General features: G+C 34.7%; 6 protein-coding genes and 1 non-coding gene across 7 annotated transcripts in view; 3 read left to right on the top strand and 4 right to left on the bottom strand.

Annotated features, from left to right (window-relative positions):
* LOC6642790 (tenascin) overlaps window positions 1-634 on the top strand; it is a 2,407-nt gene extending 1,773 nt beyond the window's left edge. The window contains exon 4 of the mRNA XM_002064732.2: window positions 1-634. This exon is cut by the window's left edge and continues 1,291 nt beyond it. Coding sequence (XP_002064768.1) covers window positions 1-606 — 606 coding nt within the window. The 3' untranslated portion in view covers window positions 607-634.
* Window positions 635-1,101: 467 nt separating this feature from the next.
* Window positions 1,102-13,726, bottom strand: LOC6642789 (leucine-rich repeat-containing G-protein coupled receptor 5). Its single transcript, XM_002064731.4, has 14 exons — window positions 12,965-13,726; window positions 10,729-10,800; window positions 9,406-9,549; window positions 9,008-9,151; window positions 8,055-8,126; window positions 7,873-7,944; window positions 5,961-6,029; window positions 4,379-4,516; window positions 4,161-4,301; window positions 4,036-4,101; window positions 3,828-3,971; window positions 3,402-3,769; window positions 1,561-3,339; window positions 1,102-1,507 (listed from the first exon to the last, which is right to left on the bottom strand). Exons 1-14 carry the CDS (start codon window positions 13,633-13,635, stop codon window positions 1,215-1,217), a joined length of 4,173 nt encoding a protein of 1,390 aa, XP_002064767.2. The 5' UTR covers window positions 13,636-13,726; the 3' UTR covers window positions 1,102-1,214.
* Window positions 13,727-42,796: 29,070 nt separating this feature from the next.
* On the bottom strand, window positions 42,797-42,868 carry Trnaq-cug. Its single transcript has one exon. It is a non-coding gene; the product is annotated as a tRNA-Gln (tRNA).
* Window positions 42,869-47,691: 4,823 nt separating this feature from the next.
* Window positions 47,692-53,696, top strand: LOC6642787 (very long-chain-fatty-acid--CoA ligase bubblegum). Its single transcript, XM_002064730.4, has 6 exons — window positions 47,692-47,842; window positions 50,401-50,648; window positions 50,806-51,151; window positions 51,238-51,737; window positions 52,641-53,232; window positions 53,296-53,696. The coding sequence occupies exons 2-6, from the start codon at window positions 50,410-50,412 to the stop codon at window positions 53,617-53,619; spliced, it is 2,001 nt and encodes a 666-aa protein (XP_002064766.1). The 5' UTR covers window positions 47,692-47,842; window positions 50,401-50,409; the 3' UTR covers window positions 53,620-53,696.
* A 326-nt stretch (window positions 53,697-54,022) lies between these two features.
* Window positions 54,023-54,886, bottom strand: LOC6642786. The gene has a single exon (XM_002064729.3). It carries the CDS (start codon window positions 54,794-54,796, stop codon window positions 54,092-54,094), a length of 705 nt encoding a protein of 234 aa, XP_002064765.1. The 5' UTR covers window positions 54,797-54,886; the 3' UTR covers window positions 54,023-54,091.
* Window positions 54,887-66,153: 11,267 nt separating this feature from the next.
* LOC6642290 (long-chain-fatty-acid--CoA ligase heimdall) lies at window positions 66,154-68,298 on the top strand. Its single transcript, XM_002064728.3, has 2 exons — window positions 66,154-67,253; window positions 67,314-68,298. The coding sequence occupies exons 1-2, from the start codon at window positions 66,154-66,156 to the stop codon at window positions 68,287-68,289; spliced, it is 2,076 nt and encodes a 691-aa protein (XP_002064764.1). The 3' UTR covers window positions 68,290-68,298.
* Window positions 68,299-68,354: 56 nt separating this feature from the next.
* LOC6642289 (insulin-like growth factor-binding protein complex acid labile subunit) lies at window positions 68,355-70,269 on the bottom strand. The gene is made up of 3 exons (XM_002064727.3): window positions 69,412-70,269; window positions 68,743-69,336; window positions 68,355-68,686 (listed from the first exon to the last, which is right to left on the bottom strand). The coding sequence occupies exons 1-3, from the start codon at window positions 70,267-70,269 to the stop codon at window positions 68,480-68,482; spliced, it is 1,659 nt and encodes a 552-aa protein (XP_002064763.1). The 3' UTR covers window positions 68,355-68,479.
* Window positions 70,270-72,089: the final 1,820 nt, after the last annotated feature.

Genomic DNA, 72,089 nt, shown 5'->3' with positions numbered 1-72,089 from the left:
TGCGTGGAGCCGAATCAATGCGCCTGCTCTCATGGCTTTGAGGATACCAAACAACATAATATCTGTGTGCCCAGTTGTCGTCCACGCTGTGTGAATGGACGCTGTTCAGCGCCGGGGCAATGTGACTGCAATTCCGGTTATCTAATAGCCAATGCCAGTCAGCCCCATCAATGTGAGCCTCAGTGTGAGAAGCAGTGCATCAATGCTGAATGTCTCCGTCCCGAGGAGTGCGTTTGTCTCGATGGCTATCGAATGCTACCCTCAAGTACTACGGAGTGTGAACCCATCTGCTCACCACCATGTGATTCAAATGAACTCTGCATAGCTCCCGATTTGTGTGAGTTGAGTGGTCGTCGTTTTCTTTTCAAGGCTAATCCATCTTCCAATGTGCATCACGGCTTCACACGTTGGTCTACACTCATGTTGGCTGTTTTCCTCTGCCTGATTCTGGTAATGTTTCCCCTACTCCTGATGAGAGAAGTGCAACGTCGGCGAAGTCAGAAGGACAAACAACAAGTCCATTTAATCGAGAATCCCACTTACGGTGTAATATTGCCCGGCAGTGAAGAACCGCTCAGTGAACAGGAAATTGGTTTGGGCGATTAGATGATCGTTTTTATGCATATGTGTTAAAAAGTAGGTTATGAAAATTTTCTACATAAAATAAAAGAATTCCAAAGTTTAGTGTATATATTTGAAATATTATTTTTTTGATGGCTTCGGTTTTTCGTTCAACTCTAATGATAAATGCTTGGCATTATCGAACATTATACACAATAAATACGCACATATATAAATATATATATATATATTAGAGTATATCTATATTCTTGTTCTATAGGCTAAACTATGTCTAGGTACAGTTTATGGCAGTTAACTAATTGAATAAATTATATAATATATATAATACTCTTGTCGCAAAGCATTTAACCTAAAATTTTTGCTTTAATTTTTTATTATTTTTTTTGTGTTGGGGGATATCTGTAAAAAATTGACTACTTATGACTATTAATCGAATATATTTAAATACTAAAATTGGTTTTATTGAATACATTTTTCCAGACGGCCCCCGCACTGACCCCCAGTACCCGCCCCCTCCAACATACAATCTATGAACACAGTGAGCTTTCTGATCCCTTTTCCATCTTTTTGGCTGCCTACAAGAAGGTTTCTTGTTGAAATCTATTACGCCACGTTAATGACCACCAACATCATCATGGTGGAGCATCACTGGGATCAGGTGGAGATTTGGCTGGCTGCTGCTGTGTGGTCGTTGCCAGAAAACCACTGGAAGCTCCCGGCTGGGGCATGCCAAGAAATGCGCCACCAGCATTTGCATTGCTTGAATCGCCATCTTCCATTATGACAGAGCTATCAGCTGCCGATGGAATGGTGGGCAGAAAACGTACACCTAATCGAGGCGGTGAGGAGTCCTCTTCCTCTTGGACGGCCTCTTGACGGACCAGACGTGGCTTGCTAGCATCCAATTGTGTCTTGCCATTATGTGCTACAAAGACAACCATTGAAAAGGGAATTGAGGTGACTTTGCCCAAAGCTTACCTATAATCGGGGGTAAAGGTGTACTACTTCCAGCACTTGATCTTGATAGACGAAATGTGGAAGTACTGGCCGTGGTTGCCGATGCCGATGAATCATTTCTCGAACTGGACAAATTGGAATCCTGTGAGGTTTTGCGTGTAATCAGCCAAGCCGAGTGCCGCCGCCGGCCATGAGTATGCAAATGACCATGGGGTTCCATTAGCTTCAGAGGCATGCTGCAATTACCCTGCTGGGCGGGGGTCGAGGAGTTGGGCGCATGACGCCAACTCGAGGAACGAGAGCTACAGAAATTCTCACTGGAAATTGAACTGGCACGATTCTGACGCTGTTGTCGCAGTTCAGCGAACTGATACTGATACGGATTGGCCGCAGCAGCCGTATAGGCTCGGGGTCGTCTTTGTTGGGCCTGTCGCCGGGGCTTACGTTTACGTCGCGCATCGCCACAGCAGAAGGTGCGCAATCGTTGCCAGATACTTGGCGTTTGTTCCATCTTATGCCAATTGGGCATTTCGCTGGGCAACATGCGCAGGCAACGACATCCAGGCGGATGGGTCACTGCAGCTGGCAGCAAAGGTGGTGGTAATTCTCCCCTCTTGGTGCGTCCGCCGCCAGCTCTACCCGCCGCCGTGTTGCCACCAACAACACGCGATTCTTCGAAATGTTTACACAGTGTGACACAGTCTTTCTTGAACTGTTTCGTCATGATGGCATAGAGAAACGGATTGCAACAACTGTTCAAGGGTAAAACAAACACCGTGAAAATCTTGGCCTGCTCCAGTGATATCAATTGCAGGCCAAAGATGGCGGTTATGGAAAAGAAAGCTATGGGCGACCAGCAAAGAAAGTCTGTAAAAACCAAAAGGGCCATTCGTTTGGCTATACGTGAATCATTCGTATTCCATGCCTGACTTCCCCTAATGGCCCAATACATTTTCAGATAACAGCCCATAAGAGTGAGAAAGGCGCAGCCATTGATGATCATTAGAGATATGACATAGGTTAGACTAGCCACTCCCGTCGTGGTCTCGAAGGGTAGGCATACGGCAAATTTGCGATAGTCCGATACACCCAACAGAGGTAACAGGGCCATTATCAGGGCGAATATCCAACCCACGCTCATTATATAACCCGCCTGACGCAGCGACAAACGCTTATTGAGATGTATGGCATGAGTGATGGCATAATTGCGCTCCAAAGTGATCACAGCCAATGTATAGACAGACAGTTCCGAACTGAGTACTGCTAAGAATCCAGCAAATTGACATAAGAGCGACATCTGCCAGGGTATGGCAAACATGCGAAACTCTCCCAAAGTAGCTGCATCCACAATTGCCAAAATTCCCAGATAGATGCCCATAAAGAAATCAGCAGCGGCCAGATTGCAGACCAAAAAACGTGGCACATCCATTTTGGAACGCGAACATATAAGCACAAAAACCACCGTGCCATTGCCAAGTAGAGCAAGTAGAAAAACGACCCAGACGCCACAGCGCAAGGTCCACCAATCGAAAAGATCGGCACAGGGCAGAAAAGGTCCTGGCATTGGCAGGCACTGAACCGAACCCGGCTGCAAATCATCAGCTGAGATGCCACTAAATAGCCCAGTACCGAACCCATAACCATTTGCGGGTCCACTGACATCATGCTCATCGAAATATTCCTCCATAAAGCTGCTAGGCAATTGACCATTCGTTGAAGATAGCTGCTGATCCTCATTGAAATTGTTGCCACTCTCCCATAGATCATTCATGGCAGCACCAAGCTGCTTGCTGAGATTATCTAAATGTAAAGAAAATTTGTAAGAAGATGAAGAGAATTCTGGCTACATCTCTCACACTTACGCATTTGTGGCCAAATGTTCATCATGCTGTTGTTCCACAAGGTCATATCGAACTCCGCATCTGAGGGAAAAAGAACCGCCTCTTGCACCTGAGAGGTTTTTCTCTGCGAGGACATGGCCACCAGGGGCAGAAATGCACAACAATGATAGGCATAGGATAGAATCAATGTTTGTATGCGTGGAAATGTGTCTGGTGGTGGAAACTCTCTCAGCTTGGGATTATTAAATGTCTTCAAATGCAGCAATGCCCTAAGTCCGGCCTCTGGCAATTCCGGAAAGATATTATTACCCAAATTAAGATCCTCCAAAGCCGTAAAACTGGCAAAGGCTTCTTTGTGAATGAAAGCGATTTCATTGCCCTCCAGATCCCTATTTAAAAGCAACAATAGATCACTCAAGATAATAAAAAAAAATGTTCATTACTTACAGCAACTGCAATTTGGGTATGCCCTGAAAGGCATCTTGAGGAATAGCCTTGATGCGATTATAGGAGAGCAACAGATCGTGCAGTTGCTTTAGCCCATGAAAGGGTTTGCCTTGCAGGGCATCAATTTGATTGCTCGATAGATCTCTTTCAGGAAAAAATAGTTTTAAACTTTCAAATGATAAATCTATTGGAATGTAATAACACTTACAACAGCCTTAAGTCTCTGCAACTACTTAAATTTGGGATGCGTTTTAGGGAATTGGTTTTAAGTTCTCTAAAATGATGAGAATAATTTGAGTAATTTATATAAAGTTCTTATTATCTTTTACTAACAAACTCTTCAGTCTTGGCGTTTGACGACACAAATTTGAGGGCACTTCCTGTATGCCAGCACGATCTAGTTTGAGTATTTCCAAAGCATGACATGCCTCCAATTCCGGAAAAGATCGCAAAGATCGAACATCCGATAAAGTACTGTACTCAACCAACAAAAAATTATCAAAGTTAGCCTTTCTTCTTTTTTTGTTTTCACAAAAAATTTCAAGTCTTACAGCTTTCTTAGTTTTGTCATGCCCCGGAAGGCCCCCAATGTTATGGTCGATAAGGGGTTAGCTCTCATATCCAACATGTGCAGACTTCTTGGTAACTCCGTATCATTTATCCAGCGTAAACGATTGCTTGTCATAGAGCTGCATGGAGTGCAGTGCAGTAATATAAAAAGGTAAAGAAAATTTAATCAAAAAAATGTGTATTCTGCCAAGAAAAGTAACTGCGTTTGTTGGCAAGTACCACTCCAGCTGCAGCTGCATTTAAAAGTCAAGATTTGCCAAGAGAAAAAGAAAAAACATCAAGGAGGAAAAAAAAAAACGAAACAAGAACAAGTGTCACAACTGCACAGTGGTCAAAAAACAACCAAGACGGCACTAACTAGTGACTAAAGAAAGTCTCTTTATCTTAGCAGTGAGACCAGAAGTCATTACAATTATAATTGTTGTTTGCTAACAAAATTTAAGACAAAACAAATGTACAATAATCGCAGAACGATTTAAGTTAGTATACCGACTATTTCCTTTAAAATTCTGTTTGATTTAGTTTGTATTTTATTTAAAATGTTCTGTACTTTTGATAGGCCATAAATAATTAATATTAGTAATATTAATAGTCTATAAAACTAAAGTAAATATTGCACAGAAAAAATTTAAATTGTTCCCATAGTCCATAGTGAACTGTGGAGCATAAAACGTTGCATACTTTTTGGAGCACATATTGTAATGGTTTTTATGATGTTTATCTTGGACTAGTAAGTGAAAATCAAAGCAGCCGTTAAGTATCTCAAAGTTATTTTCTAAGAAAAAAATTCTTGAAAATGGCACAACACACAAAAAAAACGAAAAATACCCTTTGATACCTTGTTTTTTGCCATCAATTGAGAACACGAAACGCACTTGTTATTTAGCTAAGATAGAAATGAACTTTCATTTGTTCTTGTGGCAAGTTTTTGCGACTTTTATCTGACTTAATTTGTCGTATTGTCATTTGACTTCTTTGTCGTCCATAGAGTCAACAAAATGCAGACTTCTACTTGAGGTTGCTTTTAATCCTTTTAAATTTGTTTTCGTGGCATTTCTTTTTCTTTTCTTTCTCTCTCTCATCCACAAATTTATTTTCCAGTTTAATTCCCCAATCATGGCTGTGGATGCAGCACAGCGTGGCTTTTATCGCAACATTTAACATGGTCATAATTATCCTGTTTACCAGAAATTGAATTTCTTTTCATCTTCCCCATCGCCCAAGGAGCCAAATGTCGAAGAAGAACAGCGAAAAGAGAATCGTTGCAACGATGTCAACATGCAATGACAGCTGAGATGGTGCAGTGGCAGGAATAGAAACCGAGTGCAACTACTGGCAGGATATGGCAACCCACTTGCTTAGAATGTGGTATCGTAAATTCACCAAGTAATGATGCGTTATGATTTTTGGTTTCCGCTTGTTTGCCGCCTGACAAAGTTGGCAATGTTGTGGCAAGTAAACAACTAAGCTCCCCCTTAACTTTATACCATTCTCTTCTCTTGGCTAATCTCGGAGGCGGCACCTGCTAGCCATATATAAGTACATAGATATAGAAATACTTACAGCTCCTGCAGCTGTGACAATTTGTTCAGACCCTCGGGTAAGCTGCTTATTAAATTATCATCCAGCTCTCTGAAAATAAGAAAAAGAAAATATATAGATTTCAATTTTGTGAGCAAGAGAAAAAAATGAGTTTTGCATATTTGCATACGTGACCACAACTTTCCGCTCCAGGCAGGAAGGCATGACATGGCAATGCAAATTTATGCATGAAAACAATGCTCGTCGTGCAATGATTTCAAATATATTAAACTTTGATTACTCGCAAAGTGAGAATTGAAAACTATTTTATGATGTCCAAAAAATATGATGAAAAGAAATAAATATCATGACCATAGTTTCATGTTATTGCAAAATCTGGAAAAATTCTTTTATGTGCCATAAAAATAACAATAACTAGCAAATGTAGTTCCATTTGTTGGCGCCCAACGTGGGGCCGCCAAGCAGCTGTTATTGACACTCTCTTGTCACCCCAGTAGACCAAAAAGAAACTCCCTTTGCTGCAAATAACAGCACCAGCTGCTGTCGCCTTCCCTTTTGAATTGCACAGCATTTTCATTCCCCTATCACGAGTAGCTGCTTCCACGATTACTTCCAGTTTAGAGTGGCTGCAGCTCCTTGGCCATAAATCTCCAATGCAATGCGAATGCACACGGAACATTTTCTTCATACTTTTCACGTTAGATTTACGCATTGCATGGTGAAAGTTTTTCACTTTCACTTGATGCATTCGCCATGTCAAACCCCCCAACATAAATTTGCATATTTGTCTACAGAAAAGACTGGGTTGCTGGTTGGTTAAAGAGCAGACGTTGGGCGGAGATGGTGAACAAGAAGATGAGCAGGAGAAAAGAAAGAGAAACGACAGCAAAAAAGCCAAAAATTTGCGGTAAACAGCAAACAGCGATGACGACCACGACGAAGGCGACGACGACGACGACAAGAAGGACAATTTAAGCTGTCGTCCGGAGTAGAAACCATTCACCGAGCAAAAAAGGGAACAAGACTAGAGAAAGTTTTCACCGAAAACTCTCTTGCAAAGTAAAATTGAAATTTATTCGAGCCATGACCAAAAAACGGATAAACACCATTTCCACTTGCCACTTGTACTAGCATGACGGGAAAGTCATGTTATACTAACCTATAACTTGGGTATATTACATTTTGTGACAATTGTTGTTTAGTTTACATTTATTATAATTAAGAACTTGGTTTTATACTCATAAGAAAGATTTAAAAATTAGCTGTGAGATACTATTCCTACATGTACATATATGTTCACTTCTCGAGAAAAAATTAATTGATCGGTTAAACATAGAAAAAATTGAGGTGAAATTCCTCCGAAATATTCAAAAATATGAAAGTTTTGGATAAGTCAAAATTGTGCAAGTTTCGGTTTGAAAGTGCAACAAAGATTTAGAAAATGTTGCATCTTTAATATCATAAAATAAATTTAAAGGACGATTCTATAGTTTTAACTTTAGCCAAGTATAAAGAAGTTCCAGGATATATAGACTTCCATCCTTAAAGTTCTACCATATAAATATATAAAATTCTGGATAAGCCTGTCTTTGTACTCATATTTTATACTCTAAACAAATAAATAATTCATCAGATTCTTAAACAAAACAGCAGAAACCAAATTGATACATTCAAGGACAAATAAAAACATAAATCGTAAGCAGATTCAAAATATCTAATTCCAAAGCCTGTTCAAAAGCCTTTTCAAGAAGGGTATACAACCGTCATAACATATTTAGATATATAAATTTCTCTTTACCCATTTGATATCAATTGCATTTTTCTAGGTCGACATTTGGGTGGTCGGATTTTGTCTGTCTGTCTGTTTGTCTGTGGGTTATCTTGTCATGCAAGTGCTTAAAGTATTTTGTATTTTCTTTTTTTGCATACTTACAAAACTTTTAAAGCCGTTAAATTTCTCAGAGCTCCTGCAGAGATTTTCATAATTTGGTTTCGCTTGAGTAAACTGCAAAACAATTGTACGAATTGCAAAAAAAAAAAAAAACAAACACATAAAATTAATATTAATATATGTATATAGATATATTTATGTCTGTCTATAAGTAAAATACTTACAGCACGATCAAGTTTGGCATTCGTGGAAAATCCTCGTCATTTATTATTGTCAACAAATTGCTGCCCAAATTGCTGTTGATATATTTTGTTAGTGGTTGGCAATGGAGAACATGGAGAAAATTATGAGTAATCACAATTTTTATGATATTTCAGTTTCATTACGAATTCATTTAGTTGGTTGAATAAGAAAAAGTATATTTTAAAAAATTTATTCGAAAACATGCGCATAAAATTACAGTTAGTTTATTTGTTGATTAAGTATCGAGTAGTTAGCAATAAGTTAAGAAGAAATTATCAAAATCTTATACATAGGAGTCAATACTTATTGTAAGTTACGCATAAACCACAATTAAATGAAATTAACAAAGATTTTGTAATGATTTTGAATAGAGTATTTAAAAATGTGTTGAATACTGACACCTATGAGAGGAAAAGATGAATTCGTGCAGTCTAAAAGTGTGGTTGAGATAAGAACGTAATACTCCCCTAGGACCAGATACCCCACAACAGAAAATCATGTATTAAAAGCAGAGTTAAAATCGTATTATTATCATTTTTAATATAGTTACATGAAGTAATGCTTAAAAAGTATATGATAATTATCCGGTTTCAATTGAAATAATGATTTTGCTTTTTGGTTTTTGTATATTCTGTAAAAATCTGTTTATCTTGGCTAAAGTTTTTAAACAAGCATTTAAAACAAACTCCATAAAATAGAAATGAAAATATATGTAATTTATTTTGACACTGCAAAAACCGCATCAATTTAACTAATTAAACAAATGCATGCTAAAAATATTCAAATGCCAATAAATATTCATAAGCAGAGATAATCGAAGGTCATGCAAAAATACAAATAATAATAAACAAATAAATGGATGAGTAATTAAATAAATAAATAAATTGTTAATAGTAGAGAGGCAAAATGATAAGAACAGAAGAAAACATCTCACAGTGCTTCAAGGGTTTTGAGTCCGGCCAAAGCGTTGGTGGGTATGCGATAGAAGAGATTGCCCTCAAGACGTAAAGTGCGAAGTTTCTGCAAATGGGCCAAACAGTCACCGTCCAGGCTGACCAAGGCGTTGCCATTCAATTGACTTGAAAAGCAAAGAAAATAACATAAAGAAAATGTGTACATAGTGTTCAAACAACAAAAAGTAAAACTTTCCAACTAAAAGTGTTGTAGATATACATAGTAGGTACAGGAAAAGCAACAGTAAATGAATAATTGCCGACTGTGTGTAGGTGTGTGTGATGAGGGAGTGTGTGTTTTGCCTCTGTATATGCTAATTGACCCTTTAGTTTCTGTAATGCTTCCTCCAGGCATCACAATAGACGATTGCATACTTACAGGCTGGTCAACTGGCCGAGTCCTTGAAACGATTGTGGGGCCAACGTCTTGAGGCCGCAATTTTGCAAACTTAAACGTTTCAATTTACTCAAACCATAAAATGCATAGGGATCCATATTAATGATGCTATTGTCCGACAAAGTTCTGCAAATAGAATGAACAAAAACAAAAATTATATTGTATTCCCTTTTGGTCAACAGAAAAGCGAAAGTGCAGGAAATTGCAAGGATAAGCCAAGCGCACAAGAAGTAATTAATCGTGTTCAACTTGCTAAAATCAAGTAATTTATATTGCCGAGGGATTGGGGTTGAATCCGGGCGAGAGGTCAAGTTTTGACCGCTGTGATTCTCTTTTTTTTTCGTTGCTTTTTCCCCAGTTTTGTTTGCTGTGAAATTGAATAATGAGTTGTCTACGCCCAACTCAACCAACCAACAACTCCAGTTCTAATAAAGGAGTTGAAATGACGAAAGTTTTCATATTTGCCGCTCATGTTTTCTAGGGGGTTTGGACAGATTAAAACAATATACTCTTAATAAAGAGGGGTTGTTCCTTGTAACAAGAAGCTTGTTATTATATGCTTGTCTGTTTATTTGGCTTATCTTATACTTTAGCTAATCATTCAATAAGACTTGTGTAATCACCGATTTCGCAAAAATATGGTAAATTTAGAGGAAATAGTTAAATAGCAGAGTCTGTTTTTAAGAATCTGATTTTATAGATTTTTTATTAACTAAAAAAATATCTAGTATATTTATTTATTCATTCTAAAATTTTAATCTTAACTGCTGCATTGAATGTTCATATTTATAAAGAAAAAGTAATTTGGTATTTGCTTTGATTTTTTTTTAAGATTTCATTTTATTTTGAAAAATAGTGTTTTCTCTTTCACAGATACAAGAACTCAATCGACATTCAATTACTAACTCAACAAGAAAGTTGTTTATGTAACTCATGATTAATATTGTTTATCAGTTTCAAGTTTGTATTTACATATTAAATTCCAAAAATGTGTGAATTAAGTCGCATCTGTTTTATAGATTGAATTAAACAGAATATATTTAATAGTTTCTCTAAATTAAGACTAATATTTTAGGGTATAGAAATGCTATTGTAGTTAAACTCGAGTTTTTTTGTTGGTTAGTTTTATGTGGTTTGAAAAACAACCCCCCGGGGTATTAATGGTTTGTGGTTGGGGTTTTTATGCTACTTTAATCCTTTACGGGGTAAGGTTTGCCACAAATTTCAAAATTTATCACACTTTAAAAATTATTTTTACTTCTATTAGAGTTCACATTGTTTAAATTGTTTGTTTTCAATACTTACAATTCCTCTAGATTAGGTGCCATGAAAAATGAGTTGGCCTCCAATTTGGTTAAATTATTGTTGCCCAAATCTCTGTGGAAATGAACAAAATAAACAAATTAATAACTCTGGAGAATCAATTATAGAAATTGATATCTATATATAAATATAGATATAGTATATACCACATTCTATCTATCAATATCAATAAGCCACTTTGCCTTGCCATGAATAGAAAACGAGGCTTAGAAGTTCGAATGGAAATGGGGGAAAAAATGTATGCCAAATGAAGGGAAAAAACTTTTCCCTTTTTTTTGTGTTTTGTGTAGCATCATCAATCAAAATGGTAAAACGAATTGAAGACATATTGCACTAACCTGGGCCAAGAGCCTGAGCCTGTCTATCTCAGAAAATTGCATAACAATGAAGATGAACTGTTGCAAACTTTTGAATCCTAACCTGATGGTCCATTGAGCATTCTAATTAAAGTTCCAAAGTGATTTTAATGGCTTATGACTTCACCGTTAATTAATAAATTATTTATTTATGGCCAGTTTGAGTTGGCCATTAATCAGAGGCCAGTTATTTTTTTGGTCTAGCCAGAAGCAAACTCCTTTGAGAGATCTTATGTGACGGCGGCAAGAAAACGTGACTCTCATACGTGAGACAAAACTATTGCGAAATACCGCACAACGTGGCGTATGTGTAATTAGATTAAACCGCATGCCAAAATAGACGGAGAGGCAGACAGACCAACAGGCAGACACCATGCCAAAACCAAAACCAAACCATTTCAAACCGAAACGAATCGTATTGAATTGAATTCGAATCGCAGACTACGAAATTGACTTGTAATTAGACGACGATGAAATGAGGAATGCTTGCGGCAAAACGCTTCGACATTATCTTTAACGAGCCAACCACTGCCAATAATCGCTTAATAACGTGAAAATGCTCTTAAAGATGTTAAATCCATCAATGAATGTGTGTAAGTATGTCGATTACTCACATCCGAGATTATCTGTGAGATGACAAAAGTTTAGGGATTTGCTTGAAAGGCGAACAACCGAATGATTGTCAAAGATGAACCAAAGTAAATTTCATTTGTCATAAATCAAGATTATCCGTCTAATAATGAGCATGGAGAACCAGGTAAGTTAACACGACTTGAACAAGAAATGTAAAAACTCTTATCAAATTATTATACCCTTATTTTTAAATATTTTTATTTAAGAATATAAAGTTTTTTAAACAGAAACTTTAAGTTTTCTTGGAACGGAAAATGAAATGACCATTTCTTTAATGCCCTTTTAAAATATGCCAAATTGCAATTTAATTGAGATTAGAAATTAGTCTGGAGACAAACGGAGATTAACCAAAAATTCTTGTTTAAAAGTTCAAAATTTAGAATATTATCTTTAGGAATCGTTTTTCAACGATTTTCATGTTCTAACATTCAAGGAGGAAAGTGTTTTTGTTATTTGCATTGACGATGAAAGTTTTTTAATTTGATTTTTTATTTAGTTCTCGGACTGTTGCTAACTAAATTGTTCAAAGATATTAATTTTACACAAATAGTAATGGAATTTTATCTCTGGGACAAAATATTGGAGAATTCTATGGAATTATTATTAGTCAAAGAAAAACTTGCTCCAAATGAAACACTTTGTGAAAATTGCTTAAAGATATGTTGTATTTATTATCTGCCCTTACACAAATCCAAACAAACAATAATTCACAGTGGGCTGAACACTACTTATGAAACAAAACAAAACCTCAGCAGATTTCTCATGGGTCGAAAATTGAAATATAATATAATATAAACGACTTAATAAAATTACTGCCTTTTCTTATAAATTTTCTACTATTGGCTCTAAGATTTATCTTCAATGAGCGTTTTTGAAGAATGACCTAGATATCTTTCTATTTAAATTATGATAAACCAAGTCCTTAAATTGATTGAGTACATAATATTCGTTGCGTCTCGTTGAAACTTAAAACTCGAAACTTATATTTGGTTTGTGGTGATTTTTACGGCCTCGATTGAGTTGTCAATTTGAAAATATGTGAATATTTTTAAATGTGTCATAAAATTAAGTCAAGGAAAATGTTTATTTTTCGTTTGACATAGAAAATAAGATGAATTTAAAGAAGAATGATTACATTGACAAAGTTTCAGAACTAAGTTTGTTATTATTTTAGCTTTGATCTGAACTTTGTGTTTTCATACTAAATATTTTTGTTCTCATATACTCACAAGGCAATCACTTCGCCGGGCAAATTTACTGGGACCGCCAGGATGCCAATGCTGCGACAACTCAACTTTAAGTTCTGCAAACTGCCAGTGCAATGGCAATGCTTTTGCTGCCATCTCTCGCACACCGAGTGCAACGTGCGTTGATGTTGCTGATGGTGCTGGTTGTTGCTGTTATCCTTGTCATCCTTGTCACTGTCAGAATCTGTGGCAGTTGCGGTAGATGCTGCCACTGCCCCATGATATTCCATCAAACTTTTCTCATAGAGAATTTGGGCCTCACGTTCTGGATCGGCTGAAGGTAACATGACATTCTCTCTTATGCCAAGGGGTGTTGTGCGTGTGGGCGTGGCAGTAGTAGTTGTCGTCGTTAGAATTCTACTTACAGTAATTTGACTAAATTGCTCACCAAGTTGATGTTGCTTATGTTGGTGTTGCTGCTGCTGCTTTTGTTGTTGCTGGTCTAAGAAAGTACGATTCGGTTTGTCTTTGGTTTCATCAGTTGAAACATCATTTACCCTAAGGGTAGCCGATGTCGTTGCTGTGACGGCTTGGATTAGCAGAGAGGTGGAACAGCAGCAGCAGCATAAAAGTAGGATTAATAGGTAGAGACCGATGCCTCTGCCATCGTTTTGCCGTTCACTATGTTGACGACGGCAATGTGTTGTTGCCATCGTTCCAGTTGTTGTTGTGGTTGCTTTTGTTGGTGTTGATGTTGTCGCTGTTGCCAGAGTTGCTAATGTTGCTACTGCTGTTGCTGCCGCTGTTGTTGCTGTTGTTGTTGTTGCTGCTGTGTTTGATTGATGCTGTCAAGCATTTGTCATTTGATGACAGTTTTGTGTGCAATTCGTTTCTCGCTCATGATTTTCTACTTTTGCTGTTGCCGTTGCCGTTGCTGTTGCCGTTGCCTTTGCTGCTGTTGTCTGCTCGTCCGTTTCAACACTCACTTTTCTTATTTGGTTTTCGATTTGATTTCAGTTTATTTTGTATCTATTATTTACTTTAGCATTCACTTTCTGCTTCAGATGCATTTCATTGTTTGCTTTTCAGCTTTTCTCAAAGATGCCGGCAAATCAAATCAAATTTGACTTTGACACGTTTTGGTCGGTGTGGTTAAGAAGCGATTCTCATTACATTTGATGGTGATTGGATTGCTGATCTAGAGAATTAATTTTTTCTTTATACTGAGTTAACCATTTGAATATTTAAAGAGCAAAGTTTTCAAAAAGAATTTACAAATGCCATCAAATCAATGTCATTATCGATTTTTCATCACTTTCAGTTTACATCCTGCTTAAAAGGTGCTTAAAACGTTTTGTTTATGGTTTAGTTTCTTTTGATATTGAAGATTTATTTATTTGTTTAACTAAAATAAGTATCATTTTGTTTTGACTTGAAATTTTTATGTATATTTGGATAGTTTAGATTGATGGAGGTTCTGACACACTGCCGAAAACTTTTGTTTTTGATTTTACTCAGCTATATGGGATAGCAATTAAGAAACCATTCCAAATTTCGACTTTTAAACAAATAAATACCATTCAAAAAAGTCGAAATAAAAAATTATTCAAACAGTCAAATAAAAAACTTAACAAAACGAATATCTATCTTTATCTAAGGTAAATTAAATTGTACTATAAACTCATATTATTTCTTGAATTTCATTGTAAAATACCCCTCATCTGAATCTGCATGATTTTTGTAATTTAATGACATTTTTATATTTTTGGATTAACTATTCAACTATTTTTCCAAAAGATTATATGAAATTTGTGCTATATAAATTTTGATTAATGGTCTTTTAAACATGATAAGGAAATTCTCTTATACATAGTATATTTTTTTTCTCTAAGCCTATTAAACCGTTATTACTACTAAAGAAAATTGTTTTTTCTATCTTTTGTATTCAGGAAATTGCAAATCGTTTAGTACGACAGTTTACACTTCATATACTACATAGTTTGCTTTGTCTTGCTTCTTGTCTACGAACTAAAAAAAAAACACCATTCACCAGAACTTGTTAGCTGTCAACAACAAAAGGGACAGCTAAAGACAATGCCCCGAGCTGATGAATGACAAATTTGAGAGGTCGACTGCTTCTTGGTCCATTTTTCAGTACTATCCTTGCATTCGCCATCATAATTAATGAGCCTGTTGACAGTTTTTACATTTGCAATAGACTTGAAATTCTCGCTTTTTGTGTTTTTTTGCCCATGTAATAACTAAAAATAAGCTTAAAATGTCGAGCTAAAAATATGTCTAGAAATAAAAGACATTTCCCATCATATTAGCCATAGCACGAGCCTTCTTTTACCTCACTCATAGACCCAGCAAACACACACACGCACACACATACAGTCACAAATCGCACAAATGATTTATGGCATGTTTATGTTCCACTGACCTCGCCAATATCAGCCAACAACAAGACGGGGAAAAAAACAAAAGAAAGAAAGCAGCAAAAAAAAAACTAATGTTAGCACTGACTTGGACATACCCTGCAATGTTTTGATATATTACATCGAAAAATATCACATTTATAAAGTCTATTTTCATCCTTAATTCTTCTTAATAACATAAATTATTTATTCAAACGTTTTATTGAATCACAATTACATTTTTTGGCTAGCTAATACACTCTTTCTACTTTTCATGTTATAGGGTATAATAAAACGATGACGACGATGATTCCCAATTGCCTCTAATCGAATCTGTGAGGCATTTTATGGCTTTGCCCATTTTCATTCATATATAATAATCTAGCAAAGTTTTCTCTAATTGTAAACAAAAGCAAAATCAAATTTGAATATATTTTGTGTTTATTTCCTGGAGATATCGATTATAAACAATTAAATATTTAGTCTTTTTTTAAAAGAGTTTAAACAGCTTAATGATAGGGTGTTGAAAATTGCAAATAGAAATGGGCAATACAATTTCAAAACATACATAGCAAAAATTTTAAAAACTGTGCGAACAAAAACCTTTATTTACAGAATGCTTAAAATTTTAAGCCACTTTAATAAAATATTTAAAAAATATCCAAATTTGTACGTTGTGTACAATTAAAAGCAAAAAATAATGTAATATTAAAAAAAAGATTACTTTTAAATGATTTAGTACGAAAACAGATTGAAATACTGAAAATAAATGGTATTTAGTTTTCAGTTATAACATATTTAACATTATTTATGAATATAAAGTGTGAGTTTTGAGCAATCAATATTTACTTTTAAAATGTAAAAACTTCAACCGATTTTTGTACATTCAAAAAATAATTAAAAACAATTATAATTGTTGTAGGTTAATAAAACATAGAAAGGGGTTGTTTTCGAATCGCAATATAAAAGGAAAATATGTTTTGTTCCCTTGGCGAAATGTGATTTAATCTAGTATAACAAAAGTATACTACATAACAATCAAAAATTAATTGAATATACTGATAAGAAAACTTTTGAAATTAATTATCAAACTTGAAGTTTAATTATGTAAATTTTCCCAATAACTTATAAAATTATAAATTTAGACCAAACATTTGCCTAGCAACGGTTAACTTTAAGATAAACGAACATTTTCTGCACCCCCTCGAAAAACCAACTGTAAGCAAAGAACAAATATTTGCGTATGGATTTTCTTTCACATTGTTTAGCTGGCTGGAGAGAAAAGCAAAGAATAGAAAGGTAAACTAAAAGTAAAAAAGAAATTCAAAAACCAAATGGCATACTACACACACACACACGCACACGTGCTGCGATTGGAGCTGATTGCAAAGTGTTTCGCCGTATTGTATCTACTCTGGTGCCAATACATAGCAAAATAGGATTTTGTTTGCCAATGATTTAAAATGCATAAATATAGAGACTGATAAGAGAGAACACATGAGATGGGTCTAAAATAGGATAAAATATGTTTATTTTTTTGGGAAAGCATCAAACTTAAACAATGGTTTATACATTTCATTAGATACTCTTTCCTTGCCAAAGGCATTAAAAGGCATTAATGACTTTAAAGAGTGGTTTAAGTAAAAAATATTGTAAATTTTGAAATCTGCTCTATTGGACTAGTTTAATTTATTGTTGTTATCATTCAATAGAGAAAGAATATGACATTAATAGATGTCTGATAAATCTATTTCACGAATATTATGTTTGCATACTTTTATGTATTTAAAAATGTATTAAAAAAAAAAGTGGTTTAGTTGTAACGTGTTTGACTGAAATCTCTATTAACCCGAACTATTGACATAGAAAACTACTTTCTGGGTCGCTCTGCATAGCATATTGAATGAAAGAAGTCTAATAGTAAGACCAAAGGCAGCTTTTGCGAATTTCAACAAAACAACTTTGAAAACAAAACAGAAATTGCATTAGTTCGTAGAAAAACAATGCATTGTCTTCTTTTTACTATGTTTCAACACGCAAATGTGTTTTATTTTATGTCAGAGTCCCACGCATATACATAGTACTCCTTATCAACTAAATATTAAGCATAATTTTAAGTGCTTTTTAATGAAACTTTTCTTCAACTATTTCCTTTCCTTAAATCTTATTCCATTTACCTGATTCCCGAACATCATGTACAATTAAAATCTCTAGAAAAAGTCAATCGTATCCTGAGTCCTTAAGAATAATCCCATAAATATTAAATATAATGTATTGTCCTTGTTTTGAAACAGCGCAAATCAAGCAATACCGCTGCAAAACTTTATGCAAATTATTAATATTTTTCATAATTTTTAATAATTTAGTTAAATAAAAGGATCAAAACATATTTTTCTCAAACCTGAATATTATGTTGTGTAATGTATCTAAAGTTTTCTTTATTAAAAATAGAATATAAAACTGAATCTGAAGTTGTTACTGTTGCTTATTCAGACCGAGCTAAAGTTTTGTTTTTCTCTTTTATTAATTAAACTTTTTGTTTTGAAATCATTTCTCTTGATTAGCCTAATTGCTTAGTTGACATTGACTCGTTTATTGTGACAGATCAATTTCAAGCGTTTATCACATAATTGCCTAAGCTCTTTATCTAAAGCCTTTCCATGCAAATTTTCACAGTTGAACGATTGCCAATTTGAATGTAAAATTGTCACACGATTTGTTATGACGGTGACTTTAATTGATATATGTGTAGAGTCACCTTTTTGGCTAGTATAGATACATTGGTGTGTGTGTGTATCTATGAGCTTGGACACACGTGTTTCATTTTTTAGTTTCGCCACGCACTTCTCTCAATGCCAACCCACATAACTCAAAGAGAACGCTTCAAAATTTCTTGAAAATCTCATAAATTTTTGCATTCATGGCGATTAATTACGCACACACGCACATCTACTCATACATACACACACACACACGCACACACACGCATAGACACGCCCCAAAAAATATGTGTATATGTAGCAAGACTGATCAAATAACTCTTGAATTGTGTGGAAAATATGAAAAACATGAAAATTGATTTTGACATAAAGTGAATTTATTTTATTTGGGAGTCTTAAAAGTAAAAAGAAATCACAGCAAATTACTTCGATGTGTAAGATTTTTGCCTTTTAAACTACGCCTATATTAAACGAGGTCTGACTGAAATGTTTTGAGCTTATTTCGTAACAAACTTCCTCAACTAATTTAAATTATTTCAAAATAGAATATAAGCCAAATCTGAAACTGTTGATTTTTTAGACAAAGTTGGAGTTTTTTCCTTCTTTTACTGGTTTTAAACGAAGTGAATTCTAAGCTCTTCGTTCTAATTTAACAAACTGAAATGTTTTGTATATTTTTTAAAACTAAAAATCAACAGAATCAAATTAAATAAATTCTTAAAGACCGTGAAAAAAAATGTTTCCCAATTTTTTGTTCTTAGTTGAATATATTCAGGTTTCCGAAGATTAAACAAATATTTCTGATAGTACAAGAAATTTATCCACTGAAAATTTTAATGTTTTTAAAAAATTTTTTTTAATTTTGTCGATTGCAATAGTTTCTTTTCCAGAATTCATTAAGGTGGGACTTTAATTTGCCAAGAAGTTTTATAAAACTAAATTCTGATTGAAGTAATAAATTGTAAGAGTTTTTCATGAGGTAGAAATCTTTATACTTTAGTTATCGTCGCTTTTAATATGAAGAATCGTTAATGCATTATTGATAAGAAATTTTGTATGCACAGTCTGTCATCTAGTATTGCTACTTCAATTTTAATACTTTGATAAGCAAACAATTTATAAATTTAATTTGTACATAAATACTCAAGAAGCTTAAAATATTTGTAGATAATTTTTAGTAGGTAGAAACAAACAATATTTTAAAGATGACATCTAAGTAGCCACTTCAATCTATTTGACATCTTTTAGATACTATTGATATTGCCCTCTTATAAATAAATTTTCGTATTTAAGTTGCAGTTCACCAAATACAAACAAAAAACTGGATTTTCAACGCAAAATGCAACTTAATTTTTTTTTTTTTTGTAGTTGATGCATTTATGCTGCTGCGTTTTTTTTTTGTCTCTCTCTGTATGCTGACCTTCATTCATTGTGGGATTTTTCACCGATATTGCTGGTGTTGGTGTTGTTTTTGTTGTTGTGGCATTTTTGCACTGGACTTTATTAATGACAGTTGTTGCATAATTTATATAAAAAAAAAACAAAACTCGATGTCTCTTGGAGAGCATAAATAAATTAAATGGGGAATATAACAAACAAAACACAACAAAGAAGTAATTGTGTGTGTGTGTGTGTTTGTGGCTTATTTTGCTTTATTTATTCAATTCAATTCAAGCCAATAGCCAGGGCAATATGCCACATCAAAGTTCACACCTTACTACCACCTATTATATATATTTATATAGGTATATATGTGAATACAGCGGATGAGCTGACTTTTAATCGCTTTGATCTCTTGTTCGATTTTCGTGTTCGCATGGCGTATGGCCCGAGGGCCACATCACATCTCATCTCATCTCATTATTGGCGATTATTCAACTGTTTATTTTATGGCTTTCTCATTTGCCTGCCTGTTCTGGCCCTCCTCTTAAATTGGCAACGTCATCATCATCATCTACATTCACATTCACAAAGTTCCATCATCTCGATAGCTTGCCATCGCCCATCATAATCGGGCTATTAGCACAGAACAGAACAGAGAATAGCGGAGAAATGAAATGAAGGCTTCCTTTTCTTACACTCCATGTATTTACATTTCATGCTACTCAATTTTATTGGCAGTTTGGGTCAATTGTCTGATGACTGAAATGTTTCTGATCTGGTCGTTTCATTCTTTGTTTCTTTAATGAAAACCAAAATATTGTATCAGTCTGTTAAGACAATGCATGACTACAAAGATACCCTGCTTTAAGTTGATAAAAGAATTTGAGGACTAATTAATATTTAGAAATGCAACTAAGTATTTTTAGTAATTACTTTTAGACTACTTTTTGACCTATGTTGACCTTAAAAAAAACTTTTTTACACACTTACATAACTCGTTTTAAAAATAAATGAAATTAATACATGAAAAACGTAAAACTCTTTGCATTGCACTCATAAATTTCTGCATCGAAATGGAAATGAAACTATGTTTATTTGTATTCAGTATTCTTCTTTTTTCTTTTTTTTTTTTGGCAATCAATAGAACCTAGAGAGCTGCCAACTGGCAAGTGACCTGAAAATGTTTCCAGAAAAAAACAGACAAAAAAAAACTCGATTAAGTAAATTGTAACAAAACAGAAAAAAAAAACAGACAACGAAACGTTTTCAGTGCGAATGAAGCCAAAACTAATGGCCAATAAGTGTGGGAGAAGGACAACTTGGGTTATCTGAAGAACGTGTCACAGCTGCAGCAATTGATTACGCATACGAACCGTTGAACTTGCTTGCTTAACTTTGACCATTGTTGCACTCTGGACAACAAGACAGTGAAACCTCAAAGTGAACAGAGGCAATAGAAGTCGCTGCAATCTAGAGCTGCGGCAAGTTATTGTATATAGTCTTTATTCCCACTTGGAATTTCACCAAATAGATAGAGTATACATAGATACTATATATACATAGATAGACAGAAAATTGTATAACATTTTGTTATTTATTTATAAAGAGTTTTAACTTTAAGACATTGTCAAAATGTTATAATATAAAAAAATTATCACTCTTTTGGCACAAAGTTGCATAGACAAATTCTTCGATATCATTCAGACACTTTGTTGTTATAGACACTTAAAGGCCACAATAGACATTATATTCGGCTTTATTCATCATTTTATACATTTTTTTCTAGCTAATATTTTTGTTTTGAATGAAATTTTAAGAAGGCAAGAAGAATAAGAAGCTGTGACTGCGCAAATTAAGTCTTAATTCTCAACTCATCATTATTAAAATTAAATTAAAAACAATTAATTGTTGTTAATTAATATTTTACATAACAATGATCTTTCTCTTGTTTAAGATTGACCACTTTAGCGAAGCTGTCGGGCTCACTGTACCATTCAGAGTTTAGTTTTGTTAACTTTTTTTCTAAGCAAAAAGCTAAACCACCAAAAAAGTGTTTTTGTTGCAGACATTTTTATGAGTCCGCAATTGGTGGTGGTTAACTGAGGATGTGAGGGAAGGGAGTGAGTAACGATGAGAGAGAAGATGTCACTAGCAGGCCACTAGTATAAGTATTTGCTATTTTATTAAAGTGCTTGCCTCCGAGAAGAGTTCTGCTTTGGGAGGGTAATTGCCGGCTGCGTATTGTGTTGACTGACTTTTGTGGTCTGTCCATGACCGTTTTGGGTGGTGTATGAACAAATCCCTACACCATTGTTTGACACTGACATTTATTGTATGGTAAAATTGTTCAAAATGAATATCGAAAAGAATCACTAGAAAAAGGGAAGAGTGCTTCTGATAGGGTTAGGATATTTAACCCTTTTAAACCCTCAAAGGACTTGGGATTAATTAATCAATTTCTTGAACATTTTCCAAATCATTTTCATTTTCATTCAAAGTCAATGGAAAGTACATTTACTTGCTCACACCTTCGATTGTGTGGCAACAAGTTTGGTGTTGCTGCTGCCAAGCAGAAAATTTTCCATTTGTGGCAAAAGCGCAAATTGCATTAAGGGAAAAGTTTTACTTTCAACTTGAACGATTTTGTCACCAGCATACTTCCTCGTGCTCTTCTGTCCCATTTGCCTAATTACACCAAAGTGGCAACATCATTAAAAAACTTGCACATTGCTTTTGATTAAAGCCGAGGCAACTGAAGCGACATATTTATATATATAAATATATGTCTATAATACGTATATATAGTCCCATTATGCAGCATATATATAATATTGTTTATATTATATCTCTGTGTTTTTGCGAAATCATGTCAATTGCGTTCAAGAATTTCCGTAGAACACTCAGTCAGCTTCAGCCACATAACGCCTACGCCTCCTCCCAGATATCATATCATACAAAATATCGTATCAAAAAAGATGTCGCCATTCAATAAATATAAAATTTTAATGAAAATGTTTATTTTTACGCTACCAAATTCGCACAAATGAACAAAGTCGCAAGACTTGTTTGTGCTATTTGAAATACACTTGCCACAAGTCGAGACTATGGCCAAATTGAAGTGGAATAGCAATAGCTAAATAACAAAATTTCATCTCTTTATTGTCAAGAATCTTTTCCAATCTTGATGTGCCATAAACAATAAACTGTCTCCATACATAATCTTAGTTAATACGAGAGAATTTCGGGTCACAAGCATAAAAAATGTATTCAGATTTTGTTTGATGATTACAAAGTTTTAAAACTATGTTCCAAATATGTGCCCCAGAAGTAAGCATCTTTAATTTGTCTAGACAATATTTCTATTTGACAGTTGTTTAATGATCGCTTTCATGTTTACTTATGTATGTACTTACTAGGTACATATATATAGAATACCAAATGAAAGGGAGCAAAGTACTGTATTAGTAAGTTAAATTTCAAAAATTGTTAGAATACTTAAGCCTCATTTTTGCAAAATGTATAAGAATGATCTCGGAATTTGAAGATATATTAGAAACGGGGGAAAAAACTTCTTTAATAACATCTAACAGTCAAATAAAATGCTGATGAAAATGCTGAATTTTAAATTATTTGCTTTAAATAGTTTTGAAAGTTACAGCTTATGAAAAACTTATGAAACTTATGAAAAACTTAGCAGCTTTATACTCTAATAAACTTAGCAATTTGATATCCATGAGAGAACAATTTAAACGACATACTTTAATTAAACTATACAAGCATGTCAATCTGCTACTCAAAAGGCCTAGTAAAACAAAAAATAATTTTATCTACATAGTTCAATTCAAATTACGTATAACCAAATTGTATCTACAAAGTTCATTCATTAATCTGTTTCTCTATAATGATAACAAAAATGCTGACAACGCCTTTTAGAGGCTATTATTCTGGATTGATTGAGTACTAAAATAAATCAAAGAACTAATTCTGCATTTATTGATACAATATCAATTTAATAAAACGTTACAAAATTATCTTTATAACTTTATATGGCTGATTGTGATTTAATTGTTATTTAGACATTAGCAATAATATAAGATGAATGGTCTGAGACAAATGGTAAGCACTTTAATCTACATATTTATATAATTTAAGATTTTGTTTTTTGGGATAGAGTATCACTTGGCCGACTTGCCGGCTTTTACATATTGAATTTTTAATAATGAAAATTAGTTTGTTCATGCGTAATATTTATAAACTGTCGTCATCAAAAGACGCTCCTCCGCCTTTAATCCTACCCCCCCTTTTAGCATCTGGTCTTCCCCAACTAAGCAACAACTCGTTAACAATTCACAAAATGAGACCCGGTCTGTCTGTCGGTTTGTCTGTCTGTCGGTCTGGTAGCTTGCCTTGGAAATGCACTTAGGCTTCAATTTAAGATTTTCAATTAGTTGCAATTTTTGTTTTGTTTTTCGCTTTTGGCTTGCGCATGTTTGCCGAAAATTGATGACTCTCTAAGAGAAAAGAGAGAAACGAAAACTTTTCTTTTCTGCTACCAAAACTTGAAGGTCGTAAATTAAAACCCAAAACTGTAAAAAAAAGGTTTCAACCCTCTGACTGCTGATGGATTACAAATTAAGTTGAAATTGATGCAGTCAAAGAGTTCAAGTCCGAATCTTTGATTCAATATGCAAGGCAAGTTGGAAACGGAATTGTGGGGAATTGTTTTTTGGTTTTGGTTTTGATTTTTTTCTTTTTGCTTTATAAGTATTTTGTGTCTCTGGGGTTTCGAGCCTAAATGGAAATCCAAACACGCACCATTTAGTTAACACTTTTGTGGTCTGGTCAGTGGGTGGCTGTGGTTTGGCCTGCTCCTTAATGAAATGCATGAGATTTCTGTTAGTCTCTGTCTCTGTCTTGTGTCTGTCTACGTCTGTGTCCGGGTCTGTATCTGTATCTCACTCACTCTCTCTCTATCTCTTTCTTCTGTGGTATCTGAAGTGTTATGAACATTTCCAGCTACCAGATTGGCATACATAATTACCAAAAATTGCACTCTGGGTGTACGCTCTTAAGGTCCGCTGGTGTGCTGATGAGTGCATTGACTTGGTTTCTTTTTCATTTTTCTCTTTTTGTTTTTAGCCAAAACGATGTCTGACTACAGATAAAAAGTAATGAAATAAGTGGCCACCTACCTATCTTTTATACATTATGCTTGCCATGGGAAATATTTGGTATTTTTTTCTCTTTCTTTTTATGTAGACTTGTTTTATTGATTGGCATAAAAAAATAAACTCTTGTGAGTTCAATGAAAATTGAATAATTTGAAGAACTTTGTCCTAAACGAACGTACATAGATTCAATTCAGGGGTAAATAAATAAAAATTCTCAGACTTATTAATAATAAGTTTTGTTTGCTAATATTAATTTTGTTAATTAAAGTTAAAAGAAAAAATTTCATAAAATTGTTAAAAAAAAAACTTTTTTTTTTATGGAAAAACAAAACAGATTTGTTAAAACTATTCAATATATATTGTATCATAATTATAAGTCACATAATTATAATTCTTTATGCTCCTGAATAAGCAAACTAAAGATACTAAGTCATTAATCCAAGTTCTTAAATCTGATAACATCAAAAAGAAAATTTTTGTGCGAAATATTTGAGTTTACAAATTTCTACTGAATTTTGAAGGATTTTTAAAAACAAGTTATAAGTAATTATTGTTTTTTAACCACTTTTAGAAAGTTCTAAAGTTCTGAATTTAATCTATGTCAATATTATTTACTTATGGTATCACAATATCAATGTAAGTAACTCAAATGATTTAAAATCAAATAAAACTGTTTGTTTTTGTTTGGTTAATATTACTTTTCAAATTTTTCATCATCCTGAAAGGTTTGTTTATTGGTTCGTTTCTCACATTTGCTTAATATTTTGAATATATGTAACGAAGACCTAATTTAGAATGTTGAACAATTGAAGTAGAACTTTTGCAGCTTTAAACAAAGCAAAAACATGATAAAAATAAAATTACAAAAAGATATTAAAAAGTTTAAAGTTTTATAACTTTCTTAAAAAATCATAAATGTTTTTTTTGTAACATTCCATTCATCATTAAATAATCAAAAACCACACCGAAGTCCGAAATATATGGCTCAAAGCCTTGAGTACAATTAAGCCCATAAGTGGGAGTAATTATTAGTTACACATTCTAAAGTATTAAATACAAATACATAAAAATTAACACAAATTTCATTATTTTCCATATTTAATATAAGAATATTTTATATATTTTTCTTGAACTTTATTAATGTGATTATTGCGTTTGTTTATTGTAGTCACTTTTAGACATTTCTAGATTACTTTGACACTTTTACATCAGGGAATCACTAGTATTTATATATATTTTTGCACTTTAATTGAAAAGGAATTGATTTATTATTCACTAGATATGTAGAGCCACAGCACAATTCATATTTAATTACATTTCCAAATATATATTTCGGGTAATCACTTTTCTGAAATCATTATCAGTTCGTTAGTTGCGTTTCCCATAAATTACATATCGAACACACTCTCACAGCTCACAATTGCCGCTCGACAAATTCAAGCCATATACGATTTGCAAAAATATATACTATATAGACACATATCGCATTAGTTTTTTGTTTGGATTTTTGCTTTTTGCTCTACGTTATCACGATCACGAATTCTAGGCATAAAAATCGTCACGAGAGGCATAAAAACAAATCGACGTCATCGATCAGTGTGTGACTTTATTTATTTATTTGCTTTTTTATTTATTTTTTTTTTTATTGAAAATTGAAAGTGTGTTATAAACACACACACACACGAGCATAAGCACAAACACACACTCACACACTTGGGAGATGAAAATGAAAACAACAACAAAAGTTGTTGGATGCCGCCAAAAAGTAAACGACCTTTAACGCCAATGAAACAACAAATAAAAAACCAGAGGAAAGCTGCAACAATATTGGCGACTCCTTGCAACAATTTTAACGCTGTTTCGTTTGTGGTTACTACTGCGATGTTGTTCTTGTTTATGGAATCGTTCAAAACGCGGTCAACTCACTGAAATGTAATTTATGCGTAACGAGTTCACGCGCCTACAAAACCTGCGACTTGTGCTAGGTACCCAGAGACACACACACACATGTGTACGGTGTGTGCGTGTATGGCATATATTGTGGACCACAGGCACCTATAAAGACTTCCAAGCCACAACAACTGATTCCAATTATCCGTTTTAGCTAAACCAAACAAAAAAAATTATGTACAAACTATTTAGCTGCTTTCTTGGCTCCGAAATTAACCGTCAAAACGAACCGCACGCGTCGAACGCACAAAGCGTACTGAACCGAAAACTTTGTTTTGAGGAGCCTCCAGCGGCAGCGACAGCGACAACATGCACAGAGCGTACACCGAAGGTGGCAGCAACTGTGTGTGGGGCACTGGCAACATTTCGCTGTGTGTTGCCAGCAACATACTAAATGTTGCCAACTATTGGTCCCGCTTTAAGGCAGTCTCCTTTGCTTTATTTTGCCAGAACAATTTATGTTAATCTATTTTATTCAGATCTAATTCTAAGAATCTATTATTAAGTTTGTTATTTGATATATTTTCTGGCTTTTAGTGGCTTAAAAAAAAATAAAATGTAGTCTGAACTTATGAATTCGTTTTTAATGAAAAGAGACTTTACTAAGTTTTCAGTCTGTTAAAAGTGTATTTGAGTTCGGAAGAACTTTCGAAAACTTAAATTTTCTAAATTTATGAAAATAACTAAAACTCGATTACATCCTTTTTAAGAATTTTATAGACTGGAAACTTGTTTTACACTTTTATAATATAATTACAATACATTTTTAACAAAATTTTGATGTAGTTTTTAAGAACTCCTTATGAATTCCAAGTCAAAACTAGTTATAAAAAAAATGTACTTAACTAAACTAAATATATGTTTGATTTAAAATAGCATGACAAAATTTAAACAAATTATATACAATTTAAGCATTTAATTTATTCAATCATTTAGTGAGTTTTACTTTATATAAGCATTTTCTACTTTTGCAGATAGGATATATAGAATGGAAACTAGTTGAATATGGCAATTTCAAGATAATAGCATGGTTTGAATATGGGAGAAAACGTTAGAAAAGGACAAATGAACTTTACTTTTGATTATTTTATCTCTAATTCAAAACATATCATAAAACAAAACTCTAAATTAGATTTAATGAAAAATTTGTACGTAAATACGTGCTATGAAATTCATAGTCTCTGAAGAAACATTTATTGGTCTTGTTACCAAAAATATGCGTCAGGTTTAACCTTTTTTTTCTAACACCAACTACAGCTTCAGGTATTGCACTTCCTTTAGCCACATGTTGCTGAGTCTGCGCCTTGAATTCCCATTAAAGTTGCCTGTTTAAAACTTCTTTTGTCTCACAAGTAGCTCCCGTTTTGGCTAGTTGGGTGGGCCTTGTGCTTAATGCAAGATTTACGCCGGCATTCCATTGAGTGGCCATAAGCACCTGTTGCTTTCCTACTAAAGGTCCCCTGCTCTGTGACCCAAATTTTAAGCAACAAAGAAAAGTTTTTCATGGGCCTAAAATAAAAATAACAAACTTTGTTGTTGTTCCATTACTTAAAAGCGGCTTATGCGAAATCAAATATAAAATTGTACGTATTATTTTTGAACAAAATAAATTTGTGGTTTTTTATTCTATTTTTTTAAGCTGCTGGGAAATTTTGTTTGGAGGCATTGTCATGGTTTTTTTTCTATTTTATTAGTTTTAACGAGATCAAAAAAAAAACGCGACCTTCCCCTTAGCCACATGAGGAAAATGTCGAAGCAAAATATGTGACAGCTGATAATTGAAAAGCATTCATTGGAAATGCGGAAAATTATGTTGTTTATTCGTATACACTTTTCGTAGAGTACACACATATTTAAATGAATGTTAGCAAGGTAAGTTAAAATTTTTTGGCTTAACAAACTTCTAATCGTAATGAACGACAGAAAGTTTTGAGATTTAAACTTCTCATGGAAACTATTGAGATTGAAAAATTACACTCACGGCCAGCTGAATAGGATTGTGCCTGAGAATTTGAATAATGGCAACGATCAGAAAACTGATTCTCAAAGATCTTTGGGACTATCATAAAGTAAAACAAGTAGCTCTCAGGAATAAAAGGACCTATAAAAAAATGTCGACTCTTATTAGTCCATATTTTATAGAGCATAGAACTATCGGCTAGGTTTTCTTACTTATTTTACTCCAAGTATCTACTATGCATTATACGTATTTTGTGGTTGCCATGTGCCATTATAAGTTTGCTAAGCTAATGGTAATTATCTAAAATGTTAATACATTAGTTTCAATTAGTTTTGTGAGGTCATTCGATAATTTAAATAATTAAACAGGTCAAAATTATTGCTGACATAAATCTTTTGATTCTATTTAATGGGTGGCTGGAAGAGAGGGGGAGGGAAAACTATTTTAAATTAGATGAGAGAAATTTCACTTAATTCCTTTGTACAACATTTTTCGTTCTTTTTTTTTCCTGTACGAGTTTTGGGCGATGCGGGCAGAGCAACCATTATGCATAAATTTTCGTTAATTAAAAGCCTCACAAAGTGCAAAACTAGAAAGAGGAGATAGATAAAAGGCAAGAAGGGGGCAGAGAGAACGAGAGGGAGCTAGAGAGAGTAGAGAAATGGAGCAGCTTTTATGCAGGCCCCAATATAAAATATGCGTGTCGGTAATTTGAGGAATGCAACAAAGGACACCCAAGCAAAGGACTCGTAAATTTTCAAGTGCATGTTACGAGGCTAGAAAATCTAACCCTCCATACGAATCCGAACCCCAGACCCCCTCTCTCTCTCTCTCTCTCTCTCTCTCTGTCTCACTCTTTCATGCGGAAGCGGAAGTTGCAGCCAATGGCGTATGTGGAATGGGTGAAATGTTCTTCAGTGGACAAATGTCCTCGTAACAAGAGTCCTGACCATGCAGACCAGTCGGGATTACAACAACAACAACAACGCCACTAAGAACCCTTCGTTTTGCTTTCGACTACAAAATATTTACACATACTAAATCCGTTGGAAGTGCTCTGTGTGTGTGTGTGTGTATAGATTATGACCATGTCCGGCTGACCATGTCCCTTGTGCACTTTTCCCAAGTCTCAAGTACACTTATTTAACTTGTCCTGCTCCTCTCAATTATGCAATTAGTTGAATACATAAGTATCTCTATGTGTTGAAAGTGAACTTCTAAACTGCAAAACTTGACAGGCAAAACAATTGTAAATGATTTGCTGTGAAAAATGAGAAAATGATTTATATCTAATGACAATTTCTGCTGACTTAACTACAAAAATTCTATCGGGCTTAGCTTAGAATTAAGTTCTTTCGTTGCTTAATTGATGTCGACTAAGATAAAGTTCATGTACGTACTTAAGCATAACTCTTTTATTTGAGATATTAAAATGGAATGCATTTTACCTTATTTTCTTGGGTACATAAAAATATAAGCTGAATATATAAGCTGAAATATTTCAAGTGACCTTCTCATGATTAAAATAATAAGGAATGATATAAAGAATCAGCTAATGCAAGATGAAATTTTTTGGGATCATACAAAAAGTTGGTTAACAACGGAAAAAACCCATACAGTTTGAGATCAATCAAAATATATTTAAAGATATAAAATTGAAAATCATTTCTGTTGAATTCCTTTCGCTTAAAAATTTGATAATTGCTCAGAATTATAGTTTTCTTTCATTAAAAGACAAAAGATTTCAATACACTTACTCATTGTATATTAAAAACTAGCTAAATCAATTTTAAATTCCATAAAAAACTGTTCTTATTAATTAAATATTGAGATTATCTTTCATACATTCAATGCAGATTACTCAAAGACCATGAAGGAAAATCCTTATTTGCAGCAATATGAAAAAAATACCTGTGACTATTAACCTCCCATGGCTTGATAAATAGCCAGAACTGCATTTTTTTTACTTTATAGTTTTTTTTTTTATTCAAGACCATTCATAAACTATAATAAACTATTCATTAGCCATGAATATGCTGTCAAATGCAGAGACGCATATTTTACGCATAATTTATCAAAGTTTCATTGGGCATATTGAATGATTAATTTGATGTCTGCTTTGGATATTCTCATAAATTTGTGCAAAGTCTTTATGAGGCAAAAAAAGGTGACGAAATAACTGAAGCATAAATTGCATAACAAAAATGTTTGTTAGAAGAGACTAAGTAATTGATACAAAAGTTTGATAAATTTTCAGGCAATCAATAGCAGTGAAACGACTCCAGAGAAACTTGTAAAGAAGTTTGTGCAAACAGGAAGTAAAAGACTTAGTAGAGATTGTCTGAAATGGAGCCATGTAACAATTGCCAAGACTTAAAGTTTAATTCTTAAAGTAAATAAAGTATGCAATGTCTTCCATTGTCAGCATACATTTACCTCATTGTCAGTCAAAAGAAAACTCCGGGAATATGGACATTAATGTCTAAACAATAAACATGCAAGAAAGACAACATTTTCCTCCTTAGTCCCTTTCCCATTTTCGCTCCTCATTGTGTGTGGTTTTCCTTTTTTTTTTCCTTTGGCCGACCTACTTTTGGCATATTGATGTCTAGAAAGAATATATTCGTATCCAAGGGGAAACATAGAGAACAAACAGCAGCATTTAGCTCTCATTCGTTATGGGTATGTGACAGCCCAACTGGACGTTTGAGGGCGGTGGAGGTGGCAGTCAACGGAAACGGAAACGGGAACTGTAACCAAAGACGTCTACCACGCACACACATAAACAGACACACAAAATTGCATGTCGAGGGCTGCATAAAACTCGAATTACAGCAAATTTGTGGATATCGTTCACAAGCGACCTCTTGTTAGTCGAGTGCAATGGCGTGACGCGTTTGGTTTTGGGGGTTTGGGCCGGGGTTGAGTTTTTAAGCCAAGTGCATTTCGTTTATGTTTGTCAAATACATACTTTCCAATTCTGACTAGAACAACAAAAAATTCGGCAAAATTAAACAATTGAAAGACACAAAATCGATGCAAATGGTTCAAGAAAAAAGTGCTAAAAATATTTTGTGATTTTATTGAAACTTAATATTGTAGTAGGATGACTAGTTTAAACTGTTACGACTAATTTTCTACACTGTTGAAGCATAGCATTGGCTAACACTGAAACCAGGAGAAGAGAGACAGATGGATGAACTGAGCTGAAGAGTCATTCCAAAAGCGACCGATTAAAATGAGATTTTATATATAAAAAGTCCTTAGCTTCATGATACAAGATCATTATAATTTTTGAATGTTTCTTAATATTAATTTGGTTCTTTACAAATTTTTTAAGGAATTTTTCTTAGGGATTCTTATTATCCCTACTCCAGAGATAAAAATTTGAAAAAAAAAAACTAAAACGGAAAACTATTAATACATACTTGCGATTCGTTTGCTCGGCTAAAGAGCTTTCTTTGAAAGTAAAGTATTCTTGAATTCCTAAAGGACTAAACCAAGACTCTGAAAATATTAGCATTTGCATAAAAGAAGCTCCAAACTTTTTAGCGAGAATTTAACCTGGATGACTGGGCTCGAAAGAGATCTAAGAAAGTATAAAAGCTCAATTTTCGAATCTAAAATATATAATGGAAAAAAACTAATTGTTTTAAGAATGCAAAGACATGTTTTAATGAGATTTTTGTTTGATTAATTTTCTTCTCATTGTTAGTTAGATTTAAATTACTTTATTGTAGGTCACCATACAAATTAAAGAAATTATGCTTACTTGACCTCTGATTCATATTTTTAATATTCACACCATTAGTCTTTCCCGTAGGAGTTTGGAAAATGGCAAACACTACTCACCGCTAAATAATATAATTTGAAAATAATAAGCACATATTCTAGTAACTAATTATGGAATAACAAAGATCCCTCATAAACCAGAAAATCACAAAACACATTCTATATTCTTCACAATGTTAAAAACAAACACTATATATCTTAGGGCACATTAAAATGTCATTTATTTCATTTAAGGATCATAAACAAATTATTTTATGTGTCTGCGATGTTAGACTAGGTAAAGAAAGATTTGTTCTCATTTTTTTTAATAAAAGTAAAAAAGAAATTTATAGTTGCAAGATGAATTATAGCTAGAAACATATTTCCTGTATATCTTAATAAAAAATCTGAATATGTCAAGAGGAAAATGTTTAATCATAGAAAAATATAAAATAAACAACTTTACCTCACCACACCCAATAAGATATATTTTTACAATTTGTGCCACTGCAAGCAATTTATATGTTAAACTTAGATTTTTCCTTTCGCAAACATTTTCCCCATGTTGCCATTTTCATTTTGAATTATGTGACTCCATCCCGAAAAAAAAAACAAATCTAAATTAAAAAAGGAAACAGAAACCAAATAAAATAAATAAACCACAAAACAGAACAAAACAAAAACTGATAGAGATGGAAAGATATTCATTCATATAAAGGGGCAGGGCCCCAAAAACTTGACATGAATGTGTGTGAGTATGTGTGTGTGTGGGTCCGATAAAAATTTCTGGGTCTACATACATATGTGTGTGTGTGTGGTGTGTTTTGCCTAGTTTTTTGGATACGCCAAACAAAAAAAAAACTCACAAAAAAGGGTAAGTCAAAAAGTTTTGCGGTCATTGACCTTAAGAGAGAACATACCCTTTAATGAGCTTGTGCTGGTGATTTATGTTCCTTGACAATCTTCACTGCAAATCAATTCATTCAATTCAATTTGTTGAAATCTTTCTTTGCTCGTTATATGCAATTCAGTAGGGCGTTGTTAACTAAACTAACCTTGACTAAATTGTGACTAAACTTGTGCACTTTATTTGCATATTTATCTAATCCCGTTAACTGGTAGCAACAACTGATGACAACATTTAAAGTCTTCTCAGCCCTTGTCGGATTTACTTACTAAGGGCCCCAAAGTAATGGCAGTTTGATAAGTTTACAGGGCGTGGCTGGCTACAGAGTAATAAGGGATGGACGAAACGAGGGGAAAATGGGTGGAGGGCAGAGGGTCAAAAGGTGCAATGCCAGTGTGAAAATACTCGGAGGATTATGTCGAGCCAGTTTCAATGCAGTTGTCAGCATTAAGCAAAAGCATTTAACTTGATACACAGAGCAAAATAGTCACAAGTGTTGAATATATAATAAGAAAATTTTAATATAAAGAACACTTTGAGGTATTATTAATTTTTAATAAATAGATGTTAAATAAAACAGGATAAACATCTTAAAAATTAAATTTTCACGTAACTTTTAAAACATTTTATATCAAGTTGATCCAATTTCAACAAAAATGGACGATCATAATCAACAATTTTCTATAGAAATTTGACTAAAAGATTATAAGATTAAACGAAAACACAAGTAAAAAATATTTTCAAAATTATTCAAACATGGATCATAACCTATGTGACTTTTCAGGATATATCAAGCAAAGAAAAACAGTGTAGACGAAATTTTGCTAAAATCCCTCAGTTTCCTTCTTGAAGTAAAACACGTGTTTTTTTTTAGAGATCCATGTGAATATGATATAGTATGATTATTGCAGATCCAATTTTAGACTATAACCTATTCCCAATCAACATAATATACTTTAGAATCCTTTAAAAGTTAGATTACGCATGACATTTTGTCCATAGGCTTGTCTGCAATTGATAACGTATACGCAGGGTGCAACAACTAGAACAGAAATATTGCAGAGAAGTAAAGTGGCAAGAAGAAAAAAAAAATGATGGTTATAGTCATGGAAGTTGAAATCGGCTAACAGAATTGAACTGAATAAAAATTGTATATATTTTCCATTACCAAAGGCGACCTGAAAATATAAATTCAACATATATTGCATATATTAATTTAGGAAACTCTAAACAATGTACCTTCTTCTTAAGTTATAAATTAGTTTGCTGCGATTTCCAATTTCCAAATAGAATATACTTAAGAGTAATGTGTTTATAGTTAAGTCTGCAGATTCTATTGAGTCATAAACTTATAATAAATTTGTCAAAAATAAAACATTTTCCTAACAGTGTAACAACGGTTAAGTAATCTGGGATAAAAGAAAACAAAAATTCAAATCAAATATTTGTGGAACGGCTCTAAAGGGCTGCGCTCTTGGGCCACTGATGGGGATTGCCCAGGCGACAATATCCTTAGATTGGTTTGTGCTGCATCGCGACCAGAACATTGCTCGTTGGCGCTAAAGAAATTGGCACAAAACCGACATGACAAGCAGTCAACTAACCCGCACGGCATGCACTGGCATCGGCAAACAGGATCAACAGGAATTTGCATTTTATGGCGTCTGCAAATGCAGTTCAACCCAACAACGAAACATACTTTGCACTCCTTGCTTACCTACATACCGACATGCATACATACACACACATACATGACCGTCCCGTAATTGTTTAAATTAAGTTTGGACAGAATGAAATAAAATAAAAAAACAAACATCCATACACACTGATACCCTACACTAAATGCAATTAAAGTCAAGCGGCAGACCGCAAATTATGTGGACAGTGTCATTTGATGCCCGACCAGAATGAAGAGTGTCCTTCTGCATCCTTTGTACTCGAGCAACTCGTGAAACTTTCTGTTGGGCAATTAAAATGTCAAAAAATTTGTCCTCTGACACGGGTGATTCGGGTATCGTTTTACACTTTTTAATTGTCTCTGACAATGCAGTCAAATTGTTTATTTTATACTTTAACTAACTTGATGCTGATGCAAAAACTAATGACCCGAGTTGTTTAGATAAGATAAAGCGAAATGAAAGGGCAATTTGGCCATTCTTGTGGGTGACTTAATGCTCTTCTCTATAACTAAGCATGGAATATAGTAAAAGTGTCCACGGTTTTATAGGAGTATCTGGTATTAGCCTTCAGCCCGATTAGGTCTCTTTTAAAATTAGCCTCCACAATGAAGCCTCTGTTTTAGCTGCTTCTTTGGATTTTCACATGACCTTTTAGTACTCCATATTAATAATCTAGATAATTGTAAACGATAAAGGTGAATCGTAGCACTTTGGGGGCACAAATTTTTTATTTTGTGGCATCACTTTTAACCCTTAATAACTAATGAGTTACTATTTTTAGTCATCCTCCACGGAGTTGTCTTTTGTCTATCTTTGAGAGCCTATTACTATTCTGTGTAGGCCGAACTTAAAGCCATTTTAAGTAAACACTAAGTACTCGATATATTTTTGTTTCCCAAAAATATTTTGTCAACATTTAGACACTTCATTTCCTACCGATTTTACATTTTTTTTTATATTGACTATTAAAGTTCTTATAAATGAGAAAAAACTTCACACCTATAAATATTTGCCATGTTGTAAAATTTTTTTTGTAGCCTCAGAAAATTCTTAGAGCTATTTTTAATGTTCAATAAATTATAGTATTTGCTTTCTCATCTCGCATTGCGAAGAGAAAGAAAAACTTCTTATCTGCTTCAAAAACTATTCCCATCACCATCAAACTCAATCGTTTTCCAACGTTTAATGCCCTTCGACCTGGCACATACGTGCCTTTGTCCTTGACCAGAAACTTAAAGGCAACCAAGCAAACAAACACGGACAGCACGAAGGGAAAAGAAAAAAATCTGCCAAATCATAGGCCATTTCAATTTAAATGTCCCCAAATGTCCCCTAACGAAAGTCACACTCCCGCCCGCTCCACTCCTTCCGTTTACTGGCCACACTTTGCTCCTGCTCCCACTTCTGCTCCTGTTCTCTCCCCATTGGGGAATCTAATGCTTAATGTGTTTCCTGTTGACGAAGCCGTTTCATGGTCTTTGGTTTGTCCAGGCGGCTTTGGCTTCAAATGACATGACAAACACGCAAGCTATCCTTCTTATTCCTTTTCCTTTCTCTCAATATATATATAATTCCTCAGCACTGAAACAAATATTGATTATTATTGGGCTCTGGTTCTGCTTGCTGTGTTGTTGTTTGGTCAGAGCTTTCCGCGGATTTGGTTGGACAGCTTATGGGGTCCATTGACCTCTGCAACGATTATGAAACACTTGTCCTCAAAATGATGTTAAGTACATGGATTCACTTGAAGCCAAGGTGAATAGACAACAAAAACATTGAATGTATACACAGAGTTATCTATTTGCTATGCTTTTTGTCTTCGTCTTAAATTTGTCAAACTGATAATCTAAGTGAGTTAATTAATTTTATGCCGGACTTGATGATAAGCGACTAAGTGGCGTCGTTTTGTGGCACAAATTTAGGCTGTCATGTCTAGTACTTGATTCAAAGATGAGGAAAAAAAAAGCAACCCAACAATCTAAAAAAAGATGAAGCAGAAAATTTTAACATTCTCAAAAGCAACAAAAAATCATTGTAGATGACTGGCCAAAGGCTCTAAGTTTAATTGTTGAAGTTTCAATTTCAGGAAATGATTAAGCCATATTTCATGGAACACTAAATCTTACGCAAGCAATTACGTTCTTCTTTTCTCCAACAAAAAATTTACCCAATACCTAGCCAAATAAAGTCATCCTCTTATTTTTTAGGGCTCTGTAATTTACTGAAATTCCTCAAGTTCATTTTCTTTGAACTTACAGGATTTTCCCTAAAATATATATCGAACAGTACATAATTATTTCTAGATTTAACGTTCTAAAATTTGTACTCCTCTGAAACCCAAGTGATATATAATTGTTTACCCTTCTTATGTCTCGTGTTTTAATGATAAGCTTTGCGAAACTCCCAAAACAACCAAGAAATTAAATATTCTAATAAACTGCTCAATAATTTGTAAGCCTAACACGGGTCAAAAATTGAAATCCTCCTAAAGTTAAACTCATTATTTAACATTCATTAACGTCATAATCAAAGGACAGCTTTTCTATATTCTATTTGCTTCCACAGACTATAAGACCCTCGACAAAAAAGTTATAAAATTAATCTAATTACTCCAAAGACAATAAAACTATTCGTTTTAACTCACAAAGACCTTTTATTTCCCTATAGGTAATTCCAGCTTAATGTTGATTCATTTCATAAAGTTAATCGCTTATGTCACCTTCCGATTGTCTGTCAGAAGCAAACTGTAAGGCTGCTGAGTTAAGAGATCGTATTGGTGACGGCACCACAGCAGATTGGATACCCATCATATTACGTTGTAGTCCAATAATGGGAGCATAACGTCTTTTGCGCCAAGTATTCACATAGACAGCAGCATAGGTTAACCCATCAACCACCTCACAGGTGGCTTCATCTAAGGAGGGGCCTATGAAAAGACCCAGAATACCGAAATGAGGAAGCACACGCTTGCATGCTCTTGGTAGATTTACCCAAAAAAACTTCTTAATTAATCGGCAGCCAAAGAAGAAGACATCAGTTAAATGATCCAAGCAAGTGCCTCTTAGAATCCAACCGAAAAAACGTTTAATCCAAATGGTTTTGCTTATTTCTCTATCCAAATCCTCTGGCTGGACTAGAGGCGGCAATTCGGGATGCAGCATTTCTTGTTTTCTTGATTGAAGTTCCTGGAGTGGAAAATTTTTCTGATCGTCGATCGAAATGCTACTGCTCGACAATAAAGGACGCAGCATTTCTTTTCTCTTTGGCTTAAGTCCCTGGGGTGGAATATTTTCCTTGTCGTCGTCCGAAAATTGAAGTCCTTGGGGTGGAATATTTTCCTTGTTCTCATCGGAAATGCTGCTATTCGATACTTTGCGGCGCTTCATCGCTGTCTTCTTTGATTGAAGTACATTGGTTGGAATGCTGCTACTCGAGAATTTGCGGCTCATAATCACTTTCTTTTTTAGTTGAAGTCCATTGGGTGGAATATTTTCCTTATTTTCGTCCGACGAACTGCTTAATTCTGAGATAAATTCAGAAGACACTTCGGTGTGGAGTACAGTTGACATTTCGCTAGTTCTTAAACAGTTGGATATTCAGAAAATGTTTTTTTTATAGATAAAACCACTGTTTAAAAACCGATTTTCACAGGAAACGACTATTTGAAATTTTGCGTAGGGAAAGTAAAAAGTACCAAAAATAAACAGATATACAATAAATTATATATCAAAAATTTTTGTTTTTTTTTTGTCCTGTTCGTTGCAAGATTCTGTGAAAACTGAACGAAACTAGTTCTACACTTGTTATTTATCTTTCACAGTCGAAGAATTTAAGTTCAAGGCCTTCTTGATTTCTCTGAAAATCTTGACATAAGGAATGACAGTAAAAATAAATTAAATTAAGTAAGTTTTTAACCCCAACACATAACTCAACCTGAAAATATTTTCTATAGACATAATGTGATCTAGAACATACTTTAAATTGATTTTAAACAAAAACCTGATGAATTTTCTACTACCCTTTGGGAGTGTATAAAAAAAAAAAGAAAACATAAAATGATTTCAGATAAAACTTTGACCAAAATAATTTGGCATTGTTCTCTGATGGGAGGCACAAACTTTGCATAAAGAAAACATTTAACTGCAGCCAATTGTCCGAGGAATCTCTTTTTGCTGTCAACAATTCAGGGAAAATCTTTTTTCTCTCTCTTTTCAATTTTTTTCGTCACTTTTATTGCTTTCTTTTTTGTTTTTGTTGCGAATTGATAAATCGTAGCGATTTTCTTTATGAAGCGTAGCCAAACAAACATGCAAAATTGGCGAGAGAAAAAAGTTTCAACAGAAAAAAAAAACACAAAAAACTTCCATATTACTGCAATAAAAAATGAATGCCAGTGAGTGCATGTGAGTGAATGCATATGAATAAATATTTGTGGCAATTTTTTATGGATATTCTCTTTTTGATTGCCGCAAAAATCGCAAAGAGGAAAAAACTCCAAGAAGAAACTCAGCGAAGAATTATCAACTTACAAGTCATGAGTTTCATGTCACAAAATTTCATCGAGAATTTCATCTATGAAATATACTGAAACACTTTATCGAAAAATTTCATAATATATACCTTAGCCAGCTGTAGAGCAGTTAAATTTAATAATCCATCCGATGTTTGACCTATTCCCAGCTTTAACGCTAACCGCAATTGTTTATGGCATAATACGCATAAAAAGTTCAGGCAGAAGCAAATAGCTGACATTAAGGAAAACAAATTACAAACTAAGCAAAGTCGAAAGTTTAATACTCTACATTTGAGAGTTGTTAAAACAAATAAGTGGGCATTTCACATTAAAATTTGGTATTGAATAAAAAGATCTTTTCGTTTTTGAAACTTAAAATTTTTTTGAATAAAAGGTTCCAATTAATCAAACTAAGTATAGGACAAGTATAGAACCATAGCAACTCACTTTGATATTAGACGAAAGTAATTGAAAATCTGTCAATTAATTAAGTAATAAGCTAAGAGAGTAAGACCAAAGTTTTTGAAAACTTCCTGACATTATTTACTGGTATTAATCGTATTTTGTTTCAACCAATTGATCCAATCAATCGTTTATGTATGTCAAATTTTTACACATACTTTTTCCAGGTATTTAATAAACTCTTCTTTCTAGAGTATTCAAAGATAAATCCAACCAAGCGCATTAAATAGACGCCACGAGACGAATCCCGTTTAATTTAACGTTTACCATTTTTGCCACCCAAAAATCTCCACCTACAACCCCCATAATAAACATAGCCACCCAAAACTCACCCACTTTGCCACCTAGAGAAACAACCCTGACCCATGAGTTGCCTCTTTGTCTGTCTGGCTTATCTGTTGACAGCTTTTTGTCTGGCAAATTATCGACATTCGAGTGAAGTGTCCAGTATACAAGTAGCTACTCAAGTTGAACTAAATGCAATTAATTAGCTCTTCTATTGACAAAAACTGAAGGCATGAAATTAAAGCCAAAATGTCATTTTCTAATTGTTACTTCATTTGTCTCTTCTTTTATTTTGCTACTCTCGTAATTTATTATTGATTATTGATTATGATGGGTTGTTCCCCCCTAAGTTCAACCTACATTAAGTATTCGGTATTGGGACAAATTGCGTCGCATGTGTTTCTATTATTAACTTGGGTTAGTGGGCGTAATGTAATGTGATGCTTTTGATACCTTGTAGGGGTTCTGTTTTTATTCAACATCATTCTCTCTTGGGGTCAAAGGTCCTTTGAGGGGGCAAAAGTGTATGAAATATGTGAGAAAGATAGAGGTAAGTAGAAATTGAATTGAGTGTTTAGACACTTTGTTTTGGCTATGGCTATAAAATTGAACTTTGCTCGATTGTGAAGCATTTTGCTATTTATTAGCAGGTAGAACTAAAAATAACTTTGACCACAATGAATGCCAGGTTAAAATTAATAAATAGTAAAATGATAAATGTATCTATATTTCTGAAGTAGCAATAGATCAACATAAATCATTTAAGCTTTAGATAAATGATTAGGGGAGCCTCTACAGAAGTCATACGATTGTTCATAGATTGCTTTTGTGTTACAAATTTGATTTGTATATTATAAACAGCTAGAATAAAAATTTATTTCATATTTTAAAATTCAATTTGTCACAAAAATGATAAACAAAAATATTGTAAAAATCACAAACTTATAAACCACACGATTTGAATCATAAAATACAGTTCGATTTAAGAAAATTAAGTTAGTCAGTAATATTAATTGATCTACGACTTAAACTGAAACTCAAAACAATTGTAGTTGATATGTAATTTAATTAACTAATCTTTTGAATATAATAATTGTTAACATTTGAGTTAGTCACATAATATCTGTAGCTTAAGTCAAGTGATAGCCATAAACCAGTCAGCTTAATGTCAGATACACTTATTTATATGTCTTCCATTCAATGCATTATCTTAAGATCTCCTTGTCTGACTCTTTCTCTGTCTATTTCTGGCACTCGCAAGAAGCCAAAACTGACAAATTAATTAATCAAAACAATGTTGTGGCAAATGCCATTTAAAGTGGCTAATGAAACAGCTTCACAACAGACGGCCAAAATTTCAACATGAAATGAGTTGCCACTTTTTATGGCCAATGCAATTTTATTAGAGCCACGAAAACTATTTGCTGCAGTTAAAGTTAAGGGAAAATAAAGGCAAAAACTAAAACTGAAACTGAAGCTGAACACAGATGCTTACCCATACATATGCAAATGCAATAGTTGTATCCTTGTGTCTATGTGTGTGTGTGTGCTCGAGTGTTTCATGTTGTAAAATACAAAATAGAAAATTCAACGACCCAAAACACAATAGTAATAGCAACAAACTAGAGCAAAAGGATTTTACTGATTGCAAGAATCACAAACATATACACACACAAAATAGATACTAGCATTCTGATTAAACAACTTCAAATTTATCAGTAAAAATCAAACCATTTGCCAGAGAAAACCATTATCTAAAAAGTTTAGAATTTATGTTATAATTCAAAATTATTTAAAATTGTTTTATATTCGTTATGACATAGGGCAAAAAATTCCAAAAAGAATATAAGTGTAACTTCAAGAAATGACCATAAAAATTTCTATTAAAATGTTACTTTTTGAGAGAATTAAAAGCTTTTAATTGGCAACTGACTGGAATGAAAGCTAGGATATAAGTTTCTGATTCAAATCAATTTACATTTTGTGGGATCAGTTTATTATAACGTAAAGCTGACAAAAAAAAAACAACTATGGAAAAGCCACTTTACTTTAGAGAAATATCTTACAATTACTGAGAAAATTTGCAGAATATAGAAGTATTTTATCAAATAAAAAAATAAGAAAATTTGTTGAAGAAATTAACTTTTTGAAAATGTCAAATGGGTATATGATATACTTCGACGCAGCCAAAGTAAGCTTCCTCTGGTTTATGATACAGTTATATAGATATAGAATAAAGAATATATTGTATATAGAATAGTTAATATCTGTAACTTAATTTGTCTTTGCTTTTATACTTAATTTTCCATATACATAGGATTCTAGGTTAAAAGAAAAAATGCAAAACTCATTATATGTACGTGTAAAATTCTATTGGGAAGACCTAAAATCAAGAATATAAATAAAATATATTTCAAAAAATTTTTACATTTGGGAATTAATTTCGATTTCAGTTGATAATTTATTCTTACTTCAATTGAAAGTCTAAAAAAAATTATAACAAATTTAATAACATAAAAATTTTTTTCTGTTTTTCTACGCCCATCAATATTTATATTTAAGCAAGACAAATTACTTTCACTAAGCCAATAAAAAAGTGTTAAACAATTAATAAGATATGTTTATTGTTAAGAGTGAAGCAAAAAAATTCCACCTTAGGTTCTACCGAGATTTGAACTCGGATCGCTGGATTCAGAGTCCAAAGTGCTAACCATTACACCATAGAACCAGTTGTCAGCACGGCGAACGAATAACATTCTGGAAATTAAGGCCCAAAGAGAAGACACCACAAATAAGAGAAAGTTAAATATAACTTAAGAGAAAATATAATTGGCAAGAAGAAAGAAAAATTATAATGAAATAAAAATAGATGCAAAAATAATATAGCAGAGTTTTCTTTATTCTCTACTAATTATACATCATCTGAAAAAGTGAAAAAATGTTATATTATTTTAAATGATTTGAAAGTTTTCCTCAATTTTCCTTATTTAAATATAAAAGAAAGTGAAATTTCTATGCTTTTAAATTCCTGTGTAGCATATCCTTTAACAGCCATAAATTTTCCATATTTTTCCTAACCAATTATAAACACAAGAACGTGCTTTTATTGCCCACTCTCTCTCTTTACTTTAGTTCATTTTACAGTCACTTCTTTTTCTTTGTTTTAACTATTATGTGTATAAATATATTTCTGTGGGGGCGTGACATGTCAATTATATGCAGTTCACTTTCATTGTGTTTGACTTTGTCTTTCAACTGTAGTCACTAATTAGCCAAACACTTGTTATTCCAACCATCGTAACCCGGCCATCGATGTGCCAGAGTGCCATGAACTTGTTGAAATGCCAGGACACGTTTACGTTTACATTTAGCTTATCCACCTGTATTTAAACTGTGTGGAAGGGCGAAGGGCGCGGTTGGGGGGAGGATTTTAGCGCATTTATTTTTATCTCCAACCCCGCTCCATAGACGCCATTATTATCACATCATTTGCATGCGTTTAGAATAAGGACAACAGCTCGGTGCAGTGAATGTAATTTGATGCCAACTTTGACGACAATCTCATTAACATGACATCAAAATCGGAGACCCCACTCAGTGTGTTGTTATGTCGTCATATAAGGAAGGTTTCTTCACCTTTAATTGGAGTAACGACCATGAGGATACCCTAAATTAAGGGGAGAAGGAGAAGGAAAATTGCAAAATTGCAATTTTTTTTAAATGGATGTGAAACTTATGGACTTAGGAAAGACTTTAAATTCTGGTAAAAATTTTCAAATTTCCTAAAGGCAACTCTTGAAGTCTTGTTATTGGCTCACTGATCCATGTCCCATTTGGTTGATATACATCAGGAAATCGATTATGGAATAAAAATCTTCGATGTCAATAAGAATATTGCCTTCTTTTATCTAATGAGTCGACAAACCCAATATACCCTTCTTTCCTACACTTATTGGGTATGAAAAAGAATTGCAATGACTGGGCGATGAAATAGAATGACTGAAACGTTAAATGATAGATGTTCTTCGATATGCGTAATCAATGCAATTGTTGTCTGCTGTCTGATAATAAAATTCCGACAACAAAATTGCATTTATCACATTTGTTAATAAAATGGATATTGTCGATATGCTGGCTGTGGGAGTGTGAGTGGGCGGGTATTTGAAATTCACATCTTAAGAAGTTAAAGAAAACTTCTTTCTTTGATTTAATATCTTTAATTTTCTAGAGCCAGACACAAGCTGATTGCTTTGAAAGCTTTAACAGGTTGAAAACTTGACTTTGTGGGAAAAGCTAACAAAAAGCTTTACAGTCCATTGGAAAAATCAGTGCACCAAAATCTGTAAGTGGATAACAAACTATTTTAATGAGTTTTAATACCATAAAGATATTTATTATTAAACATTTATTTAAAAAGATTAAACTTTTAATTCCTAGGCAAACATTACACAAGCACATAAATATATTCTGTAAAGCATCGAAGAATTTTAAGGTGGTACTCATACACGTTTCTTTAGGCTTAGTATTAATGATTCGTCTAAGGTTGTAAACAAATATTTATAGATGGATCGTCCACACATTTAAAGTCTTTATAAGTTTGATAATATTAGTAGGTAATTATATTCGATTGATATGCTCAAAAAAGATTTTACGCAAATTATTAAATGACAAGATAAATTTGGTCTATAAAAATATACGGTTTTTTTTATAAATTAACATAAAATACGAATTTAAGAAACAATCTTTTAGTAAACTTACCTTACTGATATACTTTCCAAAAGATTTCTACTTCCAAAAATAATTGTACATATTCGAATTTTTTCTACGGCAAATTATATATCGAAGAAAAACACTCGGTTTTTTCTTTGTTTTCAAGTTTTACAAAACAAAATTCAAATAGAATATAATAGAATTATATATTATGTAGCAGGATCATAGAGCACCCATTGAAACGATGTTAAGTTAAGTGTTCAAAATATTATAAGAATAATCTAAATCATAACAGAAAAGAGTTAATCTTGTTTACTGAGAACTAAGAGTTCTAAACATAAGGTCATAACTTGAAAAATAAAGTGAAATCCACCAAAGGGAATCCCGTTTCTGAGTTTCTTTCTAATAATAATCATGACTAGTACTTTAACAGTTTTTAAAATATTTAATTTAAACAGTAATCAATAATCGCAAATTTGATTTAGGAATTGGAATACCTTTTAGTTTTTGAGATAGAAAGCCTATTCTAATCTGTTTATTCTGAAAATCCAAAAATACAAAACAAAACGATCGACACGCTGCACCGATAAGACTCGCGGGAATCGCGCTGTGAAATGAATCAATTTTTTTTTTTTACTTTCTGCCGAAAAAAAATAAAAAACATTATCGCAAACAAATTATGGCACATTATGTCAGGGCAATGCGAGATAATATTGCACCCAACAACACAAAAAAAATTATTTTTTTGTTATTTTTGTGCACGCGTTAATCTATAATCTATGGATTTTTATATATACATTTCGGTACTTTGATGAAAAGTTGATATGAATTTAAAATTTTGCTCTTTATTCATAGGTTTTACATATGGATTTTTCATAATAAAAATTCATTCAATGTCCATGGCTTATCAGTTAGTTGAATTTATTAGTTCTGTAGATAATTTTATCAAAATTAATTGGCTGTGTAGTATAACTACCCATAAGAGTTATCAGTTAACGACAGTTAGCACATGATATACAAGGGTATAGAAAGTCGAGGTTAGTCTCTGATAATTCCTTTGATTACCATGCATGAAAGTGATTTGTAGGAAGATAATCGTATAAGCTTTAGCCATAAAGATCTCAGGAAATTGATTTTGATTTATACGAAAAACGCGTTGAGTATCTAATCTTTTCTATTGCCCAATAGCTATAGCCTATGTCAAATGTCGATGACGCGGGTAAATTTTGTTTTATTTTTGAATTTTTACCTTTTGGAACGGAACAATGACCATTGATTCTGGCATATAATAAATATTGAAAAGGAATTGCCGACTATACATACATACATGCATAGGTTTGTAAACCCATGGATAGGTTAAAATTTCTGGCTTATCATATCATAAAAACAAAATGTTTCGCATTGTAAATTTCAATTGATAAGAAAGGAAGAAAAAACAATTGGCAACAAAGTGAATCGGTCAATTGCTTATATGCCGCCATATAAGCCGGACAACCAACAAGTTAACCAATTTAGATAAACTGTTCGATATGTTGAAGAAATTTTGATGATTCATTAAATGTCGTCAACATTGTATCTATTTTTATGAATTTTATCTTAATTTAATTAATTTCATTTATTTTTAAATCCATTTATCCGTGCATTCTTATCAATCTCGCTCTTGGTTACCATAAAAAGGTTTCCTTTTTCAATTCAGAACTCCATTTGTTGGACGGATATTTCAAGAGTCGGTACTTATTTAATATTTAGTGTTAAATAGGTGCTATTGTTTTGTTTCCGATTTAAATGGTAAGAAAATTTTCCCAACATGCGTGAGCTGATAAAAAAAAACACACACAAAAAACAAAAATGATAAAAATCGTCTGGACTCGAGTCAAGTTCAGGCCTTGTCTCAAGGTCTATGTTAACATTCGACTAATTCACTATTGTACGCCTCATAGAAATCTCTTTTCAGAGAGAGAGAGAGAGAGAGACAGCGATTAGTTTTTAACTGATTACAGTTAGAGCATTTTGGAAATTTAAATAAAATAAATGTGTCAAAGAAAATGTATAGAGAAATCTATAAGCAAATTGTAATCATGGGAAGATAGTGCAGTTATAATCCATAGAAGATTTAATGCTCCTTGCCAAATTGGAGAAATAATCCTAAACATTTATGTCACTTGTTTGTAGTTTTTATTTTTAAATGGTGTAAAAACCATTGACAATCGCGACGAAAAAATATGAAAGAAATCAGCCTTATGTTTTTGTAGTGCAAGACTAATATAAAATTTAATAGATATTATACTTATATTTTAGATAACAGACCTTCATCCATGACAACGCAATTTAAGTGGTTACCATGTCGATATGGCCTTAAATATCGTCAATATTTTTGAGCTAAGAAACTGAGCAAAATTGTGTGGGCTGTTGAGAGAAGTCTGTCGGTCTCCATAGGGGCAAAGTGTTTAGAAGAGGACTCTGAGATATCTCGTTGAGTGCATGCTGAATGTTCTTATCCGGGACAAAAGTCTTAACAAAATCCGAGTATACCCCACTAAAACATAGTTGTTTCTTTCACTGATAAGATTCTCAACAGTGTGTTTCAGTGTCAAAGCAAAGATGTTGTTTAGAATGTGTGCGTAAAACACATCATTTAATTTTCTAATCCCAAAGTCACCAAAGTGCGAGTGAGAAGGCCATATATATCCCCCCAATTGTTGATAAGAAATACATAACACAGCGGCATTTGCTGTTGGCAGCAGGTATCGACGACGACGACGACGAAAACGACGTCGACGTCTACGTCGATCGACACCAGCAACGTTTTCTATAGCATCCGATCCTGAAGAGCGCGTTCAGTTCACGCTTTGCCCTCGCTGCTTGCGGTCGTTTGTGTGTCGTCGTGTCTCAAGAACAGGAATAGACCCCTCTAAGAACAACAACAAATAATTAAAAACCGTCATATTTTTACGGAATATCTAACAATTTTTTAAGTCAACACGTAAATTATGTAAGTTGGCCAAAAGAAAAAAAAAACAAAAACATATTAACGTTATGACAAATATGAAAACAAGTGCGTGACTTCCCTCGAACACGTGCAAAAAAAAAAAAAGAAATAATAGAAAGAATCAAATTTTGTTCTCTATGGCCATCCAAAAAAAAACAAATTTTGTTTTATTTTTGCTCTTCTTTAGACTTTCGTCTTTCGTTTTTAGTGGGTCAGTGCACTTCGTTTCGGGTTCATTGTCATGCTTACCGCTATATTTTGCCATCTTCGTTTCGTTTGATCGAGCGAGCCTCTTTTACATGGAGTGGACATCTCACCTCACCCACTCTCGCTCTCTTTCTTGCCCTATCATTCGTTCCATCTATTCCCCAATTCCGAAGAGAATAAATTTAAACAAAAAATGCTTCATTTTAGGTGACATGGCCCACATCCCCCCCTTTCCGTCTTTTGTGTTGTCATTTGTCGTCGTCGTCGTCGACGTCTGCGTTGGCGAGAATCTCGCAGTCTTTTGGGCAAATATTTTTAGATGTCGCTTGGCCTATTATCAGTTTTGTTTTCACACGCTTGTTCTGCCTCTCTTTTTCAAATTTTGTTGTATAGATAATTTTTTCATACCAAAAACTATTGTATATAACTTTTCCATAGTTTGCTGCAATGAGTCTTAGGATCAGGCGAGTTTGAACGGAAAATGTCTCGACAGCGGCTTATCAAGAAAGCCGGTTTTCTACGATTGAGTCTGAATAGTGTTTCCTGATACTACGCCGCTGTATTATATTAAGTTGTATATTGTAACACCCTGGAAACGTAAAATTGTAGAGCATATCAGTCTTAGAAAGAACATACATCGTGTATGACAGTTTATATTCCATTATTTATGTAGATATCAAAGAATATACCAGGAGATAAAAAATGATATAATAGTAGCCTATCATTAAACTCGTAAAACATATAAGTAACAAATGTTTGATAACTATAGAACAGTTAATTAACTGACTTTATGTCTATGGTATAACAGTATACAAATTATTAAGAAAAGTCAATAACTGACTTGGTATTATTTAACATTATCATATACTATAGAGTGTAGTCTTTATAAAACAGTGAACTTTGGATTAGTTAACTATTTCATGTTATACACCGTTTATAACAGATTATCCTTTTGGTCTACATAATATCATGAATGGACTTATATACCAATTTGATAATAATTAAAATCAGAGACGAATCCACTTGAACACTTCTCTGTATAACAAGTAATAGTATGGTAAATCCTTTCGACCGTCTTATGCTTAATAGTTTTCTTAACTAGTCAGATCATATTAAGTATCGTAATGAACTTTATTCGATCTACTTAAACTTGGTTTGTATAGCAACTTTTCAAAACATTCTAATTAGTGGTAATACCCAAGTCGACAACCTGACGATCAACTTGTATTACGCAGCCATTAAACTTGATTTCTATTCATAATTTGATTTTATAATTAAGAGCATGAGTTCGTCGCGTGCCTTAGTGTTTATTCATCACCACGAAGAGTTTGCTATGTTTCTTTCATATGATTTATGGTGTTTATATTTGAACTTACTCAAGTGATAATCGTATTCCCACCCGAAAAATAAAAGAAATGAATGAACATATTGCGCCCTGCAATAACATCTCAATTATGAAATGATTTACCTCAAGGTTATGAGTATTTCCAACAAGTTAAAAGCGCCAATTATTCACTTTAAATGTTTTTGTCTATTTCCACCACATGTTGGGTGTCAATCAATCAAAAATAATCACAGTCGAGCGTTACTCCGTACTCTATCTGCCATTACAGCTGACCCTTTGGACTATGCCTAAGTCAGGTGTCTTAGAGGTGTGCTTTTTATTTTGTGTTTGCCTTATTTAAATTCTCTGCTAGCATTTTGACTATTATTTAGTTTCTTTTATTTTGTGGGTATTTTGGGTTGTTCTTATCGTTTTTTAGCAAGTTGGCGACTGTCGACTATTTATTGATTAATAAAATGTTATGGAACACAAGTCATGGAACTTTTGTATATATAGATATCAAAAGAATTACGAAGAATGGACTTTGGTAAGAGGGAAATAATATCAACTATGTTTGGACAGACTTCTGGTAGCGTGTGTTTTTTTTTTTCTGATATAGCTAGATAAGTTATTATATAACCTGCTGGGCAATTGGAATTCTCATTCGATAGTCATGGTAACAGGTGAAAGCCAAGTTAAGGAAGTAACCAAATATCTGATAGTTTGAGCCGTCATCTGTTTTTTGGTATATACTTATATATGACCCCCTCTTCAAAGTTGGCCGACCAATAATCAGGTGTTAAGTAATAATCTTTTAACGATAAGAACTTTTTTTTTTTATTCATATGAAACGGAAGCCTTGACACAGGCCTTTCAAGTTTTCAACTCTTATCGTTTAGATGAAAATATTTATATATGTACAACATATATATATATAGCAAAAAAAACGCATGTACTTTAGCCGTAGATGAGGTGATTGTGTGGTCAATCAAGAAAATAAACTAACATCAATTCGATTTTGTTTTCACAGTCAATTGAAATGTCCACAAACGAGGCGCTCTTTAATCGTCCTGGCCCCAATCGCCTGAGGCCAGCGGAGGTCTATCGCACCACCGTACCCACAGAGGCCGTTAAGATACGGATGCATAAGGATGGACTCGGTGCCGAGGAACCCATCTCTATACCCGGCCTCCTGAAGCGCACTGTCAACAATTATCCCGAGTATCCGGCGTTGCGTTCAAAGAACGGCAAAAATGGCTACACGACCGTTACCTACAGGTAAGCATCGAGAGAGAGAGAGAGAAGTTGCTAAGCTAATTAGCCTGGCTTTCGATTTTTACGCTTCTTGGCGAAATTCGTTTAACGTTGATTGAATTTAATCAACCGACCCAACCCAACCCAATTCACCTGATGCCATCATCTTTCCATTCGACAGACAATATGAGCAAAAAGTCCATCAGGTGGCCAAAGCCTTCATTAAACTGGGCCTAGAGGAGCATCATTCGGTTGGTGTGTTGGCCTTCAATTGCGCGGAATGGTTCTACTCCGCCATGGGTGCCATACATGCACGCGGTATTATAGCTGGCATCTATACCACAAATTCGGCAGATGCTGTCCTCCATGTGCTGGATAACTCCAAGGCTCAGATCGTTGTGGTCGATGATTCCAAGCAGATGGATAAAATTCACGCCATACGCGATAAGTTGCCCAATCTAAAGGCTGCCATTCAAATTCAAGAACCCTATGCTCCATACCTGAAGAAGGAGGATGGCTACTATAGGGTGAGTGTTTGAGTGGGTTTTAATCTTCATTAAACTTTCATTCGATAATATTCAATGGGGTTTTTCCCTGTTTTTATTTTTGGCAGTGGTCGGAAATCGAGTCGATGAACGTTAGCGATGTGGAGGACAAGTTCAAGCAGCGTCTGGAGAATATTGCCATCAATGAATGCTGTTGTCTGGTCTATACATCCGGCACTGTCGGTATGCCCAAGGGTGTAATGCTGTCACATGATAACATCACCTTCGATGCACGCGGCATTGTCAAATCTCTGGAGAAGATTGTGGTGGGAGCTGAATCTATAGTATCGTATTTACCACTTTCCCATGTGGCTGCCCAAACGGTTGACATTTACACAGCGGCTGCCATTGCCTGCTGTATTTGGTTTGCCGATAAGGATGCCCTAAAGGGAACCCTGGTCAAATCATTGCAAGATGCCCGTCCCACACGATTCATGGGTGTTCCTAGGGTCTACGAAAAGTTCCAGGAACGTATGGTTGCCGTTGCCAGTTCTAGTGGTAGCTTCAAAAAAATGCTTGCCGGCTGGGCCAAGGGCATCACATTGAAGCACTACATGGAGAGTCAAGGGTAAGTAAAGCAAAGAGCCTACAAAAAAAAAAAAAAAAACAAAAATGTGCTTCAACTTTAACTTTGTGTGCGCATAAATTATGCAAAAAGGATGCACAGTTAAAGTGGCTTCCAACTCCCTTCCTATGCACAATCCCGGCCAGCCTCTGTCGTGTTTTGGCCCGCTAAATTATGCAAGTGCTTCGCTTGGCAACGGCGTGCTCTGGTTTTAAGCGAAAATCACTGACAACAACATTCCTCATACGTCACGTTGAACCTGCCAGCAAAAGCTCCTTGCTGGCATTTACCAGAACATGCCATGGCGGACACGAGCCAAGGAGTAAACACATCGGGATTTTCTAGGAGATATTTGGCTAGCGTGTGTGTCAGGCTTTCAATGTAAAAATATCAAGTAAAACTAGACTTCATTCTTGTTGAAGTTTATATACTCTTTACATTAGTTGATTTTTGCCATTTAAAACGATTTCTTAACTCAATTTCATTAACAAGGTTAACCATTCCAGGTACAGCCTAATTATGCTTTATCTTTTTTAAAACAAAATCTCTTAAATGCCAAATTTACCTCAAAAACCTTAGATTTCATTTGAGAGGCATGATAGTTAGCCAGGTCGAAACCCCTTATAGTATTTGCAAGGGTACACAAAAAGTGCTTTAGCAGTGATTAGATTAGAGACATAGAAAAAGCATTAGACTGTAGAAAGAGATGATTCTGATAAGGTACTAAGAGATAACTTGATACACTCAAAGACTTCTTTGACTTTAGCTAAAGTAGAGTTATCTTAAAAAGTGTAACACAAATCCTTTTCGTCTACTTTAGTGTGCAAAAAGTAAAAAAGTTGTAATTGCTATCTCATAATTTAAGCAACATTGTAATTAAACTTTTCACATTTATCACACTTACAGCAAAACCTCTGGTGGTTTCCGTTACAAGATTGCCAAGTCGCTCATCATGTCCAAGGTGAAACAGGCCTTGGGTTTCGATCATGTGGTTACTTTGGTCAGCGCCGCTGCTCCCATGTCACCGGAGACTAAGAAATATTTCCTTAGTTTGGATTTGAAAATTCTTGATGCCTTCGGCATGTCAGAGACTGGAGGATGTCATACCATTTGTCTGCCTGACTCGGTGGCCCTCAATTCCATTGGCAAAACGATGCCCGGCTGTGAGTCGAAGATCATCAACAAGGATGAGAGTGGACATGGTGAATTGTGTATACGTGGACGTCATGTGTTTATGGGCTACATTGACAACAAGGAGAAGACCGAAGAGTCACTGGACGATGATTGCTGGTTGCATTCCGGTGATTTGGGCTATATCGATGATAAGGGCTATGTTTGCCTCACAGGACGTTCCAAGGAGATTATTATTACAGCCGGCGGAGAGAATATTCCACCAGTTCATATTGAGAATATGATTAAAAAGGAATTGGATGGCATTTCCAATGCCTTCCTGGTGGGTGAGCAACGCAAATATCTTACTGTGCTGTTAACAATTAAGGTGAGTTTCACATGGAAGCTACAATTCTTTAAAAGATAAATAATCTCATTTTCTATGCGGCAGACCGAACTGGATAAGGATACTGGCGAGCCACTGGATGAGCTTACCCACGAGTCTTCGGTATGGATGAAATCATTGGGAGTTGAATACAAGACTCTGTCGGAAATCCTTAAGGCAGGACCATGCCCTAAGGTATGGAAATCCATTGAGGATGGCATTAAACGGGCCAACAAACACTCCATCTCGAATGCCCAAAAGGTGCAAAAGTTTACCATTTTGCCACATGATTTCTCCATTCCCACCGGTGAATTGGGACCCACTCTGAAGGTCAAGCGTAATGTGGTAGCTAAACAATATGCCGATGAGATTGAGAAACTCTATGCTTAAAAAGGGGCGAAACGAGAATCATTTAGGAACCTGAGCTTTAAACCAACAACAAACATACAAAAACTGAATTAACTGAATTTAACGGACTTTTTATGCCATTCATTGAGTGCCAGTTTTAGGATAGAAAACCAGTTGACACTGAAGTCAACGTTTAGGACAATTATGCTAGTATGCTTGTGCCTACAAATAGTCCTTAGATCAACAAACTATTCTGATTTCTACACACACACATATATATATATAGTTATATATAGGTGTATATATACTATATAGAAAGATCTTTTATACTTAGTACTTTTTTAAGTCTAACACGCAAATTGTATTTAATTTGTTTTTATTTTTTATTTACTTGAAACACAAGATACAAAAATCAAAAACAAAAACAAAATTGTTTATTGTCTGAAATTTGAACAATAAATATTTTTGCTTAGATATATGTCAAAAGAGATATGATTGTAAATGGAATTCCCCTCTACCTCTGCGTTGACTGTTCAGGCCGCTCTTGCCCCTCCTCCACTGCAGTTGGTGATTCGCTGTTATCTTCTAAGCCTTTGGCCAAGCGTTCTGCCACACGTTGCATTAGTTCCTCCACACTCATCTCGATCTTAATACAAGCACGACGATGGACATCGTAACGTTGATCTTGACCACATTTAATGCGTTCACATTTCAAATTCAAACTAAACCAACTGCTGACATCCTTATAACCGGGACGACATTCGCATTCATTGTGTGCGATGCATTGGCTGTGCTCCGGACAACCGCCATGGCAAATGGGACGACAATTAAACTCGTGATTCCTCTGCTGATGCTGATGGGAATGCTGATGATGATATGAATGCTCATAGCCCCGCATGCAACGGCATTTGTTGGGTTCCATGCAATAGCTATGGGCGGGACAGGCCTCCAGACAGATGGGCTCACAGAAACCGAAAAGTATTGTGCGATAACCAGGGCAACAGACTTGAACCGTATCCCAGCGAATGCGTTCCTCATAGACGACATACTGCTCCGTATCTGTGCTGCCACTTGGAGACTTGGTAACCGGCACCTGGTACTTGACACTGATATTCTTTTGGCAATGACCATTCGTAATGGCAAAGCCCAGACCGGTTGATGCCATTAGACCCACACTGCATAGGAATAGTGGGACCACTGCTGCGATTGCCGACAGCATTGTGCGTACTTTGTGGTCACTCCAAGTGCACTAAACGCAGCATCAGTTGATAAAAGTGAAATTCTTTTGTTCGACCATCCTCTTGGGACAGACAAGGCAGACAGTTTGCCAGATGATGATAAGTCGTTACAGCGTTTGTTTTGCAAATGTCGCCTTATCAGGGAATTGTCGCAGCATTGGAAATGTACCGAGACGACTCGATCACACATTTCACATCGAACATGTTGCAAGTTCCTGGAATGTCGATCAGAGCTGCACTTTCGTTCTATCTTCAATTGAAGAAGTTTCTTTGAATGAAGCAATCCAAAGTGGATTACTTTCGCAGTGGTATCTTCACATTGCCTTCTTGAAATATTTTTGGTTACAGAAAAATCATCAGATTAACTAGAACCGAACTTAGTCTTAGATGGCATTCAAGTAAGCTTTCAGTCACTTTAGTCAAAAGAGTTGTTTTAAGTTGCTTTTTATGCAGACTTCTTTGGCCTCGTGAGCTGAGGAGATATGTAGTTGTCTTTTAAAATCTTACTGTGGGTCTTTTTCAGATCAAATGTTGCTGCATTGCCTTTTGTGGATCTTCTGGACCATCCAGTAACTTCTACGCCTGTGATGCCTGTGTGTTTGGCAAAGGGTTCCTGTCTAAAAGTTTACCATTTAGGTGGCAAATGGCATTGTCTTGCTTTGAAGTGATATCTTCTACGTCTCTTTTGTTGATCCGTACTAGTTTGAGTAATCAATATGATTGGTAAAGTGTCTAGAAATGTATTTGGAAAATCTCAATAATGTAATGAAAAACCACTGTGACCGAACAAGCGTCTATGTATATGACTATACTTCAAGCGAATTATAATTAAACATTTTGTTTTTCCATTCTGTTGTAGCGTATAAGAATTTTTATATTTCTGAATTATAAAAAAAAATAAAAATATAAAATATGAATAATACTAATTCAAAGTTAAATTTCCGGTAATTTTAACTTTATAATGGTGAACCTAAATTAAAAACAAATATGTATTTCAAAACTAGAAACCTTTTGATATTTCATATTTTTAATTGCATAATTTTAGGCTGCGCTGTTAAAACTTATTCAATTTTGTTGCATACTTGTAAGCAAAGCATTAAATGGAATTTGAACGCTTTTAGAATTTGGCAAGTTATATATGCACTACCATTTAGCATATACATAAGAGGACCACTTAACATTTGCTATCTAATGCTTAACCACTTATTTCCTATCAAATATAACTCACTAGGTATTCTATAAGCATTCGACCATCCTGAGGACCCCACCTGGTGTATGTGGGATACGCTTGCGAGGTCCACCGGCTAAGTTCGTACAACCAACTTGCAAGTAATAGTGGTTCGCCAGTGTTTTACTATATACAACCATATTTAGACACGTGTGTTAATACGGACAACTAACTATTTATCGATATTAGATATACATACATTTATCTTTGATAGTCAGTCGTGGATCTATGTTTTTTGAAATGGATGAAACTTTACTCCTTAAAATATACAAGAATTTTGTTTTTGAAACCTTTTTGGAGTTTTAGAACGTTCTCGTGATAAATAATTACCGAAACATTTATTGTTCATAGACAAATATTAAGTTAGAAATGGTATATATAAATTTGTTGAAAACATTGAATACTTTTCCATCCTTTAAAGGCAAAGTTTCCCTTAGATCAGCTCTTCATTGGTTAAATAACTGTTAAATAATCCTTTCCTAACATTATACCAATTCTGGTAGAGCAAACTTCCTAACTGCGCAGACTTTTGAGGTGTCTTTTGAATATCTGCTTAGAATAACATGTATTTTGTCGACAAAAAGACAAAACCACCACTGGCAATGCATATATGTATGTACACATCTACATATGTATGTATATTTATCATTAATATCTGACAAAAGGCGAAAAAAAAAACAGCTGAGCAAATGCCGACTTTTGCTAATGCCAACGTCAACGTCAGCGTCGCCGCTTACTATTCCAGAGAGTGCTAGCCTAACCATATTGTGTTTGTTGTCTGGTCTCCCAAAACACAAGTTGGATAAGTATTATACATATGTACATACATTTGTTCGTACATACCTTACCTACTACCTACTTACTAGCTAACATGTTGTACGGGTATCTCATAGCTATCTGCATAAATATGTATGTTCGTATATGTAAAGACAGCTACTGATGTTGGTGGAGGGGTGAAAGAAGAAGGGGCGGGCGGGGCAACCATCTAAACAACCAACCAACCATCCATTCATCCATCCATACCCGTTATACATGTGTGTGTACATACAACGACATGGACTAAGTTTTGCATATGAATATTGTGCGTTTGTGTTGCTCGATATATACAAATAAACATGAGCAGAAAGCAGGCGAACAGAAGTGATTAGCAGGCAAAGGCAAAAATGTAGTCAGAGGCAAAAGGCAAATATGTGTATGCAATGTTGTTGTTGTTGTACTTGTAGCTTGTGTAGTAGACGGACTTTAATGTTACCCCATATGAGAAGCTAAAACGGTAACAGGCGACGACGTCGGCGACGTTCTCTTCAAAAAAAAAAAAAAAAACAAACTTTGTACGTAATGTTGTGTGTTTTTACATATATGTACATACATATGTATGTAAGTATCTAGCTAGCATGCACATATAAATGAATACATATATATGTATATGTATATTTGTAGAAATATGTACATACAGTTGTAATGAGCAGAAGAGAAAAAAAAAGGAAAACACACACATGTATACAAAATAAAAGCGAAGCAAGCAGAAGCAAAACGAAAGCCAAAACCAGAAATGGGCATGAAAATTAAATATAATAGGTAAGTGGTGGGGGGGAGGAGAAAGACGAACAGTCAGGTGGGGGGCATTGTGACGTCGAGCAATTTAAATATGTATGGGTGTAAGTTTTGGTGAAAACATATGTAACCTGTATGTTGTATGCTGTCTGACTTGTTCATATGTAAGTATGTATATGTATGTACATACATATGTACATCCATGTGTGCCGATAAGTTGAGTGAGCCCAACGCTTGCTCTCATCATGATGACGATGACGATAATGACGATGATGACGTAGCAAAAGCTGTATGCATGTATGTACATATGTACATATGTTGGCTACACCAACAACAACAGCTACAACAACTTAATTTGTTGTGATTATCGGCATTCAGCGGGTGCTTCATACGACTTAAACGTTTCATGATTTGCCTTCCAAACACTGGCTGTCAGAAAAATTAGCATGCTACACGGAACATTTAACTAGCGAGGCCATAAGAATAAGAACGATTTATAATGTACATAAGTATGTATGTATGAATTGTTTTATAACGTGGCTTAAACGGTGTGGTAGCCAAGACACACTTTTTTATAGACTTTATTATCAATTTTAGCTGCTGTTCAAGAGTAATCGTTTTTCGGATCCTACTATGCAGTTCATCCTAAAAATGCTCAATCGGATTGAGGTTCTGCATTCGTCCTAAATCACTTCTTCAGTTTTTTTAAATTCTAAAACAAATTATTACACTAAATTTAAAAACAAACTAAAAATAAAAATATTTTAATTACATACATATGTACATATACAGTAACGTAGAAAAGTGAGTACATACATATGTACATTAAAAATGATAATTCTGTGCAATATTAAATTAAAAACTCTCAAACAACTTTTGCACGCTACTGCATTTCCTGAGGACACTTATGACAGGATACTGACAGTAAAGACCTGAATTTCGTGATGTTTTTAGAAATTATGGAAATAATTTTTGGTGATACCACCGGTTTTCCTCAGACCCTAAGTAATCAATTAAAATTGATCTTGTTTAGCTAAAATGAAGAATGTTTTCCTACTTATCATAAAACAGAGACTTTGACCATTATTAATCCAGATTTAAAAAAAAAATACTAAAGAAAAGAAAACAAATGTAAGAACAAAAAACTTATTTTTCCCAAAAATTAACTTTTAAACTTCTTTTATTCGCAAATATTCTTGGATAACTTTTCGAATCCCAAATCGTTACTTAAATTTGTAATTTTAATTATTTTAAGCACTTTGTTCATTGGGTACATATGTAATTCTGTGTCAGAATTTTCAACTTAAATAAATAATTCAACATTTTTTTAACTATTCCTAATTTGAAGGAAACTAGATTATATTTTTGTAATCTTTTATTGCATGAAATTAAATTTTGGTTTATGTCTTTAAGCAACTGTATGTATTTGATTTCATTTTCACAGCGAACCCTTTCCCCCCATTTTCAATTTCAATCATGACTTACACAATTGATAGTTGACATTACTTGGTTATCTTCCGTTGAGTCTGCTTGAATTCAGTTTTCAGCTTATCTGGGCTGGCATGTAACATTCATTGGTCGTATAATCATGACAACGCATAAATAATTGCCCTCATATACCCCATTTCCATTCGAATCTGAATAGTAGGCCTGGAGAATTTTCCATTATGGAGACGCAAAGTGCGGCATCATCGAAAACAGAGACTGCATCTCATCGATGCGTAGCCAAAAACAGATAAGACCCAAGCCCAGGGCCTTATGACAGTGACAGTAATGACGACGATGGGACTGATGGGGTATTGAAAATGGAAAACATACATATTATAGAAGCCACAGGCTTTTGTGACTTCTTCGGTCAAGCGATTAGTAGTCAAAAGTCCAAGTACATACAATGGTCTTGTGACGTTCGAATGACGTAAGTGCATTTGTGCATTACGAATGTGCATTTATGTCTTTAATAGATAAACAAATGTATCCTTCAATATGCCTTTGATAGGATAACAATAAACGATGGGATTAGTAGGATTACCAGGCGTAAGTCTTGCATACTTGAAGGTTTAGTGTTAATGGTGAAGGGTTTTTTTAAAGAAAAATGTTGTAAATGGACAGAAAGCATTTCGCAACATCCTTTCTTAAGTGTAACTTCTTTAAATTCGTTGTGAAAACGTCTATTGGTACAGGCGAAGCCAGTAAATCTTTAATCTTAGGTGAGATCATGCATGTCGGGGTTCTAATGTCCTTGCACCAAGCATTATTATTCTGTCTAAAAAATTTTCAGATTCAATAAGTTTGTTGAATCTACAGTACATACATATGTATGTATGTATGTATTTACTTGTAGATATAAAGGTCTCAAATTAGTCCTTTCGGGGGAAATCTTGGAAATCTTTGTACATTTTTGTAGTTTAGGATAGGAAAATAGGCATAATAGTCAGTTTTTCGATTGCATAGCCAAAATGTTGGAAAATAAACAAATGCTACATTTTAATCAATTTTTAATTCAATTTTTATGATAATCATACTACTCCTTTTATTCTTTTAACTATCCTTACAATTCAGGGGTAAGCGGCAATGGAAAGATGTTGATTAAGTATTGGTCAGATTTGTTTTCTTGGCCTAATGGTAAGATATTGGTAAAATATCTATTATTAAGCGGTCAGTTTGATTCATTTTTGACCGATTTGTTTAAGTTTTTCTCAAAATCTTGCTTATTTGTATGAATTTCCCTCGGCCTCCCCATATCAGTTAATACCTATGCAGCTGTACACCAGACAAATGTGGCCAAATTGTAAAGAGTCTCTGAGTTTGCGGACAGCCCAAGTAAAGATTTGTTGACGCTTTCACATTGACTTTGAAAATTTTGTCACCTGTTGATATCTTGAAGCGTTGTTAGTGCTTTGTTGTGTTAATGATGGTATTAATAGAAATAAGCACAGTTTTAAATACCGGTTGTTATTGTAATTGCTATTTATGCGAATGACTGACTGGTCAGTAAATGAGAAAGAGAGAGAGAGAGAGAGAGTGAGAGAGGGAGAAAGACCTCTCAGAAAGAGAGAGAGAGTCAGAGCGAGATTGACAAGTGAGAGCGGGTTAATATATGTATATTGTTGTTGTTATCTTTCCCATTCTGACTGATATGCTTGGCAAGTAGAAATGAGTTTAGTAGCTTGATGTGGGGGAGGGGAGTGGCCGAATGCCAGAAGGGGACACGAAGGCACTGCAATATACATACATGTGTGTGTGTGCGTGTGTGTTGGGGAATATGTATGTACACGCTTGTTTGTCAATATACATATACACATGTTATTTGATTTTCGTTTCGCTTTTTATGTCTGTCTGTCCGCCCCACTGCCGCTGTGAGAGTGTGTGTGTGTGTGAGCGTGTGTGTGTGTGTTTGCCGCACTTCTGTTGCTCGGTACATGAATATAAATGTTGTTTATCTGCCCTCCGCCTTACTGCCCGACCTATACCCCAAACCCCTCCCCAACAACATCTACATAGCAGTAGTTTAGTGTGTGTATCGTTTGCGAGTGTGCCAGTCAGTGTGTGTGTGTGTGGTATGTGCATGAATATGTGTTGCTTCTTTATTGTTGTGTGTACTTGTTGTTGCTGTTGTAGCTTTGTCTGGCTCACTTGCTGCTGCTGCTGCTCGTATGAACTTTTTTTTTTCGCTTTGGCTTTTGTATTCGGTCGGGGGGTCTTTCGGTCTGGCCTCTTGCTAATCAATGCTGTGCGCCGGGTTATTTCGCTATATCTATATGTACACAAACAAATCTACAAAAGTCACAGACATGCACATGCTCATGTTGTATTATTCGAATCTCTCCCCTCCGCCCATGTACCACCACCCCCCATATCATCATACTATATGAGATTGGTGCGTGTAAATTGTATGTACTACAAAACACAATGTTTTGTCGGCATTACATATGCACAAAGAAGAAGAGTAGGCTCACACATGTACATCAAAACATATAGAGTACATAATATATGTACATATGTATGTATGTTAGTATGCATATCATTTAAGCTATAGAAAAACCTAAGGCTAACCGCTAGAAATATGAATGGAAAGACGACAACGCACTACGCCCGGCCATCAAGGGTGGGGGAAACAGAAAATATAAACGAACCCTTCTTGACCTCAGCTGGTTTTTGAGGGGTAACTCACAATCAGAGAGATATGAGACATTTGGATATCCCGTGGTGCTTATGTGGGCATAACGGTTGTTTCTTTTACCAGTTGATGGCCTTGAACCTTTGGAAACTCAACTCAAATACCCTTTCATACCCTCTGCAAGATATGCACTTACGTTTTATTCAAATGTTATCCGTCAAGAAAGGTCCTTAATGTACATCAAATGTATATGTATGTTTGTCCTATACTTCATTGTACATATATGGGTTTTTAAGGGTATACACTCTTCGCCAGTATCAATTTCCATAATGCTTGATTACCTAGAAATTCTTGATTATTTTCTTTTAGGATGGACTTAATATTAATATTATAAAGAATTTCCTTAAATTGATTTTGAAGATATCGAAAGTCAAAACTTAACGCTGTATCAAATAAGCGGTGAGGTTCATTTAAGATTTGATTTTGTAATGTTATTTCTTTACTGTTTAAAAGCTGTACTTTGAATTCAATTCTTTTGTTTTTCGAAAACAAGAAGTTTCCCTAATGAAAATGGCATTTAAAGTATTTTAATAGTCTTTACAGTTTTCCAACAATAACAGTAGCAATTTTTGAAAGAGAGCTATATCAAATAAGATGTGAGCCACTGTATATCGAATTCCGATTATATTCATTCTCATAATATAAGTGAAAATCTTCAAAACTTAACATCACACCAATTTTCAAATAGATTAACGCCGTATTTAAAAAATATTTTTAGAGAAATGCTTATAATTAGAAAAATGCTTATACTACAAAAAATTATGGAAGATTCGTGAACTCTTATTATTAAGCTGTGTTTTCAAAACTCCGTATTTAGTATAAAGTTTAAACAATTGAACTTGTTGCTCCCCTTTAATATTTAATATTACTCTGTAGCATTCATATATGCAGAAAATAGTGATTACATTATGGGTGTATCTTTTCTAATGCCATTTTCATATGTAAATCGTTATGTCCCTATAAGGTCCACTCTAAAACTGAATTCTTTTATTGTTACCGTTTGTTGTCAGTGGGTAGTTAAGGTGAATCTTCTTTTGCAGTAGAAATGCCCAAATGCCTATTGTATGTCCCCCCCCCATTCCACGCACATGTTTCCATTTACAACTATCTGAAGATACATACATACAACAATATATTCATATCTACACAGATACTTACATTATATATTTGTATATATAGGAGAAGTATTTGTATACAAAGCTCTCCGATTTTTATCTTTCGCTTTATTTGATATAATTCCCCCATATACCGTTACACATATCACACACACTTAGCCATAGTTTTGTATGTACAGAAATACTATAATAAAAAAAAAACAACAAAAAAAAAACAACTGCAACTATTTGTGTTGTGTGTAGTTTTTGATGCAATAAACACACTCCTCCCGCAGTCCCCCCCGCCATGACTCGTACCCACCGACTGCTCATGATACACTCTCTCCTTAGTTGCTCGCGCTATTTGCCACTCCCCACTCCCCGATATCCGCCTCCTCCACCCATAAGCTCCAATCGCTGAATTGCCTACACTTGTTACGGATTCATGGGCTGCTGTTCATTGGTAAATAATTTCATAATAATGTTGTTGTTGGCAAACATAATAAAAGATAAGCCGCAAAAAGGAGTGGGGGATAGAAAAAGAAAAAAAAAACAACAACAAACTACATACATAAGCAAACAGCATACAAATTACAACAATTACAATTGTGTTAATAATATTTCATTTTGATTGCGATATCATTGCCCATACAAATGGCTACATATTTACATAGCGAGTGAGAGAGATAGACAGAGAGAGAGAGAGAGAGAGACGTACATACATACATAAAAACATATATGCGGCAACATGGTTAGATGGACACTTTTGACATTTTGCAATAAAATAAATTAAACAATAAATTATAAATTTGTACAAAAAATGACTGTTTGAGTAGCAGGCGCACAGAAGACCGAACACTGTACTTGAAAGTCGACGTCGACGCCAGCAGCGGCAATGATGACGATGACGACGACGACGCCAGCGTTTTGGGTCTGAGCTTCGGACTGGTGTTTGTGTGAAAGTAAATTTTTTTTTACTGCCGCCTCTGTTGCTTCTATTCCCAATGCTTCTGTCTGTATGTGTGTAGCGAAGTGCGTGTGTACCTAAGTGTATGTGTGTGAGTGTGTGCGGCTGAGTGACCAACTGGGTGAGCATACATGAGTGTGGCTGTGTGCATGTGTGTGTTTGGGTTGGAGGGGTAGACATACCCGCTATAAAATCATGTTTTATGTACGACAAATAAACCATCAGACGCACTTTCCCTATATACATTGTACCTGAATAGTATATACATATACACATATGGATAACCGTAACCCAGTTTTTCCCCACAATACACACACACACATACATACATATATATTGCTGCATCCCTGACCTAACCCTCTGAATATATGGTGGGTCTTTATACTAAGAGATCGTCTGTGGGCATTTGCCTCAGGTCAGTTACATAGGTTTTTTTTTGGGTTTTCTAAATGTTGAGCCAGCCAAAATGGAAAATTTTGAGCCAAATTTAATTAGTGAGGGGCACTTTTGGAATAATGGATTTTTCCTATTCAAAAGTAGTTGATTTAAAATGTGTAATAAAGCAGCTAAATTTAAATCATAAGTTTTAGACGCATAAAGGTTTTGAATATATTCAATTTGAAATGAAAATCTATTCAAAAGGAACCCGAAGTATGTCTTTGAGCATGGGAGAAAGTCCAGAAGATCATAACCCCAAATAGTAATCGACTTTTTTTCTGCTCTTCTTACGCCCAACCAGAGAGTCTTTAAAGTAATCGTTTAATTTGGATAATTCCTCTTGAGCAATATATTAAATTTTTATAAATTGCTAATATCAGACTTTTTGATCGACGGGTGATTCAAAATTAGAAAATACTTACTTATTATCTTATTATAAAAGTATTATAATTTTTAAAAAATACGTCTTATCTTTTAGAACCTTTGAAAAATCAAATTGTCTTGTTGCTGGAAGGAGAGTAAGGCTTCAAAAAAGCAAATAGTAAATAGTAGTAAAAAATATGTGTGGGATTTAGCAAGAAACTGGAATTATGAATTCTTCTGTTCGGTATTTATCCAGACTTCTTTCTTTATTTTTGTCTTCAGATGAAGCTAATTTAAAATGTTAAGTTAAAAGTTCCTTCTTTTTATTTGTAATTCTGTGCCAACGTGAATTTGGAGTTGAACGTTAAATGAAATTTGCTTAAGGTCCAAATACTTATTGCTTAAGGGTAAACCAATCAATATTATTTAAAGCTTCTTAAATGTATGTTATAACTATAATTGTTTAGTTTTATTTTGTACAGCTTACCATCAAAAATTCTTAGGAAAAATAAAGTTATAGTACTTAAACTAGATCTGGCGTTCAAGGTTAAAAGTACCTACATATATATACAAATGTACATCATCGTATTCCAAGTCAAAGTTATGTTCTTTATCATATTTTTATTCAGGTTTATGGGTATTTCCAAACAGTAGGTCAAAGCGAACTGGACTTTTGAGACCCAGGTAGACTTGGTTTTTCTAAGGTAATTCAAATTTTAATGGGGACACTTTATGTGCCTACATGTTATATGGTTAGTTTGATTATAAAAGTTGTTTAAAAATCAGATGGCAGCTATAAATGAAACGTTTAGGAAGCCAGACTTAAACTTTACACCTTAGTTTAAGCTCGACAGACGAATTTAAGCCCGATTGAAGTTTAGACAAGAAAACTCTTTAAAGTAAGTTGGTTGATTAAAGGTTCGTAGCCCCAAATAAAATGTTAATTCTGAGTCTTATTGAATTTTCGTCACTTAATCAATTTAAAACAAAAATCATGTTGCTAGCTTCAATATAAAATGAATTGTTACTACATGAAACTATTGTTTATATACAATGTGGGTCCATAATCAAAATTTTGTCTAGCATGTTATCTTAAAAAGGGGAAAATGTGCTGATCTTATTGCCCCCAAGCAACAGATCGAGAGCCGGAACCTGAACTTAGGAGCCAAAAACCCAATGAGGTTTCAACTTAGTTTTTGGTGGTGGAACGATAAGAGAGCACCAGAATCGGGTGGCCACGTGCGTCTAAAGGTCAATCAATTGAAGAAGTAGAATCAGCATCAAGCATTTGACTAATCACCGCTTTTTAAAATCTCAAGAGACACATTATGAGCAATAGAGATTATATGTATGTATATACGGAGCCGGTAACCTATTTATGGTCAACGTCATATGTCTGCTTGCCTGCCTGCTGTTGCTTCTGTTGGCTCCTCTCGTATATTCTCGTTCTTATCACTCGCCCATATATAGAGGTCGGTCGAACGTTCTGACATTCATTTACTGTGCGAGCCTTCAGCATGAACGACGTGGATCTAAGACAGAGCATCGACAGTGGCAAACTGAAGCCTGCCACGAGTTATACGAGTACCTCACTCCATGAGGGAGTAAAACTCCGTTTGGGTGAGACCGGACCCTTGTCCGAGTTGCCACCAACGACATTGCCGCAGATGTTTCGCGAGGCTTGTGAAAAATATGCAGAACATCCTGCTCTCACCTGGGAGACACCAGGAGCTGGCGATCAAGGCTGGACCACGTTGAGTTACAAGGATTATCAGAAACAAGTAGAACAGGTCGCCCTTTTGCTGATCGATGCTGGTTTGGAGGAGCGCAGCTCTTTGGGTGTTTTGGCCTTCAATTGTCCCGAATGGTTCTTTGCCGAATTTGGAGCCTTAAGAGCTGGTGGTGTGGTAGCTGGCATTTATCCCAGCAACTCGGCAGAGGCTGTGCGTCATGTCTTGGATACTAGTGAGGCAACCGTTTGTATGGTCGATGATGCTCAGCAAATGGCCAAATTGAGAGCCATCAAGGAGAGTTTGCCACGTCTGAAGACTGTCATACAATTACATGGTCCATTCGAGTCGTTTGTGAATCAGGAGAGTGGCTACTACAGCTGGCAGAAACTGATGGAGAAGGTCTACCCAATTAGCTTAAAGGAAGAACTTTTGTGTCGTGAGAATCGTATTTGTGCAAATGAATGTGCGATGCTTATATTTACCTCTGGCACTGTGGGATTACCCAAGGCAGTGATGCTCTCACATGATAGCATTGTCTTTGACACCAAAGCCATTGATCTGTCTATGCGGAATATAGAATTGGGAAATGAGCGAATGGTTAGCTATCTACCATTGAGTCATATAGCAGCTCAAATCTTTGACATATTTCTGGCCATGCAACATGGTGGATGTGTTACATTTGCGGATAAAGATGCCTTGAAGGGAACTCTAGTGAAAACATTCCTAAAGGCCAAGCCAACTAGAATGTTTGGAGTTCCACGTGTCTTTGAGAAGTTTCAAGAGCGTCTTGTTGCTGCCGAGGCCAAGGCCAAGCCATATTCTCGTTTGATTTTAGCCAAGGCTCGGCAGGTAGTGGCCCAACATCAAATGACCAGCATATTGGGGTAAGTTTCTTTTAAATGTTACAAAAAAACTCTTTAAAAATACTAAGTTTTGATTTTCAGTGAGAAACATTCTATATATTCGTCTTCGAAATATTGGCTAGCCTCCCGTGTCGTTCGTCCCATACGCCAAATGTTGGGTCTTGATAGTTGTAAAACTTTCCTCACTGGCGGCGCTCCTGTATCGGATGAAATGAAGAACTTCTTCCTGGGCTTGGATATGCCTTTGGGTGAATGCTATGGCATGTCGGAGACTGGTGGAGCCATCACTTTGAATGTGGAAATCACAAACCTCTTCAGTTCTGGCCAACCCATTTGTGGTCTGGAGGTTGAGATTAAAGAACCAGATGCTAATGGTCACGGTGAAATATGTATGCGTGGTCGCAGTAACTTTATGGGTTATCTGGGACAGCCCGATAAGACTATGGAGGCCATCAAAGAAGATGGTTGGCTGCACAGCGGTGATCTCGGCTATCTGGATGAGCATGGTAATGTAGTAATTTCGGGACGCCTCAAAGAATTGATCATAACGGCGGGAGGGGAAAATATTCCACCCGTTCACATTGAAGAACTGATCAAGAAGGAATTACCCTGTGTCAGTAATGTCATTCTAATCGGAGACCATCGCAAATATCTCACAGTGTTGATATCACTGAAAACCAAATCGGACTCAAAGACTGGAATACCATTGGATGCATTGCGTGAGGAGACAATTGAATGGTTGAATGAATTGGATCTACATCAGACGCGTCTTTCGGAACTTTTAGGCATATCGGGTGATCTGCAATTGCCCAATGATGCAGCTGCTCTAACTGCCGCTTTGGCTATAAAGGCGGAGCCAAAACTTCTCGAAGCCATCGAAGCGGGCATCAAGCGTGCCAATAAGAATGCCATTTCCAATGCGCAGAAAGTTCAGAAATTTGCTTTAATACCACATGAATTCTCATTGGCCACTGGTGAATTGGGACCCACTTTGAAAATACGTCGAAATATTGTTCATGCCAAATATGCTCAAGTTATTGAACGGCTCTATAAGTAAATTAAGTAGACATTTCTCTTAATAATATTATGTATTATATAACACAAAACACACAAGATTTAAACATATATATTCCATTATTTTAGTTTGTAAAATTAGAATTAATAAAAATGATATTGAAATTTAGTCAAACGCTTTGGCTTTAGATTTTCTAGAAAAAAGAAGAAATTAGAAGTGAAGTTCTTATTATTCATTTACTTAATCCTCCATTCATGGCCTGCATTTTCTTCAATCTTTCCTTTTTGTCCACATATCGACGAAGCCAGCGAAGACCTGCAAATGCTATGGCTATGGCCACCAGCATCCAGATGATCACTGACCGTGAATCGAAACGATCTGTTGGAATTTTTGGCCAGGTCAAGGGTGGAGGTGATGGATTCAATTCATCATAAGTTTGCTGCAAAGTGATAGAGTATAATAATTATTTTTCCTGTTTACTCTTTATTTACTCACATCGCATTCACACTTTTCTTGCTTTTCTATTTGAGTCCCACCCACATTGAGCAGGACTATTGAACGATTTTGTTTATCCTCCCAACAGTCGAGACCTTCGGCACTCAAAAGATCATCTGACCAATCGCTTAGAATGGACCACGAGCGAGCAAAATTAAGGGTCGAGGGTAGCTTACGTAACATATTTTTAATTAGCCAGGCACAGTGCCAATGATTATTCCCCAGGTTAACCGATTGAAAGTATACCACATCACTTAGATTGATGGACTTTAACCGATTCGAACTGAGATCCAAACGCAGAGCTAGACGATTCAAGGCAGATGGCAAATGCTGTAGCCAAATGACATCCTCAAGTAAATTTCCAGCCAATTTCAGATCATGTAAATGAGTTTGATGTTTCAGTAAATGGACAGGAATCTCTCGCAGTTGATTGTGCGAGAGATTAATCTCATCCAACTGAGAGTTGGCATGAAATAGTTTTTCTGTCAAATTCTTTAGTTCATTAAAACTCAAGTCTAGATGCGAGAGTGGGTTAAGGGCCGTTAGGCTATCAGCAACTAAATGGGACAACAAATTGTGACTGATGTTAAGACGCTGCAAAATGACAGAGAGAGATAAGATAAGAATTAGATTTGGCGACTTATATTTTTTCGTTTTCAACACACTAACCTCCAAGGACTCTAAGCCAGTGAGACTGTTGTTAGACAAGTCCTTCAACTGATTGTAACTCAAATCCAAATTTTGTAGCTCAAAGTTTTTGACAAAACTCAACGATTTGAGGTTTGTTAGCAAATTATGTGACAGATTCAAGTGAACCAAACGTTCCAGTCCACTTTCGGTAAGGAAGTCGATGCTCTTCAGACGATTGACATCTAGCCTCAGACTACGCAAATGGGCATTGCTCTGAAAGGACTCCTTTGCGACTTTCTCAATTAAATTATGCTGCAAGGCTAGACCAGAGAGACGATGCAAACTCTGGAAATAAGTGCTTGCAATCAACTGTAAGCGATTCCCATTCAAATGCAAATGTTTCAAATGCCCAAGACCTTCGAAGGCATCTGGGTCAATGGTATCCAAGTGATTTGTTGCCAAATTTAGTTGCTGCAATTGCGGATAGAGCTGAAAGGCTTTGGGACTCAGTCTGCAAATCACATTGTGACTCAGATCGAGGTTTGTTAGACCAGCCAATGGATCACTAGACCAAGATCGCACTACATTTATATTATTGTGAGAGAGGCTCAAGGATTGTAGCCTGATTAAGCCATGTAGAGAGTAATCCTCCAACTGCGTCAAACCACTGTGTTCCACATTCAAATGCAACAAATGACTAAATTTAAGGAAAAACGCATTTTCCAGGCGCGAAATATTACAGTTACTCAAATTCAATTCAGTCAGGACTTCTGCCTCATGTATAAAAGTCACTTCACTCTTATTACAATTACTTAATTTCAAGGCATTTACCCTTGAAGTTGAGTGAAAACTAAGTAACACAAAAACCCAGAATAATCGGTAGTTCTCGCGGCACATTTCGTTTGGATACTAAACTCTAGCAATGCTTTGGTTAAGGTAACTTATCTCATTGCAGCTGATGCTGTGTAGACTGACAGCCCATCAAGATAGAGTTAATCAGTCTGAACAACTGGACAATATTTGTTATGACCCAATATTTACATACCCTTCAGTCAACACAACGAATAGTGGTGCTACCGTTGCGAACTGAGAATGCAATCAGCCTTGTTCATTTTGTATTTGTTGTTTATTGTGAGAGACAATGATAAATTTCAATTAAAATTTGTTATTTGTGATGGCAATTTTTAAAAATTTTTTTGCCATTTTACTTAAATTATTTTTGAGTGAATACTTATATCTCTTAATAGTTCGGTCAGTGCATATTAAGCCTACAATAAGTTATTTACTTTATAAATTAGACAATTTAAATTAAAAGTAAAACGGTTATAATAACAGATTCTCAAAAATAAGGTCGTTTAAAAGTTTGGAATTTGTTTTAAACATAGTCAAATGTGCTTGTTGGTTTTAGGTGCTAAAATTATTCACATAGTTCTTAGTTACATTCAGTGAAATTATGCATAACAAGAAAAAAGTACAAATTATTTTACCTTTTAGAATTGTCACAAAAGAAAGTGTTTAAGGTAAATGTGAAATAAAGTTCGCTGGGTCGTCGAAAACTTTATATGAGTTTAAAATTTTCGTAAACATTAAAATGTTTCTTTACCTCTGATTCGAAATGATTCGAAAAACTGCAATCCTTTTTGATTATCCCCTTTCAGGATTGCTAATAAATAATAATTGTAAGCAGTAAAATTTTATCTCTTTTAACATTTAACATTTTGAATTAGTGAGTCACAACAAATAAATACAAATTGAAATCAAACCATTTAAATATTTTGTGTATAATTTTCGTGTTTCTAAAAACATTAAAACTCTATAGATTTTGAAATTGCAGCCCTGTTGAATAGATTTATAGAAGTAAATCGTATATTATTTATTTTATTATTTCATGTTGATTAGAGAATTTCTAGTATTTTAAATAACTTATCAATCTGCAATCAATTTATATATCTATTATTTATATTCATTTGGGTTTTGTAGCTCCTCCATGAGTTGCCTGTTAATCATAGCAAAATGCACTTCAATGGCTTCAATTTGCAATTGGCTCTACCACAAATCCAAAAAACCAAGATTACACATTCATGTCTATTGTTTTTTGGCCAGAGATATATCTTCTTTTTTTTTTTGTATCTCAATTTCAATTTGTATGTATTTCTGTATGCAACTCCACCCTGTCAGCCCATATCAAATAACTTTATTTGGCTCAAATTCAAAAATCGAAATTAATAAACATTACAAAATGCCGCAACAGGCAAATTTGTATAGTCATAATCGTTTCTCTTCTCTTTGGACTGCATTTCCATGCCATGGATGACTGTCGGTCTGTGTGTGTGTGTGTGTGTGTGTGTTGTCTGTCCATTCGGGCTAAGTGCATTGGTTGTTGCGGCTTTTTCTACTACCCATCTTGCTCTCCCTCTCTGTCGGTCTCTTACGGTCTCTGTCGCTTCCGTAATACCGTCAAAATCCACAGGCAAATAGGATAAAGTAAAAGTTGAAATGCAGGTGAAAAGCAAACATACAAATAAATCCTCCACACAGACACAGACCAAGAGAGAACGATGCGAGAGTTGGCGGTGGGAGGGGTTAGAGCAGAGATTTCAATTGTGGAAATTGCACATTTTAATTGAAATATTCATTGCAGCTATACAATTTTCATTTTCCAATGAAATTTACCTGCAAAATGAGTGATTTTTTTTTTGTTTTATTTTTCGGTTTCT

Source organism: Drosophila willistoni (assembly GCF_018902025.1).
Source record: "Drosophila willistoni isolate 14030-0811.24 chromosome 2R unlocalized genomic scaffold, UCI_dwil_1.1 Seg167, whole genome shotgun sequence".
Taxonomy (NCBI): Eukaryota; Metazoa; Arthropoda; class Insecta; order Diptera; family Drosophilidae; genus Drosophila; species Drosophila willistoni.
This window is presented reverse-complemented; position numbering and strand designations above follow the sequence as displayed.

What these genes read in the sequence shown, in the direction of transcription:
- LOC6642290 (XM_002064728.3), top strand. Translation starts at nt 66,154, where the DNA reads ATGAACGACGTGGATCTAAGACAGAGCATCGACAGTGGCAAACTGAAG. An exon ending in CAAATGACCAGCATATTGGG is followed by an intron (nt 67,254 to 67,313) that starts GTAAGTTTCTTT and finishes TTTGATTTTCAG; the next exon opens with TGAGAAACATTCTATATATT.
- LOC6642786 (XM_002064729.3), bottom strand. Translation starts at nt 54,796, where the DNA reads ATGCTGTCGGCAATCGCAGCAGTGGTCCCACTATTCCTATGCAGTGTG.
- LOC6642787 (XM_002064730.4), top strand. Translation starts at nt 50,410, where the DNA reads ATGTCCACAAACGAGGCGCTCTTTAATCGTCCTGGCCCCAATCGCCTG. An exon ending in TACACGACCGTTACCTACAG is followed by an intron (nt 50,649 to 50,805) that starts GTAAGCATCGAG and finishes TCCATTCGACAG; the next exon opens with ACAATATGAGCAAAAAGTCC. An exon ending in CACTACATGGAGAGTCAAGG is followed by an intron (nt 51,738 to 52,640) that starts GTAAGTAAAGCA and finishes TCACACTTACAG; the next exon opens with CAAAACCTCTGGTGGTTTCC.
- LOC6642289 (XM_002064727.3), bottom strand. Translation starts at nt 70,269, where the DNA reads ATGTGCCGCGAGAACTACCGATTATTCTGGGTTTTTGTGTTACTTAGT. An exon ending in CTGGCTTAGAGTCCTTGGAG is followed by an intron (nt 69,337 to 69,411) that starts GTTAGTGTGTTG and finishes GTCATTTTGCAG; the next exon opens with CGTCTTAACATCAGTCACAA. An exon ending in AAGAAAAGTGTGAATGCGAT is followed by an intron (nt 68,687 to 68,742) that starts GTGAGTAAATAA and finishes ATCACTTTGCAG; the next exon opens with CAAACTTATGATGAATTGAA.
- LOC6642789 (XM_002064731.4), bottom strand. Translation starts at nt 13,635, where the DNA reads ATGGCAACAACACATTGCCGTCGTCAACATAGTGAACGGCAAAACGAT. An exon ending in CCCGGCGAAGTGATTGCCTT is followed by an intron (nt 10,801 to 12,964) that starts GTGAGTATATGA and finishes TCATTTCCACAG; the next exon opens with AGATTTGGGCAACAATAATT. An exon ending in ACCTTTACCCCCGATTATAG is followed by an intron (nt 1,508 to 1,560) that starts GTAAGCTTTGGG and finishes TTGTCTTTGTAG; the next exon opens with CACATAATGGCAAGACACAA.